At 42.2% G+C, this 50,692-nt stretch overlaps 1 protein-coding gene and 1 pseudogene across 5 annotated transcripts; one reads left to right on the top strand and one right to left on the bottom strand.

Moving 5' to 3' along the window:
• The window catches only part of LOC135547943 (fibroblast growth factor 18-like), a 3,965-nt pseudogene extending 2,985 nt beyond the window's left edge, over positions 1-980 (bottom strand).
• A 20,615-nt stretch (positions 981-21,595) lies between these two features.
• Positions 21,596-48,795, top strand: LOC135548366 (protocadherin alpha-C2). 5 transcript variants are annotated; one of them, XR_010456811.1, is made up of 5 exons: positions 21,596-21,815; positions 25,544-25,861; positions 28,291-28,332; positions 44,382-44,418; positions 45,724-48,795. XR_010456811.1 is itself a non-coding variant. In XM_064977896.1 (3 exons), the coding sequence occupies exons 1-2, from the start codon at positions 40,488-40,490 to the stop codon at positions 44,391-44,393; spliced, it is 2,466 nt and encodes an 821-aa protein (XP_064833968.1). In that variant the 5' UTR covers positions 39,749-40,487; the 3' UTR covers positions 44,394-44,418; positions 45,724-48,795. The 5 variants fall into 5 exon arrangements, 2 of the variants coding, with proteins under 2 accessions (XP_064833968.1, XP_064833967.1); XR_010456812.1 differs by lacking the exon at positions 44,382-44,418; XM_064977896.1 differs by lacking the exons at positions 21,596-21,815; positions 25,544-25,861; positions 28,291-28,332 and adding an exon at positions 39,749-42,941.
• The last annotated feature ends 1,897 nt before the right edge of the window (positions 48,796-50,692 follow it).

The raw sequence follows: 50,692 nt of genomic DNA, 5'->3' as shown, positions 1-50,692 counted from the left end.
GCTGTGTGCTCATTAGGAGACCCCTATACCTACTGTGCTGTCCAGATGCCTGGAACACCGCCTACAGCTGGTGGAAACTGCACACAGATGTCTGCTGCTCCACTTCTGCTCCTCGTCTACTTCTGTTCTATCTCTGTGTTACCTCTACAAACCTGACCTCTTCTCTGTTTGAGAAGTGGAGAATAATTTTGAGAGATATATGACTAAAATGGGATTGACAGGGACACTTTACAGAGGGAAACGGGGTCACTTTTAACAGTAAATGGAAGATTGGTTAACAAGTCTGATAGAATTGCTTTATGCTTGGTTATAGCGGATGGATGCCCCAATTTGGGGAAGAGGTAGTTACTGATTATCCACTTAACTAATCACAATCCTGTCAAACACCCAATCAAAGGCACTAATAAGGTACAGTCATACTGTAGTCATCTTGTTAATTCATAACCTGTTGGTAGCAGACCCTTTGTCAGTGAAACAGGTCTTTCAGTCTGGGGAATATAAAAAGAGCTTATGGGACATGGTTGAGTGACCAGAGGAGCAACGCTGCAGGAGCTGACATGATAGTTTTATAAACTGTATGACCATGTGGAACAGCCTCAGAGGAATTGCACAGATAAAAAACACAAGATTCCACCACCACATGGTATTGGAAAAACAGAAGCATGCATATGCAATTTCTATACCATAGTTAGCTGTCCAGATAAATGTTTTTTCATTAATCAAATGTCTAAAGGAGAACGTGGACCCTTTCTGACGTGTCTAACATCACACCTGTTAACGGGTGCTGGAATCATAGTCCGAGCATGCATGAAGAGAAACATGTGCACAGACACACATACACACACCATTCATGTAACACGGGATACTTGCACTCGTTTCACTCCAGAACATCGTAGGTTGCGCATCAAGGGTTACTGCGCATCAAGTGTTACTGCACATTTAACTTACAACACCACCAGTGTAGAGAGGAGGTAACTCATCTCTCATCCCGCTCAGTTAACCTTGCCAAAGAAAGTCGGGCACCGTCAGGATCTCTCAACTGCTACTGTCTGTAATCCGTTTGTTGGAGAAAGGATTGGGGGAATGCAACAATTCCTGCGGGCATCAGCAGAGCACTCCGGGCACATCAGTTAGGATGCTGGCGGAGGGGAATGGGTTTCCTCTGGTATCGTATAGCCAAAATGTGAGCGAATACGCGCAGGGTATGTCCCGTTTGTCCAACACCTCAATTCGTCGAAATCATGACAGATGTTGGGCAAAATAGAATTGTTCGCATGTTTGCCTTTTTTTTACTTGATCTGTTTCTAAAACTAGGTCTACAAGGTTTATGTAAGAAACATTTAAAATAGGCTTAATTATTCCCATTGTCCATTAGTTTCCCTTGTCTTCTTTAATTTCTTCTGTAGGCTTTATTACTTTTCTTTTTCCGATAATCTATGTTAATTGCTCAGTTATAGTCGTTCAGGGAAACATCCATGCCCAGTGTCACGGAAAGTCTGTATTAGAGAGTGAGTGTGGGGCATGAGTGGAGTAGCAGCGGGGAAGGGGTAGGCGATATACGGCTCGTGTAATCCAAGTGATGATCTAGGTTGGTCCCACGGGAGTCGAGACCGCTTGGCATGTCATAGAAATACCAAGTAGATCAAGGAGTCCACATGCAAGGGCAATGCGACTTTCAGAGAACCCAGTGAGGTAGCAGACTGTCCACTAATTGTGAGGGTGGGGTGAAAAGTGGTTTAGGCATCACACTGTGAACTGGACATCCTTTCCCCGCCAGACGTCCTTTTTCCAGTACGCTGTGTTAAAATGTATGTCAGCATAGACTGAGAAGACCAGCCCAATACAATGCAGAAAGTTTTACTTCAGGTGTTCTGCAGGTGAAAATGAGACACCTGCCTGGTGCCCTTCAAGCCTGGCTGACGCGCAGCCCACGTGACTAAACAGCACGCTAGAGAGGCTGGTGTTAGCAAGACAAGTGCCCTTCCTCCATATAGTCTGGATTTTGTGTTGGTAGCCTACCTGACCAACCTTTCCCTCTCTCCTATAGACCTTAAAGATTTCCATATGTGTGTGAAGTGTGGTGATGACTGGAGAGTAAGCCTCCATTGCATTCGCACTATACAAACATGATGGGTACATTGAAGAACTGTTTTTGTTTTGTCTTATTTCGTTTTAAGTTCCATTAAGATTATGAAATACATAATGGAAAAGGAAAGGGAATGGGAACATTGGAAATGAGGGAGGGAGGGTGGGTGTGCATAAGGTATGTAAGCAAAGAGTGGGATCCAAAATGAACATTTCTCAGGGATTTAACAACACCGCCAGATCCTCATTCACCACAGAATCGCAGACATATGGTCAGCCAACCATACTAACCCCTACTATGCCCCCCCCTCTCTCTCTCTCTGTCTGTCTGTCTGAGACAGTAGTAGTTTGTACTACTGTCTGAGACAGACAGACAGACAGACAGACAGACAGACAGACAGACAGACAGACAGACAGACAGACAGACAGACAGACAGACAGGCAGGCAGACAGACAGACAGACAGACAGACAGACAGACAGACAGACAGACAGACACATACAGTGGGGCAAAAAAGTATTTAGTCAGCCACCAATTGTGCAAGTTCTCCCACTTAAAAAGATGAGAGGCCTGTAAATTTTCATCATAGGTACACTTCAACTATGACAGACAAAATTAGAAAAAAAATCCAGAAAATCACATTGTAGGATTTTTAATGAATTTATCAAATCAAATTTTATTTGTCACATACACATAGTTAGCAGATGTTAATGTGAGTGTAGCGAACTGCTTGTGCTTCTCATTCCAACAATGCAGTAATAACCAACAAGTAATCTAACTAACAATTCCAAAACTACTGTCTTATACAAACAAGTGTAAGGGGATAAAGAATATGTACATAAAGACATATGAATGAGTGATGGTACAGAGCAGCATAGGCAAGATACAGTAGATGGTATCGAGTACAGTATATACATATGAGATGAGTATGTAAACAAATTGGCATAGTTAAAGTGGCTAGTGATACATGTATTACATAAAGATGCAGTAGATGATATAGATTACAGTATATACGTATACATATGAGATGAATAATGTAGGGTATGTAAACATTATAGTAGGTAGCATTTAGGTAGCATTGTTTAAAGTGGCTAGTGATACATTTTTACATAATTTCCCATCAATTCCCATTATTAAAGTGGCTGGAGTTGAGTCAGTGTGTTGGCAGCAGCCACTCAATGTTAGTGGTTGCTGTTTAACAGTCTGATGGCCTTGAGATAGAAGCTGTTTTTCAGTCTCGGTCCCAGCTTTGATGCACCTGTACTGACCTCGCCTTCTGGATGATAGCGGGGTGAACAGGCAGTGGCTTGGGTGGTTGTTGTCCTTGATGATCTTTATGGCCTTCCTGTAACATCGGGTGGTGTAGGTGTCCTGGAGGGCAGGTAGTTTGCCCCCGGTGATGCGTTGTGCAGACCTCACTACCCTCTGGAGAGCCTTACGGTTGTGGGCGGAGCGGTTGCCGTACCAGGCGGTGATACAGCCCGCCACGATGCTCTCGATTGTGCATCTGTAGAAGTTTGTGAGTGCTTTTGGTGACAAGCCGAATTTCTTCAGCCTCCTGAGGTTGAAGAGGCGCTGCTGCGCCTTCTTCACGATGCTGTCTGTGTGGGTGGACCAATTCAGTTTGTCTCTGATGTGTATGCCGAGGAACTTAAAACTTACTACCCTCTTCACTACTGTTCCATCGATGTGGATAGGGGGTGTTCCCTCTGCTGTTTCCTGAAGTCCACAATCATCTCCTTAGTTTTGTTGACGTTGAGTGTGAGGTTATTTTCCTGACACCACACTCCAAGGGCCCTCACCTCCTCCCTGTAGGCCGTCTCGTCGTTGTTGGTAATCAAGCCTACCACTGTTGTGTAGTCCGCAAACTTGATGATTGAGTTGGAGGCGTGCGTGGCCACACAGTCGTGGGTGAACAGGGAGTATAGGAGAGGGCTCAGAACGCACCCTTGTGGGGCCCCAGTGTTGAGGATCAGCGGGGTGGAGATGTTGTTGCCTACCCTCACCACCTGGGGGCGGCCCGTCAGGAAGTCCAGTACCCAGTTGCACAGGGCGGGGTCGAGACCCAGGGTCTCGAGCTTGATGACGAGCTTGGAGGGTACTATGGTGTTAAATGCCGAGCTGAAGTCGATGAACAGCATTCTCACATAGGAATTCCTCTTGTCCAGATGGGTTAGGGCAGTGTGCAGTGTGGTTGAGATTGCATCGTCTGTGGACATATTTGGGCGGTAAGCAAATTGGAGTGGGTCTAGGGTGTCAGGTAGGGTGGAGGTGATATGGTAATTGACTAGTCTCTCAAAGCACTTCATGATGACGGAAGTGAGTGCTACGGGGCGGTAGTCGTTTAGCTCAGTTACCTTAGTTTTCTTGGGTACAGGAACAATGGTGGCCCTCTTGAAGCATGTGGGAACAGCAGACTGGGATAGGGATTGATTGAGTATGTCCGTAAACACACCAGCCAGCTGGTCTGCGCATGCTCTGAGGGTGCGGCTGGGGATGCCGTCTGGGCCTGCAGCCTTGCGAGGGTTAACACTTTTAAATGTTTTACTCACCTCGGCTGCAGTGAAGGAGAGTCTGCATGTTTTGGTTGCAGGCCGTGTCAGTGGCACTGTATTGTCCTCAAAGCGGGCAAAAAAGTTATTTTGTCTGCCTGGGAGCAAGACATCCTGGTCCGTGACGGGGCTGGTTTTCTTTTTGTAATCCGTGATTGACTGTAGACCCTGGCACATACCTCTTGTGTCTGAGCCGTTGAATTGAGATTCTACTTTGTCTCTATACGGACGCTTAGCTTGTTTGATTGCCTTGCGGAGGGAATAGTTACACTGTTTGTATTCGGTCATGTTTCCGGTCACCTTGCCCTGATTAAAAGCAGTGGTTCGCGCTTTCAGTTTCACGCGAATGCTGCCATCAATCCATGGTTTCTGGTTTGGGAATGTTTTAATCGTTGCTATGGGAACGACATCTTCAATGCACGTTCTAATGAACTCGCACACCGAATCAGCGTGTTCGTCAATGTTGTTGTCTGACGCAATATGAAACATATCCCAGTCCACGTGATGGAAGCAGTCTTGGAGTGTGGAATCAGATTGGTCGGACGAGCGTTGGACAGACCTCAGCGTGGGAGCTTCTTGTTTTAGTTTCTGTCTGTAGGCAGGGATCAACAAAATGGAGTCGTGGTCAGCTTTTCCGAAAGGAGGGCGGGGCAGGGCCTTATATGCGTCGCGGAAGTTAGAATAGCAATGATCCAAGGATTTGCCAGGCCTGATTGCGCAATCGATATGCTGATACAATTTAGGGAGTCTTGTTTTCAGATTATCCTTGTTAATGCAGCCTCAGGATGTATGGATTTCAGTTTGCAAAGACTCAAATAAAGTTTGTTCAGAGCCATCGATGTGTCTGCTTGGGGGGGAATATATACGGCTGTGATTATAATCGAAGAGTATTCCCTTGGTAGATAATGCTGTCGACATTTGATTGTGAGGAATTCTAAATCAGGTGAACAGAAGGATTTGAGTTCCTGTATGTCTTTGTGATCACACCACGTCTCGTTAGCCATAAGGCATACGCTCTCGCCCCTCTTCTTACCAGAAAGATGTTTGTTTCTGTCGGCGCGATGCGTGGAGAAACCAGCTGGCTGCACCGACTCCGATAGCGTCTCTCCGGTGAGCCATGTTTCCGTGAAGCAAAGAACGTTACAGTCTCTGATGTCCCTCTGGAATGCTACCCTCGGATTTCATCAACCTTGTTGTTAAGAGACTGGACATTGGCGAGAAGTATACTAGGGAGTGGTGCACGATGTGCCCGTCTCCGGAGCCTGACCAGAAGACCGCTTCGTTTCCCTCTTTTACGAAGTCGTTTTTTTGGGTCGCCGGCTGGGATCCATTCCGTTGTCCTGGGTGAAAGGCAGAACACAGGATCCGCTTCGCGAAAGTCATATTCTTGGTCGTACTGATGGTGAGTTGACGCTGCTCTTATATTCAGTAGTTCTTCTCGACTGTATGTAATGAAACCTAAGATGACCTGGGGTGCTAATGTAAGAAATAACACGTAAAAAAAAACTGCATAGTTTCCTATTTGCAAATTATGGTGGAAAATAAGTATTTGGTCACCTACAAACAAGCAAGATGTCTGGCTCTCACAGACCTGTAACTTCTTCTTAAAGAGGCTCCTCTGTCCTCCACTCGTTACCTGTATTAATGGCACCTGTTTGAACTTGTTATCAGTATAAAAGACACCTGTCCACAACCTCAAACAGTCACACTCCAAACTCCACTATGGCCAAGACCAAAGAGCTGTCAAAGGACACCAGAAACAAAATTGTAGACCTGCACCTGGCTGGGAAGACTGAATCTGCAATAGGTAAGCAGCTTGGTTTGAAGAAATTAACTGTGGGAGCAATTATTCGGAAATGGAGGACATACAAGACCACTGGTAATCTCCCTCGATCTGGGGCTCCACGCAAGATCTCACCCTCAGCCCTGAATGCTGATCCAGAAGAAGATTAGTAGAATGTCATATGGTCAGATGAAACGAAAATATAACTTTTTGGTGAAAACTCAACTCGTCGTGTTTGGAGGACAAAGAATGCTGAGTTGCATCCAAAGAACACCATACCTACTGTGAAGCATGGGGGTGGAAACATCTTGCTTTGGGGCTGTTTTTCTGCAAAGGGACCAGGACGACTGATCCGTGTAAAGGAAAGAATGAATGGGGCCATGTATCGTGAGATTTTGAGTGAAAACCTCTTCCATCAGCAAGGGCATTGAAGATGAACCGTGGCTGGGTCTTTCAGCATGACAATGATCCCAAACACACGGCCCGGGCAATGAAGGAGTGGCTTCGTAAGAAGCATTTCAAGGTCCTGGAGTGGCCTAGCCAGTCTCCAGATCTCAACCTCATAGAAAATCTTTGGAGGGAGTTGAAAGTCTGTGTTGCCCAACAACAGCGCCAAAACATCACTGCTCCAGTTTCAACTGTTCTGTCTGCGGCTATGGAACCCTGACCTGTTCATCGGATGTGCTACCTGTCCCAGACCTGCTGTTTTAAACTCTCTAGAGACAGCAGGAGTGGTAGAGATACTCTGAATGATTGGCTATGAAAAGCCAACTGACATTTTCTCCTGAGGTGCTGACCTGTTGCACCCTCGACAACCACTGTGATTATTATTATTTATTCCCTGCTGGTCATCTATGAACATTTGAACACCTTGGCCATGTTCTGCCCGGCACAGCCAGAAGAGGACTGGCCACCCCTCATACCCTGGTTCCTCTCTAGGTTTCTTCCTAGGTTCTGGCTTTTCTAGGGAGTTTTTCCTAGCCACCGTGCTTCTACACCTGCATTGCTTGCTGTTTTGGGTTTTAGGCTGGGTGCTTCTGTACAGGACTTTGTGGCATCAGCTGATGTAAGAAGGGCTTTATAAATAAATTTGATTGATTGATATCTACAGTGCCTTGCAAAAGTATTCGGCCCCCTTGAACTTTCCGACCTTTTGCCACATTTCAGGCTTCAAACATAAAGATATAAAACTGTATTTTTTTGTGAAGAATCAACAACAAGTGGGACACAATCATGAAGTGGAACGACATTTATTGGATATTTCAAACTTTTTTAACAAATCAAAAACTGAAAAATTGGGCATGCAAAATGATTCAGCTACTTTACTTTCAGTGCAGCAAACTCTCTCCAGAAGTTCAGTGATGATCTCTGAATGATCCAATGTTGACCTAAATGACTAATGATGATAAATATAATCCACCTGTGTGTAATCAAGTCTCCGTATAAATGCACCTGCACTGTGATAGTCTCAGAGGTCCGTTAAAAGCGCAGAGAGCATCATGAAGAACAAGGAACACACCAGGCAGGTCCGAGATACTGTTGTGAAGAAGTTTAAAGCCGGATTTGGATACAAAAAGATTTCTCAAGCTTTAAACATCCCAAGGAGCACTGTGCAAGCGATAATATTGAAATGGAAGGAGTATCAGACCACTGCAAATCTATCAAGACCTGGCCGTCCCTCTAAACTTTCAGCTCATACAAGGAGAAGACTGATCAGAGATGCAGCCAAGAGGCCCATGATCACTCTGGATGAACTGCAGAGATCTACAGCTGAGGTGGGAGACTCTGTCCATAGGACAACAATCAGTCGTATATTGCACAAATCTGGCCTTTATATATATTTTTATGGAAGAGTGGCAAGAAGAAAGCCATTTCTTAAAGATATCCATAAAAAGTGTTGTTTAAAGTTTGCCACAAGCCACCTGGGAGACACACCAAACATGTGGAAGAAGGTGCTCTGGTCAGATGAAACCAAAATTGAACTTTTTGGCAATAATGCAAAACGTTATGTTTGGCGTAAAAGCAACACAGCTCATCACCCTGAACACACCATACCCACTGTCAAACATGGTGGTGGCAGCATCATGGTTTGGGCCTGCTTTTCTTCAGCAGGGACAGGGAAGATGGTTAAAATTGATGGGAAGATGGATGGAGCCAAATACAGGACCATTCTGGAAGAAAACCTGATGGAGTCTGCAAAAGACCTGAGACTGGTACAGAGATTTGTCTTCCAACAAGACAATGATCCAAAACATAAAGAAAAATCTACAATGGAATGGTTCAAAAATAAACATATCCAGGTGTTAGAATGGCCAAGTCAAGTGTTTTTCAGTGGCTACACTGTTAGAGATGCATGTGTCATTTGGTTAGCGAGCAAGAAATGTGAATCACTTTGCTAGCTAGCTATGCTGAACGCCGTTATCCAGTTATCATATCTCTTGCGTTTGCAAATTCATTCTGACTAGCGATCTACTCCAATTTCAAAACACTCTTGTCTTGTTTGAGTGTGCCAGAGAGCAGAATAAGTGATGAATTTACAAATGCGCAAGACCCGCTGAATATGACCAGTGTCAGTAAACGTAGCCATAAAAAGTAATAGTTAATCATGAAAGCTCTAGATAACATGGAAACAGTCTAACCAACTCTGCTAGGTCGAGTAAAATGGTCAGTGAGCTATTCTCTCATTTGTGTCTGGAAGTAGCTAGCTAGCAAGCTAGCCAGCCTTTGCCAGTTAGCTTGGTTGAGACAAAGGATGAGCAGCCTATTCCCCATAATTTATCAGTGCAATTTTGACGGCCAACTAAAAAGGTTTGAGAGGTTTTATCTAATGTTCCTTTGTTAGATTTTAGCTCATCTTGCTCTGGCGAGAATTAGTTGTTGATCTTGTTGTTCTTGATGTGTATACAGGGAAATATAGCCTACCTTTTTATGATTGATTACCAACTGGCAAGTTTCTTCACTGACATGTTCAACCTCTCCCTGTCTGAGTCTGTAATATCAACACGTTTCAAACAGAGCACCATAGTCCCTGTGCACAAGAACACTAACCTGCCTAAATGACTACGGACCCGTAGCACTCACGTCTGTAGCCATGAAATGCTTTGAAAGGCTGGTCATGGCTCACATGAACATCATTATCCCAGAAACCCTAGACCCACTCCAATTTGCACACCAACAGATCTACAGATGATGCAATCTCTATTGCTCTTTCACACCTGGACAAAAGGAACACCTATGTGAGAATGCTATTCATTGCCTACAGCTCAGTTTTCAACACCATAGTGCCCTCAAAGCTCATCACTAAGCTAAGGACCTTGGGACTAAACACCTCCCTCTACAACTGGATCCTGAACTTCCTGACGGGCCGCCCCCAGGTGGTGAGGGTAGGTAACAACACATCCGCCACGCTGATCCTCAACACGGGGGCCCCTCAGGGTTGCCTGCTCAGTCCCCTCCTGTACTCCCTGTTCACTCATGACTGCACGGCCAAGCATGACTACAACACCATCATTAAGTTTGCTGATGACACAACAGTGGTAGGCCTGTTCACCAACAATGATGAGACAGCCTATAGGGAGGAGATCAGAGACCTGGCCGTGTGGTGCAAGGACAACAACCTCTCCCTCAACGTGATCAAGACAAAGGAGATGATCATGGACTACAGGAAAAGGAGGACCGAGCACGCCCCCATTCTCATCGATGGGGCTGGGGTGGAGCAGGTTGAGAGCTTCAAATTCCTTGGCGTCCACATCACCAACAAACTAACATGGTCCAAGCACAACAAGACAGTTGTGAAGAGGGCCTGACAAAACATATTCCCCCTCAGGACACTAAAAATATTTAGTATGGGTCCTCAGACCCTCAAAAGGTTTTACAGCTGCACCATCGAGAGCATCCTGACGGGTTGCATCACTGCCTGGTATGGCGACTGCTCAGCCTCCGATCTCAAGGCACTACAGAGGGCAGTGAGTACAGCCTAGTACATCACTGGGGCCAAGCTTCCTGCCATCCAGGACCTCTATACCAGGCGGTGTCAGAGGAAAGCCCGAAAAATTGTCAAAGACTCCAGCTACCCTAGTCATAGACTGTTCTCTCTGCTACCACACGGCAAGTCTAGGTCCAAGAGGCTTCTAAACAGCTTCTACCCACAAGCCTGAACAGCTAATCAAATGGCAACCCAAACTATTTGCATTGCCCCCCACCCCACCCTCTTTTACGCTGCTGCTACTCTCTGTTATTATCTATGCATAGTCATTTAATAACTCTACCTACATGTACATATTACCACAATTACCTCGACACCGGTGCCCCTGCACATTGACTCTGTACCGGTGCCCCCTGTGAATAGCCCCGCTATTGTTATTGACTGCTACTCTTTAATGATTTGTTATTCTTATCTCTTACTTTTGTTTTTGTTGGTATTTTCTTAAAATTGCATTGTTGGTTAAGGGCTTGTAAGTAAGCACTTCACTGTACGGTTGTATTGTATTCGGCGCATGTGACAAATACAATTTGATTTGATTTGTTTGATCAATAGGACTGCACATTTCCTAAATTTAAGAGGACTCCCATGGTATTTAGCTATATAATTGCAGAAATCCATTCAAGTGTATTTTGTGGCTTTTGCCGAATGAGTTTTAATGATCTAAGGTTGTGCTGTTGCAACTGCCTGTAAACACACAGTCAAAATGAATGATGGCAGGCCCTTCTGGTAAATTGCTTGTTTGCATATTCGCCTACTGTACCTCAGATTGGCTATGGTGCACTTGACTGCGTAGATTCTGGTCCTGGTTGAGACAGATGTTTTTATTAGGTTTTATTTACTGCACTATTAGCCCATACAAACGCATTGAATAATAGTTTCACAACATGGAACAACAGATAGTCCCCCCCCAAAAAAAATCAAAAGGAAGTTTGTTCTGAAGTGTCTTTCCTATATCCGAGAGCTATAAGAAAGATCAGGAAACAATTATTATTATTATTATTTATTTTATTTTTATTACATATATTTAACACCTTATTTTTTCAATTAAACGGTCTCCATATATACTTCCATTCATTTTTTCAACTGGTACCGGGGGACCTTCGGAGTCTTGTGAGGTCTGTGGGCATCCTAGAGCAAAGCACCATCGTGCTCGTGAGAGTCTCACCTTTCCGCAGAGGGGACATATTAGTGTGTAGCACAAACTGTTCGGACGCTACAGACCATTATGTGAGAAGGCCAATTTTCGGGATGTCTCACAGTCTGACAAACATCGCTCTCGCTCTGTCAGTTTTCACCGCAGATGCGGAAATGCGACATCGGCGGATGTGGTATATTGAGATGCATCCAATGCAAAACAACACATATCTCTAGTTTAAATTGACAGATTTTTATGGGGATTTTTTAAAATATAAATTCCGAAATGGGAAGACGACCACAAGAAAATCTCTGCTATTTTCCCCTTGCAATAGCTAGGCTACAATATCACACCAAATTAATGTTCATTGGGGTAGACCTAAACTGTCAAATTATATTTACTGTGCTTAGATGTTTGTCCTCGTGGCCTTTGTTTGCAAGTTAGTTAGGATGCAGTAGAGATGATTCGTGTAGATCAGATGTTATTTCTGATGCTAAACTCCTCAGATGAAATACATAGTTGTATGATTAACAGGGCTGGGTGGCATTAAGCCTATGTTCATTAACCAAGACTACCCACCCAGTACCCACAGACTGAAGGACTTCTAGAGGCCTAAGCAATATTAATGTTATAAACCAAAATCAGGTTTGACCCTTTTGTAATTTTAATATGTTTCTCTATTAGGTGAACATATGCCATCTATTAGCAGAAACAGTTATTTAGCCTTTTACCTTTGACTCAATAAGAACAAGGTTTCAGTTTCAGATGTAGGATGAGATATGGTTCTGAATAAAAAGCAGAATCAGATATACACCTCCATCACCACGAGCCATAATATACTAGTGAACTAATGCATCAGTATAAGAGTGCTGTGAGAGACTCATGGTCTTAAAAGGTTCCATATGGGGCTGCTGGGCCTGTGTCAGACTGAGCTGATACACAGTACTGGGCCTGGCACCACCAACACACTTTCTGTCTTCTTTTATTTGAGCTGTCATGCTTTACCTGACACCTGTGCTGTGATTGGATAACCTTTTGTCCCGGAGAACAAATTATACTTTTCACCCTTGCCTCGCCCTCTCTATGTCTGCCTCTGTGTGTGTTCAGTAGTAGTCTCACGCTCCAGACACTGTTATTTTTGTAAATGTTGAAATATGGATAAAAAAAACAAAACAATGGAAAACTGGACCCATTTTAAACAAGCTCAATCTCCACAGTGCGAAGAAAGATGAATGCTCTTTTTTCTGTTACAGTGTGTAAGCCATTGTTCTCCATTCTGTTACTTCAGAATAGTGCACATTATGCATATACTGTATGTCAGGCCGAGCACAGTATCTATCTCATAGAATAGTTTTATGTTTTACATGTGTCTGTTGGTATCTAGCAAGATGTCCATCTCATCTCAGTACATATGTTCAATATCAATATCAGCACACTCAGCAAGTCCCTGTGCCAGAGAACTGTGTTTCAGGTTATTGTTGGGATACATGGGCAATTCTCTCTCTCTCTCTCTCTCTCTCTCTGTCTCTCTGTCTCTGTCTCACTCAATGTCTCAGACACGTGCACAAACAAACTGTCTTGGCTCATACTCTGTCTTTCCAGACTTTGAAGGGAGTTCAGACATCGAATATAAGACAGGTCCCCACCAAAACAAAATATCAAACTTTGAGTTAGAATAAATAATATCTCTCCCACCCTTTCTTTCTGGCCCCCACTCCCATTTTTCTTTCTGCCCCCCACTCCCATTTTTCGTTCTGCTCCCCACTCCCATTTTTCTTTCTGTCCCCCACTCCCATTTTTCTTTCTGCCCCCCACTCCCATTTTTCTTTCTGCCCCCCACTCCCATTTTTCTTTCTGCCCCCCACTCCCATTTTTCTTTCTGCCCCCCACTCCCATTTTTCTTTCTGTCCCCCACTCCCATTTTTCTTTCTGCCCCCCACTCCCATTTTTCTTTCTGCCCCCCACTCCCATTTTTCTTTCTGCCCCCACTCCCATTTTTCTTTCTGCCCCCCACTCCCATTTTTCTTTCTGCCCCCCACTCCCATTTTTCTTTCTGCCCCCCACTCCCATTTTTCTTTCTGCCTCCCACTCCCATTTCCCTTCTCTGTGTTATTTCATTCTTGGCTGGAGGAGAAGTATGTGCACTTATTATGTGTTTTCCATGGTAGCCTTCCCTCTGGAATAGTTTAGAAACAGAGAGTGAAAGGGTGAGCTTAAGTGACAGAGAGACATAATGAGGTATAAGGAGACTGGGGAGACATTGGGCTGAAAGAGATGGACTTATCTTACCTGACTATTCTGGTGGAATACTTCTCTATATTAACTGCCTAGTTTCAAACACACCATCCCTGTACTTAGATACATCCATTGATTGGCTATCTACTGACAATGTTTTAACATACCTGTCGTCCCTGCCATGTCCAACTCTTTCATTCTAACTGGCTGTCATTATAATACAAACACACACACACACACACACACACACACACAGGCACTCCTGGACTAGGGGTGAGAAGTCTATCAGCAGCAGATGAATGATGAGTTGGTTAGTGTGAGAGATATGAAAGAGATAGTAGTAGATTATGTTATGAAATCTAAGTGTGGAACCGTGCGTTTGCCTCTGCATGACCATGACAAGAGGAATAAGCTGGACTGATCTAAACCAGCCGGTTAGGCAGGAACACAACCCAATCTAATGGAAAGATTTTACTTGCTATTTGCTATTTATCTGTTGGAGTAACTTCAAACAAAAAGGAGAAGGAAAATATGCATTTTATGAATTGCAAAAAAAAGTGTAGTTTCTTTGAGCTTTGTGGGAAATGTGTTTAACATTCAGAGAGGGACGTCTACCGTGGAAGCTTGAATTCCCTGACCCTGTTTGGTCTTGGCATAGAGGCCTTTTGTCAGTCATCTTATTAGAGCCACAACATGATTGGCTAAGGGCTGCTGGCACCCGCCCAGTAGAGGAAGAAGTGCAGTGCTGCTGGGCTGTGGAGCAGTGATGTTGAACAGCACTGTGCTCTAGGGTTGTGTTGAAGGCCTGTGTTGTGGCAGAAGGTTGCCCTGTGTGTTCAGGAGGTGGTATGGTTTGGTCTACTCAGAAAGAGTATAATACTCTGCCCCTGTGTGGTTGGCCTCTAGGGTTGTAGTGTGCTCAGGGAGTTGTGTTGCTGGACTGTGCAGGGCTGTTTTGTTGCCAGTGCTGTGATCTTTGGTAGAACAGAGACTTTTATACAGATGTAGGATCTTAATTTGACCTGTATTGTCGCAGCAAAATAATCCTGCAGCAAAAGGATTTTACAGTTTAGTCCATAATATTGCTTGATTGATGGTTAGGCTATTCGCTGGTCAAAAGGAGGCTACATGAAAAGTGGAATACTGTTAATATAACCAAACGTGTTTTAGTGCAGATTTTCAGTGAATTTATGTAAATCATGAAGCTCATCTGCATTTTGTTGCTGAAAATTCTCAGCAACAAAAGAGTGATCAAATTACGATCCTACATCTGTAGGCCAACACGTACAATACACAGAGCGATGTATGCATATACATAAATAAATAATGGCATTTAGCACACACTTTTATCCAAAGCAACTTACAATCATAGAAACACATACTGACACAGATATATTATAGGCAGATGGATATCACAAAAGGGGTGAATGAGAAAGAAATGAGTGTGAATAGACAATGCAAATTAAGTTTCTGATTTCCCCAGAAACAAGCCCATTGCAAATTATCCCATTTGGAGCAGTTTAGCGGTATGTAATATTGGAAAAAGAAGAATGAGTGAGTACTACATATAAACACTCACCTCTTATATACACAGCATGATGTACTAGCATAATCAAACACTGTATGCTGATGGTTGTTTACAGGGTTACATTACAAAATCTGGCAGTTCAACTTAACCACCTGAGGTAATGTGCAAAAAATACAGTGTGAGAAAGTAGAAATGACTGCGTGTATATTTTATGTATCTTAGGTCGATGATTTAATTTCACATCTGTTCTGTAGCATTCAGAACTTTAGAGGAACACCCAGAAACACCCCACACACCCACACTGTGCAAACCCAAGGTCACTTTTGATCCTGCTCTATACCTTCCCCCCCTCTTTTGTTGCCACTGAGCAATATGTTGTTTATGATGCCTCCACCTGGGTAAGCACTCATCTCTCTCTCCAGAAAGACTGTAAAACCCCCAACCAACACACACGCCATTGTTTTTTCAGGATATATTCACAACACTGAAATGTAATATGTGTCAAAGGTAACATCTACATGGGTAAGAAAATGTATGCGAACCCTTTGGAAATACCTGGATTTCTGCATAAAGTTGTCATCAAATTTGACCTGATCTTCATCTAGGTCACAACAATAGACAAACAGTGGATTTAAAACTAATAACACATAAACAATTACATGTTTAAATGTCTTTATTGAACACACAATGTAAACACTCACAGTGCAGGGTGTAAAAAGTATGTGAACCCTTGGATTTAATAACTGGTTGACCCTCCTTTGGCAGCAATAACCTCAACCAAATGTTTTCTGTATTTGCGGATCAGACCTGTACAACGGCCAGGAGGAATTTTTGACAATTCCTCTTTACAAAACTGTTTCAGTTCAGCCATATTCTTGGAATGTCTGGTGTGAACTGCTCTCTTGAGGTCATGCCACAGCATCTCAATAGGGTTGAGGTCAGGACTCTGACTGGGCCACTACAGAAGGGGTATTTTCTTGTGTTGAAGCCATTCTGTTGTTGATTTACTTATGTGTTTTGGGTCATTGTCCTTTTGCATCATCCAACTTCTGTTGAGCTTCAATTGGCGGACAGATAGCCTTACATTCTCCTGCAAAATGTCTTGATACACTTGGGAATTCATTTTTCTGTCGATGATAGCAAGCTGTCCAGGCCCTGAGGCAGTAAAGCAGCCACAAACCATGATGCTCCCTCCACCATACTTTACAGTTGGGATGAGGTTTTGATGTTGATGTGCTGTGCCTTTGTTTATCCACACATATTGTTGTGTGTTCCTTCCCAACAACTCAACAGTAGTTTCATCTGTCCACGGAATATTTCACCAGTAGTGCTGTGGAACATAAAGATGCACTTTTGCAAACTTCAGACGTGCAGCAATGGTTTTTTTGGACAGTAGTTGCTTCTTCCGTGGTGTTTTCCCATGAACACCATTCTTGTTTAGTGTTTTACGTATCGTAGACTTGTCAACAGAGATGTTAGCATGTTCCAGAGATTTCTGTAAGTCTTTAGCTGACACTCTACGATTCTTCTTAACCTCATTGAGCATTCTGCGCTGTGCTCTTGCAGTCATATTTGCAGGACAGTCACTCCTAGGGAGAGTAGCAACAGTTTGGAACTTTTTCCATTTATAGACAATTTGTCTTACCGTGGACTGACAAACATCAAGGCTTTTAGAGATACTTTTGTAACCCTTTCCACCTTTATGCAAGTCAACAATTCTTAATCTTAGGTCTACTGAGACATATTTTCTTCGAGGCATGGTTCACATCAGGCAATGCTTCTTGTGAATAGCAAACTCAACTTTTGTGAGTGTTTTTTATAGGGCAAGGCAGCTCTAACCAACATCTCCAATCTCGTCTCACTGATTGGACTCCAGGTTAGCTGACTCCTGACTTCGATTGGGTTTTGGAGAAGTAATTAGCCTAGGGGTTCACATAATTTTTCCAACCTACAGTACACAGTGAATGTTTAAATTATGTAATCAATATAGACAAGAAAAACACAATAATTTGTGTGTTATTAGTTTAAGCACACTATATTTGTCTATTGTTGTGACTTAGATGAAGATCAGATCAAATTTGATGACCAATTTATGCAGAAATCCAGGTAATTCCAAAGGGTTTACATACTTTCTCTTGCCACTGTAGTTTCTCAGAGCAGTGAAGATATTCTTATCTGAAATGAGCTCAAACTAGAACAGGAAAGGAAAAGAGAAGATGGATTGGCAGGAGCAAGGAGATTAAAAGAGGCAATAAGGAAATAGACAATAGAATATCGGCATATAAAATAGGATAGAAGACCTGTAATGTCTCCAGTGACTTATTCCCTGTTGTGTCCAACTTCAGCATGTGCAATAACTATATCAATGCTGTGCAGACACAGTTGAAGTATGAGCCTAGTAGTGAAGGATTATAGTTGAGCTTTGGGTAAAAACACACAAAAAAACAGTGTTGCGATTGGAGACACACTCAGACATTGGAAGGGTTATTGCATGCATCCCTTGTTTGAACACAGGAGTTTGAGATGTATTCCATGTACATAGATAGAGCATGTTCTCCGATGCACCATGGGTGTTATTCAATCAAGTAACGTTTCACAATCCTCATTTTTCACACAAAAACATAGGCTGCTGGGTATAAAAAGTGTGGTGGGAAAATGCACACAACAGTAAGGGAATAGGACAACAGGTGAGCATTTGTCCTTGGATAATAATCTCTAATCTGTGGCCTTGTTCAGGGTTCATTGGAATGCCTTAGTGTCAAAGAGTACATTTAGGTCACTCGACTGTAGTTGCATTGGAGTACCAGGAAGTGATATTAACATGAGATAATGAACACTGCTGACAAACAACCAGGTGAGACTGATGTAGGCACCAGTGCTGCCACTTTGAGGAACACAGTGGAACTGCACATCAATTAGCCAATCATCCAAAACTACTGTAGTTCTGCAAGCCTCACCATTTTACAGTATGTTATGCCAGTCCTTTAGAAGTCTGTCCATATTCTATCTAACCCTTCCCATATCTTTATTAACGAATTTCTAGTTCGTAAAGATATCTTTATGAACTAACCCAGCTGTCATCTGTACTTCCTACTGAAAGTGACCTTAGGCCATCTTTTACATAACACATGTTTTGATCCACCACCATACACTCTGACTTTGTGTGCGAGCTCTGACTGTGAAGGGGTGAGACAGACGCTCAGCATTCTCCTATTCATATAGAGTATATGCCCTTTTTCTGAGGGAATCCTCTGGTTTACACAACTGAGTAACAGGTGCTGTGTCTGCCCCTATAGTCCTCTACCCTCTATCCCCTCCTTCCTTGCTCTCTCTCTCCCTTCTGTACTCTTCATCTTCCCCACTGTGTTTGCCATCACCCACTATCCTTCCCTTGCCCTCTGCCTTTCCCTCTCTCCTTACCAAGGTATCTCCTTGAGGTTCTTCTCCTCTTTTCAGATACCCTCTTCCCATTAGACACTGACATGACAGCATACATTGAACATGAGTGTTAATCCTGACATTCCCTGTTTGTGGCACCCTGCTCCATCTCTGCAGACAGAGAGAAAGAGAGAGAGCTTCCCATTGACTCAGACTAATTATATCCATATCTAAAGTCTCTGTCTCCATCTACTGGCCTCCACATTGTACTGAAACGAAATACTGTATCATGTATTTGCATCTTCCCTTCCTGTAAATTCCTTTGAGCACCGCTGCCTTCACCAAAGGTAGGCTGTACTGCTTTTTGACTTTGATACATCAGATGGTGCAGAGTCAATAGTTTCCCCCTCGCATTTCTCACGGTCACTTGTAATCTCATAGCAAGTAACACACTACCAGCCAGTAAAACGTTGGAAGTATTGATGATAATTTCTATAAATATAATTTGAAATTAAAGATTAGGATATATATATTTTTTACCCAGGTTTACCACCTCTGCAGCTTTACAGGTTTGCCATAATTAGGACCAAGACCAGATGGGTTGATCCCCCCTTTACTTTTTGTATTTGTTTCAAAATGTGTGTGTGTGTAGGTGTGTGTAGTTGCGTGTACAGTGCCAGTCAAAAGTTTGTGTACACCTACTCATTCAAGGGTTTTTATTTATTATTTACTATTTTCTACAATGTAGAATAATAGTGAAGACAATAAAACTATGAAATAACACATTTGCACATTCTTGGCCTTTTCTCAACCAGCTTCATGAGGTAGTCATCTGGAATGCATTTAAATTAACAGGTGAGCCTTGTTAAAAGTTCACTTGTGGATTTTTTTCCTTTAGCCAATCAGTTTCTTCAAGTTCAGTCGCAAAACCATCAAACACTATGATAAAATTGGCTCTCATGAGGAGGGCCACAGGAATAGAAGACCCAAAATTTCCTCTGCTGCAGAGGATAAGTTCATTAGAGTTAACTGCACCTCAGAAATTGCAGGCCAAATAAATGCTTCACAGAATTAAAGTAACAGACTCGTCTGAACATCAACTTTTCAGAGGAGACTGCGTGAATCAGGCCGTCGTGGTCGAATTGCTGCAACGAAACTACTACTAAAGGACACCAATAATGATAAGAGACTTGCTTGGGCCAAGAAACACAAGCAATGGACATTAGACCATGTGGTAATCTGTCCTTTGGTCTGATGAATCCAAATTTGAGATTTTTGGTTTCAACCACCGTGTCTTTGTGAGATGCAGAGTAGGTAAACGGATGATCTCCACATGTGTGGTTCCCACCGTGAAGCATGGAGGAGGAGGTGTGATGGCATGGGGGTGCTTTGCTGGTGACGCTGTCAGTGATTTATTTAGAATTCAAGGCACACTTAACCAGCTGGCTACCACAGCATTCTGCAGGGATAGGCCATCCCATTTGTTTAACACTTTTTTGGTTGCTGCATGATTCCATATGTATTATTTCATAGTTGTGATGTCTTCACTATTATTCTACAATGTAGAAAATAGTAACAATAAAGAAAAACCCTTGAATGAGTAGGTGTGTTCACCTTTTGACTGGTACTGTATATATATTTTTTAGTATTTTGAATTTACGTTTTGGTTGTTTACTTTAGTGGGATATTACTTATTTGATCTTTAAATATATTGAATTTCCATGTTATTACAATAGTTATTCGTTTTAGCCAGTCATTTCATTTTAATAGGCTATTTCGAATAAAGGTGTTGCAGTAGGCCTAGCCTATGTTGTGCAACCTATTTGGAAAATTGAGGATCAAATAAACATGATTCATATTTGTAACTCACCCTAAAATGTGAACGAAACTTTTTGAAATATGAAATAATGCTATTACAAATGTCCCATGGACAATACAGGCTAATTGTCTTTTAACCTTCACAAGATATATATTAGTTTAATTGAACTCTCCCCCTCCACTCAATATTTTTGTTAAACAGAAAACCCAGACATATGGCAGCAGATCCACAAGGTCTGCCATGAGAGGTGACTGTATAGTTCCCCTAAGGAAAAGCACCTTTAGTAAATCTGCATTCTCTGTGAGAGCTTCCCATGTCTGGAATACACTGCCATCAGACACACATAACTGCACCACATATCACACTTTCACAAAATGCTTGAAGACATGGCTAAAGGTCAATCAGATTTGTGAACATGGTCCCTAGCTGTGTGTTGCCGCTTTCCATGTTGTCTGTTGTCTGTAGCTTGTGAGGTGTGGAAACACTTTGTTGCTTTTATGAATTTTGTCTTGTTGCTTTTATGAATGTTGTCTTGCTGCTTTTTGTTCTATGTTGCTCTGTCTGTATGCTACGTCTTGCTTGTCCTATGTTGCTCTGTCTGTATACTATGTCTTGCTTGTCCTATGTTGCTATGTCTTGCTTGTTCTATGTTGCTATAGTCTATATTGTAATTGTTTTTAATAACCTGCCCAGGGACTGCGGTTGAAAATTAGCCGGCTGGCTAAAACCGGCACTTTTACTGAAACGTTGATTAATGTGCACTGTCCCTGTAAAAATAAAAATAATCTCAAACTCAAACTGAACTATGATAGCCTGTCATTTTATCTCCCGTCCTGTAGAATTTGGGCTAAATAACAGTTTCGCTGGATTTTATTAGTGAAAAAGATTATGGTGGTGTGGTGATCAAACTGAAATCAGAGCAGTTGTCGATTCTCCCTATCGGAATACTGGGATTGAGCCAATTAACACACAAATACGTACACACACACAAACACACGCACACGCACACGCGAGCGAGCATCACAATGCTGATCAGAGACAGCAACCTCCTCCCAACACCCCTCCCTCTTCTTCTTCTTTCACTCACACACATTCAAAGACACTCCGCTAGGGCAAACACAACGGCTCCACTTTGAAAAGGAAAGAGGACAATTCAGATATGATTATATACAGAATAACATAGATGTAAATGTGGCTATTTTATAACTGAAACCCTTTTCGGTTATGGAGTGCGTTTTGGACATGGACTGTATATATTGTGCGTCGCTCAGATGGACCTCCGAGGCGCGAAGAAACGGCTGGCGGGGACATGGCAGGTGACATGCCTAGCTCTCATCAAATGTTTCCTGGATTTTGTTTTAGCTCAGAATCGCTATTCAATCCCTGAGGAACTGGAACATGTGGTTTAAATTGGAAATATAGCCGAGGATTTGGGCTTTGGTTTCTACGTGGAGAGACTCTGTGCGCAGGTTCAGAATAGTTTCAGGCACAAAAAAAATAAAAAATACTTTGAGACTAATTTAGAAAATTTTATTTTATTTGTAAACGAAATAATTGATGGAGAGGAGCTATGTGAACAGTTTCTCTTGGCTCTTTCCATTTGCCATGGTAATCGAAAAACCTTTGGAAATATTAAGGGTTGAGGTGGATATTTTAGATGTAAACGATAACTCTCCCAGTTTTCCGTGGGGCGAGTTTAATCAAGATATATTCGAGGTGGCGGTACATGGGTTTGGGGTCAATTTGTATTGAATTCAAAATAAAATAGACAAACCGTCACTCCAAAACTAGCGGACCAATGGAGACTCATTGTCTAGGCCTCCCTCTAAACTCCGCCCTTAACGGAAAAAATGCCAACAACTCGCAATCGAAAAGAATGGCAGTGAAAGCAAAGAAACACATCGAAAGCAAATATACGAGTAGCGTAACCAAAATGTTGTACATTTATTACATGTTTTATTTAACCTTTATTTAACGAGGCAAGTCAGTTAAGAACAAATTCGAATTTTATACATGCAGGCAAGAGCGTAGGCAAAATGTATTCAATAGGATTGGTTGCTGGGAAAGTTTAAACCGAAAGAAAATGCATTAGTTTTCAAATATATGTTTTTATCATTTGTCATAGAGTTTTGTTCTCGCTTTAAAATGATTTGCCTACACGTTTTTGGGTTGTTTGGTTTTTGATTTCAACATCCATTATTTCACCCGTCCTCGAAAATATAATGTTTACATTCTCAACTTCATTTTTCATGTTCACATTTTATTTTGAATTCAATACGTAGGTCGTGAAATTGACCCCATAACCGTGTCCCGTTTCCCCTGCTGGAGAGTTCGCAGAACTTGGATGTTGGCAGCGACTCTTTCCGCTCCTATCTGCTGAGTGTGAACGGCCATTTCGTCCTGGACGCCTAGCGTTAGCAGTACGTTTGCGGAGTTGGTCCTGGAGAGCCCGTTGGACACAGAGGAGCAGAATACGCACCAAATTGTGCTGACTGCTGTGAACGGAGGCTCGCCAGAGAGGTCCAGGACAGCGCAGATCAATATAACAGTTATAGATGCAAATGACAACGCGCCTGTGTTTGACACTGTTGTGATTCAACTAAACGCATCGGATTTGGATGAGGGTCCAAACGCGGAAATCACATACGCTTTCAGCGGGCAGGCACCCATTAAGGTGCGCGAGATTTTCAGCATGGATTCGCGCACTGGAGAGATCAGAGTGAAAGGGGTCGTAGATTACGAAAAAGACAGGATGCAAGAAATATATGTGCAAACCAGGGACATGGGCTCCCCGGCAGTGGCCGTGCACTGTACGGTTCTGGTGATATCATAGATGTGAATGACAACCTCCCGGAGGTGATTTTGACATCAGTGTCCACACCTGTCCAAGAGGACGGACCACCCGGGACTGTGATAGCTGTCATTAGTGTCATGGACAAGGACTCGGGTGAAAATGGGAACGTTGACTGTGAAATTCCAGATCATGACCCAGCTCAACTTGTGATTTTTTTTGGGACCGAGAGACCATTTCTGACTACAACATCACTCTCACAGCACGGGAAATGGGCGCGTCTCCCTTGTTCACAATGACAACTATTTTAGTGCAAGTGTCAGACATGAATGACAACGCACCCCGATTCAAGCAGCCATCATACACTGTATATTTGAGAGAGAATAACGCACCAGGAACCTCAATGTGTTCGGTTACTGCCCTGGATCCAGATTCGGAACAAAATGCCTATCTTTCTTACACTATTCTGGAAGGTGATATACAGGGAATGCCGGTGGCCACCTACGTCTTCATAAACTCAGACAATGGAAATATGTACGCCCAGCGTTCTTTTGACAATGATCAGCTAAGAAACGTTCAAAATTTAGTCCAAGCACAAGATTCCGGTTTCCCTCCCCTGAGCAACAATGTTATTGTGAATGTCTTTATTTTTGACCAAAATACGCGGTGCTTAGTAGTGTCTCTGTGCGCTATCTCGTTCACGTTTCTGATGGCTATTATCGTTTTGGCCCGGATAAGGGCATACAGGGACCTTCCATTCGAGGATTTAATTTCTCTCTTAGTGGATGCTGCGTGTTCCGATCTGAGGAGTCTACCGCTGATGTGATCAAGAAGTCCAACCTGAATGTGCAGAAAACCACAGGCACCAAAGGATCCACGAACTGCGACGAGGCAAAACTGCAACGGCCCCCTTTCACAGGCACAATACTTCAAGATGTGTCTGACCCAGGAAAGAGCGATTTCATGTTCCTAAAGCCATGCATCTCGATAACTGCAACTCCACAGAAGGATAACACCAAGGGCACAGACGACATCGAGTTGGAACGCACAGGACCTCCGCAACCTGATAGTGAACAACGGAGCAATTACTCCGAACGATGTATACTGTTTCAAACTTAATCACATCAGACAGACACATTTTAAAATTGTAATGCATCAATTTATTTGTATCCTGTTTCGGTGATTGTCATGCTTTTTCAACAAATAAGAAGCATTGCAAAGATACGAGAAAACGAATGGAAAACAATGATGCATGAGTCAGAAACGCTGTAGCTATGATTAACTTATAAAGTTATCTTGGCGACTGAACAAATATTTTCAGTCATACTATTAGAATTATGCGTGAAGATTTTATATTGAAGTGGAGGGAGAAGAAAATAGCCGAGTATCAGGAGCGAGTGAGCAAGCATCAGGAGCGAGTGAGACTCGAGTTTAATCATGGGCCTAGACCTGGATAGCCTATCCACTAATAATTTGAATATAATATAATTGTATATTTTATGGACTGATATAAAGAGAGAGGTCATGTGAAGTAATCCGTGTAATAAGCAAAACAACGTATTGTATAGTTTTGCTAATTACCTCAACAATCCAACAATATGAATTTGTTTGCTGAAGAATAAACTGACGTTTCAAGGCCTTTCGAGTTAGTAGTGCATGACGTGTGGAACTCATACATTAAAGATAAAATAATGAATGCATCCGAATATAACTAAATAAAAGTAATTCAAGTACTACATCATAAAAACAAAATGCTGATTTGCATACATATAATTGCAATTACTGACGGGATGGTGGCTCACTTGCAACTTTAGATAATATGCATCTTCCTAGTGATGCTCCATTGTGCCGCAGGGGGGGGCAATAGCTGCATACATGGGTATATTAATGAACTGTAGTGTATTGCATTAATAATGCAAGAATGAAACAACTGTACTGCCCGTTTTCCTATTCATTGTAGTACTAGTGTGTATTTCTTTCTTCCAAAGAGCAATTTAAACTATCCCCTGCATATTAAATAATGTAATGTTTCTCACAGAATCAAATTTATTTTCTGGCAATTATTTGTAATTAATGTGGTCTATTATTTCTGCTGTATTGCTAACCTTACTGTTTAAATTTTTCCTCTCAAGCAAGCGAACATTGACTGGACATTTATGAAAAATCTCTGAAATTCACACTGTAGGGCATGTTGCTATTGCAGAAATCACAACACTAACCAACACTTTATTATGTGATTTGTTTTGTTTGCAGACTGCAACATGTCCACCCAGGAAGGAGAAGTTGGGAGCTTAGGAGGTGTTCCAAACCGTACCTGGACTCTAAGGTACAGCCCCTATCTGCACAGCGACCACCTGACTACCAGCATAGTGTCTACATCCCTGGCATGCTGTCTGGCTACTGTACACTGAAGCCTGTGCCCAGAGGAGAACTGAACTAATTTTCTACATTTGAAAAGAAGAAGAGGTCCGTCTCTAGCTATGACCCAAGCTTGAGCAGAGAGAGGACAATCTGATCAACAGTGACTTTTCTAAATGAATATAGTGGGACAGACTGTGCATACAATTCAAGGTAATTTCTTGTAGATGCTCACTAAATATTAATATCAACAACCCATAAATTATAACCCTCTGTGTCTGTTTGTATCTATGCTCCTTCGCACGTATAATTTACAACATTACACCATAGTATTTTGTCTCAATACAGCAGTGTCTGTCATAATGCTATCCCTTTTAATTCATATCATGTGCAATCCTAGTTTAGGATGAGGGTGATGATGATGATGATGATTGTACTGATATAATGGCAATTATAGCCACTTATGGTGAAAATGATCTGAGGATATACCATCTGCAGATTATGCATTGCATTCTGTGAGGCAATAATTTACAGGCATTCACAGTGCCTTCCACATTTTGTTTTACGTTACAGCCTTATTCTAAAATGTATTTAAAACATTTTTTTCTCATCAATCTACACACAATACCCCACAATGACAAGGCGAAAAGAGGTTTGTAGAATTTTTTTCAATGTATTAAAAAAACAAAACTGAAATATCACATTTACATAAGTATTCAGACCCTTTACTCAGCACATTTGGAAGCAATTACCTCCTCGAGTCTTCTTGGGTATGATGCTACAAGATTGTATTTGGGGATTTTCTCCCATTCTTCTCTGCAAATCCTCTCATGCTCTGTCAGGTTGGATGGGGAACGTTGCTGCACAACTATTTTCAGGTCACTCCAGAGATGTTTGATCGGGTCCAATTTGTAAGTCGCTCTGGATAAGAGCGTCTGCTAAATGACTTAAATGTAAATATGTAAATGTTTAAGTCCGGGCTCTGGCTGGGCCACTCAAGGACATTCAGAGACTTGTCCCAATGGCACTCCTGCATTGTTTTGGCTGTATGCGTAGGGTCGTTGTCCTGTTGGAAGGTGAACGTTCGCTCTGGAGCAGGTTTTCATCAAGGATCTCTGTACTTTTCTCCGATCATCTTTGCCTCGATCCTGACTAGTCTCCCAGTCCCTGCTGCCGAAAACACCCCCAAGCATGATGCTGCCACCACCATGCTTCAACTTAGGGGTGGTGCCAGGTTTCCTTCAGACGTGACACTTGTCATTCAGGCCAAAGTGTTCAATCTTGGTTTCATCAGAGCAGAGAATATTGTTTCTCATGGTCTGAGAGTCCTTTAGGTGGCTTTTGGCAAATTCCAAGTGGGCTGTCATGTGCATTCTATTGAGGAGTGGCTTCCGTCTGGCCACTCTACTATAAAGACCTGATTGGTGGAGTGCTGCAGAGATGGTTGTCTTTCTGGAAGGTTCTCCCATCTCCACAGAGGAATTCCAGAGTTCTCTCAGAGTGACCATCGGGTTCTTGGTTACCTTCCTGATGAAGGCCCTTCTCCCCAAGTTGCTCAGTTTGTACGGGTGGCCAGCTCAATTAAGAGTCTTGGTGGTTACAAACTTCTTCCATTTAAGAATGGAAGGCCACTGTGTTCTTGGGGAACGTAAATGCTGCAGAAATATTTTGGTACCCTTCCTCAGATCTGTGCCTTGACATAATCCTGTCTCGGAGCTGCACGGACAATTCCTTTGACCTAATGGCTTGGTTTTTGCTCTGACGTGCACTGTCAACTGTGTGACCTTATATGGACAGGTGTGTGCCTTTCCAAATCCTGTCCAATCAATTGAATATATCACAGGTGGACTCCAATCAAGTTGTAGAAACATCTCAAGGATGATCAATGGATACAGGATGCACCTGAGCTCAATTTCGTGTCCATAGCAAAGGGTCTGAATACTTACTTAAATACTTTTCTTTTTTATAAATTATTAAAAAAAAACATTTATCAAAACCTATTGCGTGTACATTGCTGAGGAATTTTTGCAATTTTATCAATTATAGAACAAGGCTGTAATGCATCAAAATGTGGAAAAAGTCAAGGGATCTGAATACTATTTTGAAGGCACTATATCTCACATTGTTTTACTTTATACCTTTATGTTTGACCTGTTTGGCTTCATAAACATTTCTATCATGTATACAATCAGAGATGAATGCTGATTTATTTTGATCAATGGGTTAGGTCGGGTATACTGGACACACATAGCCTTATGATTCAGTCTGGGACGTAGACCTGCAGTGTGGCGCTGCCCATGCGATATGTTGCTGAATTTACTCATAGACAATTGCTGTGACGTTAACATCTATGATTATTGCATCAAAAGTTAGTAATTCTATTATCTGTTCCCCTGGGATTCACAGAGACATCCCACTGGGCACACCACATAATTTCAATGTGGAAATTTGGTGGTAACACTTTATTTTAAGGGTCCGTAATAAACCTTTTATAACGCAATTATAAGGCATTTACAAACAGCTTGCTCACAATATATTAATAATTTCTCCCACATTTGTAAATGATAGTAAGCTAGTATTCACACATGTATATAAAGTTACTTAAACATCCTGTGTTGTGTGCTTGTTTGTTTTTTTACCAGGTACAGAAGGAATGTCTACCAATGTTTTTGACTTTACTAATGGTAAGTAAATGTTTTTTTTTTAATGTGGGAGTAATGATTAGTAAATGGTGAACTCAATTTATTAATGCCTTATAAGTGGTTTTACGACGGACCCTTAAAATAAAGTGTTGCCAATTTGGATCATATTTGGTTGAAATGTTTCTCAATGCGATAAAAAGCACAATACATACATAAGTACATAAGTACAATACACACAATAAGTACATCCAAATTCCAATTGAAAAACGTTTTTATTTTTGGTGTAGTAGTCATTTAATTGTGTTTTCACTGCACTTTCAACCATTTAAAAGCAAAACAATGTTCAAATGGTAATACAATATCTGATATTTTGTATTTATACAACAACTTAATATGCTATCACTGTGCTTCATCTAATAGCACAACCACATGATCTGGATTGCAGTTGAAATTACATTAAAAGTACATAGTGCAATTGATCAATGTTTGAGATTCTGCGCAGATTATTATAGCAATTGTGAAGATGTCCACGGAGCTGTGAGCTTTGCATGCTATCTTCAACATGCACGTATTTTATGAATACATAGGAAGACATTGAAAGGTACAGTAACCCCCTCTCCAGGATCAACGTGTAATTGCTGAAACAAAAAAGATAAGTTTGGAGAAAATAAATGTAGGTGGATGATGGCCATGTTTAGGGTAACAAACTAAAAAGGAAAAAAAGGGCTACATTTGACAGATACTTGGTTATTTAATTAAAAACTTTTTTTTAGGAAGGGGGCCTTTTTCCCTGCTACCTGTGTAAGATGCCCACCTCCCAGGAAGTGTCCCCTTTCCTTACACTTTTATGTACAGTTAAACTAAACTCATTATCATTTGAATAGGCAAGATTTTAAATCCCAAGTCATTTAAATAAAATTCAAGAGCAAATGGTTCACACGCACACACGCAGCAGAATAATCCCATCCCAGTTACATTTGAGCATGGCTCATGAGCCCACCTGTGACACTGCTCGCTCCGTATCCAGGCCCCACAGGTAACAGAGAAGAGCTCGTTACAGAACAAGCATTCTGCATTCCCCTTCTTTTAGGGTGTTTGTTGTGGTTTTTGAACCTGAATAACCTTTTTCTGTGGCACCACATTTATACAGTGGGAATATATACAGTGGAAAGAAAACGCATTTGAACCGTTTAGAATTACCTGGATTTCTGCATAAATTGGTCATTGTCACGATCGTTTGTAGAAGCGAATGTTGAGTTCCACATAATTTATTAATAGTGAAACTTAACAAAAACAACAAACGAACAACGAACCATGACTACAGAGGTGCTACATACACTTACTCAAAATACAATATCCCACAAACCCAGGTGGGAACAGACACTACTTAAATATGATCCCCAGTTAGAGACCACGATTACCAGCTGCCTCTAATTGGGAATCATACAAATCACCAACATTGAAACATGAAAACTAGAACACCCACATAGAAATAATAAACTAGACTAACCCCCCAGTCACGCCCTGACCTACTCCACCATAGAAAATAAGGACTCTCTATGGTCAGGACGTGACAGTCATACATTTTTTTCTGATCTTTATCCAGGTCACAACAAAAGACAAACACAGTCTGCTTAAACTAATAACACACAAACCATTACACTTTTTCATGTCTTTATTGAACACACCGTGTTCACAGTGCAGGTTTGAAAAAAATATGTGAACCCTACGATTTAATTTAGCCTTTATTTAACTTGGCAAGTCAGTTAAGAACAATTTCTTATTTTCAATGACAGCCTAGGAACAGTGGATTAACTGCCTTGTTCAGTGGCAGAACAACAGACTTTTTACCTTGTCAGCTCGGGGATTCGTTCTTGCAACCTTTCCGTTATTAGTCCAACGCTCTAACCACTAGGCTCCCTGCTGCCCCTAATAACAGGTTGACCCTCCTTTGGCAGCAATAACCTCAACCAAACATTTTCTTTAGTTGCAGATCAGACCTGCACAACAGTCAGGAGGATTTTTTTACCATTTCTCTTTACAAAACTGTTTCAGTTCCACAAAATTCTTGGGATGTCTCTCTTGAGGTCATGCCACAGCATCTCGATTGGGTTGAGGTCAGGACTGACTGGGCCATTCCAGAAAGAGTATTTTCTTCTGTTCAAGCCATTCTGTTGTTAATTGACTTCTGTCTTTTAGAGTTGTTGTCCTGTTGCATCACCTAACTTCTGTTGAGCTTCAATTGGTGGACAGATAACCTTACATTCTCCTGCAAAATGTCTTGATAAACTTGGGAATTCATTTTCCCGTCAATGATAGCAAGCTGTCCAGGCCCTGAGGCAGTAAAGCAGCCACAAACCATGATGCTCCCTCCACCATACTTTACAGTTGGGATGAGGCTTTTTTTCTCCACACATAGTGTTGTGTTCCTTCCAAACAACACAAATTTAGTCTGAAGTTTTGGGAACTTCTGTCTTTTAGAGTTGTTGTCCTGTTGCATCAACTAACTTCTATTGAGCTTCTTCCATGGTGGCTTCTTCCATGGTCTCCTCCCATGAACACCATTCTTGTTTAGTGTTTTATTTATTGTAGACTTGTCAACAGAGATGTTAGCGTCTTCCAGAGATTTCCGTAAGTCTTTAGCTGACATTCTAGGTTTCGTCTTAACCTCATTGAGCATTCTGCGCTGTGCTCTTGTAATCATCTTTGCAGGACGGTGTAATGCTCGTCTGTAATGGAAGAAGGTGAGGACCAATGCGCTGCGTGGTAAGTGTCCATATTGATTTCATGGAATAAATGAACACTCAACAGAAAACAATAAAGCGACAACAAACTAAATGAAACAGTCCTGTACGGTGAATACACAAAACACAGAACAGAAAATAATCACACACAACACAAGGGTGAAAACAGGCTACCTAAGTATGGTTCTCAATCAGGGACAACGATTGACAGCTGCCTCTGATTGAGAACCATACCAGGCCAAACACAGAAATCCCAAATCATAGAAAAAAGAACATAGACTGCCAACCCCAACTCACGCCCTGACCATACTAAAGCAAAGGACAAAACAAAGGAACTAAGGTCAGAACGTGACAGTACCCCCCCCCCCCCAAAGGTGTGGACTCCAGCTGCAAAACCTGAACCTATAGGGGAGGGTCTGGGTGGGCGTCTGTCCGCGGTGGCGGCTCTGACACGGGACGTGGACCCCACTCCACCATAGTCTTTGTCCGCCTCTTAACCTGCCTCCGTGGCCTCTTTAGAACGGTGACTCTCGCCGCCAACCTCGGACTGGGGACCCTAGCCACGGGTCCCGAATGGCCGGGAGATTCCGGCAGCACCTGACAGGCAGGAGACTCCGGCAGCTCCGGAGTGAAGTGCGATACCGGCAGCGCTGGAGTGACAGGCGACTCCGGCATCTCCGGAGTGAAGGGCGATTCTGGTAGCACCGGAGTAACGAATGGCTCTGGCAGCTCCTGACTGACAGGCGGCTCTGGCAGCTCCTGAATGACCGGCGGCTCTGGCAGCTCCTGACTGACCGGCGGCTCTGGCAGCTCCTGACTGACGGGCGGCTCTGGCAGCTCCTGACTGGTGGGCGGCTCTGGCAGCTCCTGACTGGCATGCGACTCTGGCAGCTCAGCACAGATGGGCGACTCTGACTGCTCAGGACAGATGGGCGACTCTGGCAGCTCAGGACAGATGGGCGACTCTGGCAGCTCAGGACAGACGGGCGACTCTGGCAGCTCAGGACAGACGGGAGCACCTGTAGGCTGGAGACGGAGAGACAGCCTGGTGTGGGGGGCTGCCACCGGAGGGCTGGTGCATGGAGGATAAACCGGATAGACCGAACCGTGGAGGCACACTGGAGGTCTCGAGCACCGAGCCTGCACAACCCTATCTGGCTGGCAGGGTAGCCTAGTGGTTAGGGCGTTGGACTAGTAACCGGAAGGTTGCAAGTTCAAACCCCCGAGCTCATGAAGTACAAATCTGTCGTTCTGCCCCTGAACAGGCAGTTAACCCACTGTTACTAGGCCGTCATTGAAAATAAGAATTTGTTCTTAACTGACTTGCCTAGTTAAAGAAAGGTAAAAAAATAAATACAAATAAAATAAAAAATTCCCCGTAGCCAGGCCAGTGCAGCGAGGTGGAATGGACCGCACTGGGCTGTGCTGGCGAAGCGGGGGCATCATGCGTAGGGATGGTACCATATACCCCGGCCGTGGAGACGCACTGGAGACCAGATGCGCTGAGCCGGCTTCATGGCACCTTGCTCGATGCCCACTCTAGCCCGGCCGATACGAGGCATTGCTATGTAACAGGGCTATGCCTGCGCCTCACGGCATAACACGGTGCCTGCCCGGTCCACCTCTCTCCATGGTAAGCACGCGGTGTTGGCTCAGGTCTCCTACCTGACTTAGCCACACTCCCCGTGTGCCCCCCCAATAATGTTTTTCTGTTCTGTGTTTTGTGTACTCACCATAGGACTGTTTCGTTTCGTTCATTGTTTTCTGTTGTGTTCATTTATTCTATTAAATCAATATGGAGACTTACCATGCTGCGCATTGGTCCTCACCTTCTTCCATCACAGACGAGCGTTACAGAATCACCCACCACAACCGGACCAAGCAGCGTAGTACCCAGGAGCAGCGGGTTCAAGACTCCTGGACTTGGGAGATCTTGGATGGCAAGGGACCCTGGGTACAGCCGGGAGACTCTCGTCCCAGCTGCGCTGCCGTGCTAGCTCCTCATAATGCCTTGGGGCGGCGATATTCTCCCTTCTGACGTTAACCTAACCCCTATTCTGACCCTAAGCCTGGCCCCTACTCTAAATCTGACCCCTAACCCTGCTAACTGGGGGTTAGCTAGCTATGCTAGCAGACATTGGCTTATGTTAACTAGCTGGATAGCATTTATTTCAACTCAAACTTTATGCACATATTGAATCATGTGTTGTTATATATACACACATATATATATATATATAAATATATATATATTAGTACCAGTCAGTTTGGACACACCTACTCATTCAAGGATTTTCTTTATTTTTTATTATTTTCTACATTGTAGAATAATAGTGAAGTCATCAAAACTATGAAATAACACATATGAAATCACATAGTAACCAAAAAAAGTGTTAAACAAATCCAGATATATTTTATATTTGAGGTTCTTCAAACTAGCCCCCCTTTTCCTTGATGACAGCTTTGTACTGTTGGCATTCTCTCAACCAGCTTCACCTGGAATGCTTTTCTCACAGTCTTGAAGAAGTTCCCACATATGCTGTGCACTTGTTGGATGCTTTTCCTTCACTCTGCAGTCCAACTCATCGCAAACCATCTCAATTGGGGTGAGGTCAGGTGATTATGGAGTACAGGTCATCTGATGCAGCACTCCATCACTCTCCTTCTTGGTCAAATAGCCCTTACACAGCCTGGAGGTGTGTTGGGTCATTGTCTAGTTGAAAAACAAATGATAGTCGCTGTTCCTTTTAGAATATCCATCATTGTCATACAGACAGAGGAAATAACTGTGGCTTGATATCAACGTCAAGATTTATAATCACATTTCTGGTGCCTCATTTAAAACCGTAGCCTAAATCTTACCATAAATATCTGCATGCTCCATTTCTAAAAACAATAAGTGAGCTACATCTTTAAAAAAAATGATTTATAAACTTGGTGCACGCCATAGAGGCCATACCAAAGATGATCTATTATCCAGACAAGATAATTAGGTGGATAAATCTTGATTACTGTGATTGGGTAAGCAGCACAATTTTTGCTATGAATGTGCATGAGAGTGAATGATTAGTATTGATTACTAGTAAAACATGAAAACAACAAATTATAAAATGTCTCAAGATGCCTTAATGTCTCAAGACATTGGTATTTCCAAGATGTGTCTATAGATGTCTTCATTTTTATGTCTTAAGACATTTCTCAAAATGTCTCAAGACATTTCTCAAAATGTCTCAAGACATGGTGATGGCTGGGTATGCAGTAATAGCAGACATACAGTGCCTTGCGAAAGTATTCGGCCCCCTTGAACTTTGCGACCTTTTGCCACATTTCAGGCTTCAAACGTAAAGATATAAAACTGTATTTTTTTGTGAAGAATCAACAACAAGTGGGACACAATCATGAAGTGGAACGACATTTATTGGATATTTCAAACTTTTTTAACAAATCAAAAACTGAAAAATTGGGCGTGCAAAATTATTCAGCCCCTTTACTTTCAGTGCAGCAAACTCTCTCCAGAAGTTCATTGAGGATTTCTGAATAATCCAATGTTGACCTAAATGACTAATGATGATAAATACAATCCACCTGTGTGTAATCAAGTCTCCGTATAAATGCACCTGCACTGTGATCACCCACCACAACCGGACCAAGCAGCGTAGTACCCAGGAGCAGCGGGTTCAAGACTCCTGGACTTGGGAGATCTTGGATGGCAAGGGACCCTGGGTACAGCCGGGAGACTCTCGTCCCAGCTGCGCTGCCGTGCTAGCTCCTCATAATGCCACCTCTCAGCTTTCGCTGCCTCCAGCACTGCCTTGGGGCGGCGATATTCTCCCTTCTGACGTTAACCTAACCCCTATTCTGACCCTAAGCCTAGCCCCTACTCTAAATCTGACCCCTAACCCTGCTAACTGGGGGTTAGCTAGCTATGCTAGCAGACATTGGCTTATGTTAACTAGCTGGATAGCATTTATTTCACCTCAAACTTTATGCACATATTGAATCATGTGTTGTTATATATACACACATATATATATAAATATATATATATATATATATTAGTACCAGTCAGTTTGGACACACCTACTCATTCAAGGATTTTCTTTATTTTTTATTATTTTCTACATTGTAGAATAAAATCAAATCAAAAACTGAAAAATTGTGCGTGCAAAATTATTCAGCCCCTTTACTTTCAGTGCAGCAAACTCTCTCCAGAAGTTCAGTGAGGATCTCTGAATAATCCAATGTTGACCTAAATGACTAATGATGATAAATACAATCCACCTGTGTGTAATCAAGTCTCCGTATAAATGCACCTGCACTGTGATAGTCTCAGAGGTCCGTTAAAAGCGCAGAGAGCATCATGAAGAACAAGGAACACACCAGGCAGGTCCGAGATACTGTTGTGAAGAAGTTTAAAGCCGGATTTGGATACAAACAGATTTCTCAAGCTTTAAACATCCCAAGGAGCACTGTGCAAGCGATAATATTGAAATGGAAGGAGTATCAGACCACTGCAAATCTACTAAGACCTGGCCGTCCCTCTAAACTTTCAGCTCATACAAGGAGAAGACTTATCAGAGATGCAGCCAAGAGGCCCATGATCACTCTGGATGAACTGCAGAGATCTACAGCTGAGGTGGGAGACTCTGTCCATAGGACAACAATCAGTCATATATTGCACAAATCTGGCCTTTATGGAAGAGTGGCAAGAAGAAAGCCATTTCTTAAAGATATCCATAAAAAGTGTTGTTTAAAGTTTGCCACAAGCCACCTGGGAGACACACCAAACATGTGGAAGAAGGTGCTCTGGTCAGATGAAACCAAAATTGAACTTTTTGGCAACAATGCAAAATGTTATGTTTAGCGTAAAAGCAACACAGCTCATCACGCTGAACACACCATTCCCACTGTCAAACATGGTGGTGGCAGCATCATGGTTTGGGCCTGCTTTTCTTCAGCAGGGACAGGGAAGATGGTTAAAATTGATGGGAAGATGGATGGAGCCAAATACAGGACCATTCTGGAAGAAAACCTGATGGAGTCTGCAAAAGACCTGAGACTGGGACGGAGATTTGTCTTCCAACAAGACAATGATCCAAAACATAAAGCAAAATCTACAATGGAATGGTTCAAAAATAAACATATCCAGGTGTTAGAATGGCCAAGTCAAAGTCCAGACCTGAATCCAATCGAGAATCTGTGGAATGAACTGAAAACTGCTGTTCCCAAATGCTCTCCATCCAACCTCACTGAGCTCGAGCTGTTTTGCAAGGAGGAATGGGAAAAATTTCAGTCTCTCGATGTGCAAAACTGATAGAGACATACCCCAAGCGACTTACAGCTGTAATCGCAGCAAAAGGTGGCGCTACAAAGTATTAACTTAAGGGGGCTGAATAATTTTGCACGCCCAATTTTTCAGTTTTTGATTTGTTAAAAAAGTTTGAAATATCCAATAAATGTCGTTCCACTTCATGATTGTGTCCCACTTGTTGTTGATTCTTCACAAAAAAATACAGTTTTATATCTTTATGTTTGAAGCCTGAAATGTGGCAAAAGGTCGCAAAGTTCAAGGGGGCCGAATACTTTCGCAAGGCACTGTACTTCAAAGTAAAAGATCAACTGTCTTGATGTTCACCTGTTAAATTAGTCTGTTGGCTAAACCGCATTGACTATGCGATCACATACAGAAAACTAGAAATATATAGCCTATCTATTTACATAGGCTCAATTAAATGAGAGACGCTAATTTGTTGCACGGTTACTACGGGAATATGAAACCATCACAGCCAGAAAAAGTGAGGAATTTATTCTGCAAGGGTTCTGAAAATAAAATAAATAGGAAATATAATCCTACGTCCAATTATTTTAGATTGGGGGGCTTAATGAGGAACTCAATCCCAAACCTTCGATCTCAGATCTTTATTTTATTATATGGCCATGTTTTGATTTATTTTTCTGAATATTGTTTTGCCTTTGAACAAGTCATGTGAGCATTGCTTTGAAGAAAATGGGCCCCATCTACAATACATGGCCAAATGAGTAGATTTGGCTATTTCAGCCACACCCATTGCTGAAAAGTGTATAAAATCGATCACACAACCATGCAATCTCCATAGCCTAACATTGGCAGTAGAATGGCCCATACTGAAGAGCTCAGTAACATTAAACGTGGCTCTGTCATTAGATCCACCTTTCCAACAAGTCAGTTCGTCAAATTTCTGCCCTGCTAGAGCTATCCCAGTCAACTGTAAGTTCTGTTATTGTCAAGTGGAAACTTCTAAGAGCAACAATGGCTCAGCTGCGAAGTGGTAGGCCACACTTGCTCACAGAATTAGACCGCTAAACCGCGTAGCGCGTAAAAACCGTCTGTCCTCAGTTGCAACACTCACTATCGAGTTCCAAACTGCCTCTGGAAAAAACATCAGCACAAAACCTGTTAAATGGGTGCTTTATGAAATGGATTTCCATGGCCGAGCAGCCGCACACAAGCCTAAGATCACCATGTGCAATGTCAAGCTTCGGCTAGAGTGCTGTAAAACTGGGGAGAGAGGTGCGAGAAAGAGTGTCAAAGACAGAAAGAGAAAGAGGTAAGAACAGAGGAGCAGGGAAGACAGCATATGATTAATTAATTACAGTGCTACAATTCAGTGCTACAATTCTCTCAGGTCATCACAATTACATAACAGTGTCTCTAGTGGTGTCTCCTAACCAGCCTTGGGCCCCCAGTTGGCCTGAAGGTTATTTTAAGAGCAGGTGAGGTGGCGATGACGAGACTGTGGGTTGGCATCCTCTCTCACATCAAAACATATCTGCAGACGAGATAGAATAAAAAAAATCATCAATCATCACAAAACTGACCTTGGATCATTAACTCTGGGAATACTACATCTCTATCTGTATTTCAATGTAAAGCATCGCTTTAATAATACTTCCTGTTGACCTGACCAAGTGACCTCTCACCTCTGATCATGATGTGCCCTCTATGTGTCATGCAGTTCAGATGCAGGAGGGGTTCACCGACACAGCTGATATAACCTAGAGGATTTAGGGAGAAGGAGGAGAGGGATGAAGTGAAGGAGACTGTTATTGAGAAAACAAGGTAGTTACAGAGACTGTTCAACAGGAATGTGTGTGTGGGACCTCACCTGGTGTCCACAATCAGTGGCTGCAGGGTACATTATACTGAAAAACATGCACAGACATGCGAGGCAAACAATATGGCATAGTTATATAAATAGAAATAATGAAGTGTCTTAACTATTCTCCATGGTTGGTCCTCTGAACTATTATTTGAAGGTGGAAGGAGCCACAGTTATACAACTGAGCCTGCTTATTGCACAACACAATTCATCAGATTGATACATGAATGCATAGGTGTGGGTTATAGGGTGTCTAATTGTTCTAAATCTTTTCAATATGGGTGACTCTTAAAATAGCCTGTTTTGTTTTTGTACAGACATCACCCTTACCTAAACAGCATCCTCACCTGAGAAGTAGAAATCAATGGGAGATAAACTGGGAATTGGATAACTGCAGTTGACATAGCTAAGTAAATGAAAGAATACTCTTATTGCAATATGGATGGCTCTTAAAAGTGCCTTTGGTTGTTGGTTGTGCATAGTGTAGTCTGTGGTGTTGCCAGGGAACAGCACCCTATTTGAAAAAGTAGCAGGTGAATATCTCCTGCACACGGATTGCCTCATTGTTAGACCCCATCCTTGAAACATCACGCAGAGCAGCAGACCTCTCCTCTTGCACATGGCGGCAAGCTGCAGATCCCCTCCTGGTCCTCATGTGTTATGCAGGACACAGGTTGCCTTCACACACGCCTGATTTCCCCCACGAGGCAGTCCAAGATGGCCCTGGTCACCCAACTGTGCAGTGCCCTAAACTGTAACTTTAGGCAATCGTTTTTAAGGAATCTACAGTCTGTAGGAATATGGAAGAAAATGTCATTATTAGACTTTTACATCACCAGGTCATTGTGGACTACTAAAGTATAATATCTCTTATAACAAATCATGATAACATTTGATAGATAGATGCATGTGCACATACGTGCATGTGTAGCATGTGAAGAGAGCAGGATCATATCAAGGATAGCATCACAAATTAATACAGTATCTGCCTTATCCAGCATATCCTACTCTCTCCCTTCTTTTACAGTTGGAGCGGCTATCCTTTCACCCTCCTCCATGGCTGTTAGCTACCTACCAACAAATGCATTTGGAGTTTATTTTTTACAATGATAAATACATCAAGATAGCTAGCTAATATGAAGTTTGGTAGCTTGTGATATTTAATTCAGCTATACAGTATGTAAAGTTGTCTATATAACTAGCTAACTATATTAGCAGCTCATTTTAGTTAGCCTGCACTGTAGCCAGTTAGCTAATAATACATCGTTGTTTTTTTAAATTTTCGAAAAGTATTTAATTACTTGAATAGGTTCTCCAAGCCATGTGGAGAACCTATTCATTTAATAACCAGACCTTCATACACATGCGCTATGCTTTATTCTTGATGCACAACCAACTGCTGCTAACTATATGCTGCCATATTCTGCCAGCACCGCCACAAGCGAGCCATTCTGAGCGGTCGAAGCGGCACGCAACAATTTACGGTGTGCTAGTGTACAGGAGCCGTAAAGTGGTGGCTTTGAGGTGCTGATTATCACAAATGGCAGCTTTTTAAGATATGAGGGTATGCAGAATAATTGCAATACTATACTTTCTCTTGTTGACTTGTTTAGGCCTACTTATTTTGAATGTTTTATAGACAAATATTGGACACTGCAAATGCTCCTTCGTCACTCAGACACACAATAGCCTATACTAGTGGACATAACTTTATCTTGACATCTACTTCAATATTAATAACACTTCTGGTCATTATAGAGTTCCTCATTCAAACAATATTTTTGGAAGGCATGTTGTGTGGTGCTAAAATTACTATTGAGAACTTGCGTTGGATTTGTTGTACTTCATTAAATTGGTATTCATACATTAGTCAAAAAAAGAGAACCACAGAATTAGAGTGCAACCACAGAATCTCAGACAATGTGCATATGCACACTTTTTAAACAGGCAGCCGTTAGTGCCTCACATAGGAAATGGTTGCAATAACCTTTCGAAATATTCATTTTCGTCTGTAAACATGAATTAACGTTACGTTCGTAACCATAACATTCATAATAAGGTACAACCATTTTACATAGCACACATCATGTCGCTGTTCCTTTTCAATGACGACTACCCAGCAGACGTCATCACGATTGGGAGAGCAGCAACGCACCGCAGTTGTACCGCGTGGAAGCTCGGCATGAATTCCCCGGTGCAGAACAGAAGGCTACGGATTGTTTCTCACGTAAGCAATAGCTCGTAGATGTAAAGTTATTCGTCTTTAACGGATTGCTTCAAGTATTGACCTAATTTAACATATTTATTTGCAATAATGGCGCTTTCCATTGCAACTGTATGGACAAGGTGCGTCACCGTTCTCTTTGTATTCTGCGCGATGTGGGGAATTGCTTTGTCCATTAATCGCTACTCTATTCCCGAGGAAATGCAAGAGGGTTCCGTTGTTGCAAACCTGGCTACAGATTTGGGACTTGACCTTCGCACTCTGATAACACGCAAGGCAAAGCTTGACATCATCCACAGAAACAAATATTTGGACATTAACAAAGAAACGGGAGACCTGTTCATACTTGAAAAGATAGATCGGGAATATATATGCTCGAGCAAGACAACGTCTTGTTTTCTGAAAATGGATGTCATATTTGAAAATCCCATTCGAATTTTTAACATTGAGCTTGAAATTATGGACATAAATGACAATGCACCGGTCTTTCGAAGGGAGACAATGCACTTGGATATTTCAGAATCTACCGCTGCAGGAGAGAGATTCTCTTTGACAAATGCTGTGGATGCAGATGTCGGTGCGAATTCTATTAAGACTTACTATTTAAGCGAAAGCAAGTCTTTTATAATTGACATACAGACGGGAAGCGATGGATCTAAATACGTAGATTTGGTTCTCAACAGTAATTTAGACAGAGAGGAACAGGCGGTTCATAATTTAATACTAACCGCTGTAGATGGCGGGGTCCCTGCACGCTCAGGCACAGCCAGTATCATCGTTAGGGTTCTGGATATCAATGACAACGCCCCTTTTTTTAACCAGCCGATATATGCTATTAATGTAACAGAGAACTCCCCAATTGGAACTCTAGTAATGACCTTGAACGCAACAGACTTGGACGAGGGCACTAACGCAGAGATGATATATTCATACACGTTATATACATCCGAGAAGACACAAGAAAAGTTCTCTCTAAATTCGAATACAGGGGAAATAAAGGTGAAGGATGTTATTGATTTTGAGGAGAGCCACAGTTTCGATATATATATTCAAGCCAGAGACCAAGGATCTAATTCGTTATCCGGAGATTGTAAAATAATGGTATTTATTACCGATCTGAATGACAACTATCCCGAGGTTACCATTAAATCTTTTAAAAGCACGCTCAAGGAAGATGTTGCCATGGGAACATTAATAGCAGTGATCAGTATAAGCGACAGGGACTCTGGGGACAACGGTGAAGTTGAGCTCACTTTGAACCAACAAACATCCCTACCTTTCGTTCTTAATAAGTCTTCGGAGGATTATTTTGCTCTGCATGTTTCAGAACCACTGGACCGTGAGACAATTCCAAGATATGAAATCACTTTCATAGTCACAGACAAAGGAACACCTCGCTTATCTGACAATGAGACAATCACCTTGGAGATACTGGATGTCAACGATAACTCGCCAATATTCCCCCAGTCGTTCTACACAATCCATGTTGTGGAGAACAACGTCCCCGGCGCACTGTTGACGTCACTCAGTGCTTTCGACCCGGACCTCCATGAGAACCAGTATCTGGTGTATTTTATCATGGAGAAGGAGATCATTAACACATCTATGTCCATGCTTTTCTCTATTAATCCAGAGAATGGCAACCTTTACGCTCTGAAGACCTTTGACTTTGAGAGGGAGAGGGAGTTTCTTTTCCACATAGAGGCCAGAGACTCTGGGGTACCTCCACTGAACAGCAATGTGACAGTTCACATCATCATTCTGGATCAGAATGACAACACCCCGCTCATAGTGTCACCTTGGCGTGCGCAGGGCTCGGTTATTGAAGAGGTGATACCGAGGTCCACTGATAAAGGATTTCTAGTTGCCAAAGTAATCGCCATTGACGCAGACTCATTACAGAATTCACGGGTCACATATCAGCTTCTACAGATCAGTGACTCTAGCCTCTTCAGTCTAGATCAATACAATGGGGAGATCCGTACCACAAGAATGTTCAGCTATAGGGACCCCCGTCATCAGAGGCTGGTTGTTGTCGCCAAAGACAATGGAGACCCTGCTCTTTCCGCTACAGTCACCATCAAGATATCAACAGTAGAACACATGGTGACACCATTCTCAGAAACTACTGAGTTGCCTTTGGAATATGACTTGTTCACAGACTTAAATCTGTATTTGGTCATTGGTTTGGGCTCAGTATCCTTTCTGCTATTGATCACCATATTGGTGGTCATCGTGCTGAAGTGTCAGAAACCGAAGCCCTTGAAGATGCCTCCTGCTATGAATATGAATCTGAACAGTCTAAATAGGAACAGTATGATCAGCAGAAACAGTATCATCAGCCAGAGGAGCTCTACCATAGCCGATTCCACCCTCATCTCCAGTGATGCCTACTGGTACAGCCTGTTTCTCGCAGAAACCAGGAAAGGCAAGGTGGTTGTCAGACAGCCTATAGTACCGAAGGGAGCAGGCTACTTTGTGTCCAGTATACCCAGAAGCACAGGGCCTACAGAGACCAGCGACTCAAGAGCATCCACGCTACAGGTATGTGCACCTCTGAGATGGAGGCCCGGAGCAGTTTTCCTCTGACATATACTTCCTTATATGAAATGCACACTCTTCCTTCCTTCATGTAATCACACATCTGACAAGGTTGGATTGATGAAAGCAGTAGCCTTTCTTTCATAGAGACTATCATGTGTCACTGATTACATGAATGAAGGATGCATTCAAATACTATTCAAACAGGGCCTTGTTTTGTTAAAAAAAAATGTTTTTATACAAGAGCCACCTCTGCATTATTTTTGAGACCAAAGCCACCTCTGCCGGTTCCTATGCGTGTCCTCTGCACATTCTTCAGACTGCCCGTTTGACCACCTTTACACAATCATATTCCACTGAGAGGAGGAGCCTAGAGACCCTGTGTCACCTCAGTGCAGCTCTCATCCTTTTATGTATACTGACAGGTTAAACTCCAGTTAATGGACCAATACAGTAGTACTGTACTACTTATCTGACCAGGGTTTAGTTTGGTTTTAAATAAATCCTGTATGTATTTTGCCGAAATGTCCTCTATGCATGGGATATCTGCAGGTTTTCTAGTGTTTCGCTAAGGGATGCTGTGAGTAGCATTGCTCCTGTACCTGTTGAGTTCCAGTAATTGCACTACCGCTAGTTAGCATTGGCCCGTGGAACTAACGCTAACTTTCTTTATACAGCACACATACACATAGCATCCACAAGTTCACCAGACTCTGGGAAAGTAGAACAAGAATATCACTGTATCCATTTAAGCTCTGTTCCAGTCCTGTGGTGTATGAACACAGCTAGGCTATTACTGTGTAAGTGTTATGCAGACATAACAGAAAAACTTATTTGCTTTTAATTTGCCCTGCAGTCATTCACTCTACTGGGGTTTGGCTCAGTTCGCTTATTTAAGTCATTGAGCCATGCTAATTCCCAAGTCATGTTAGTGCCACTTCCTTTCATTCTTTGCTTGCAGTTCATGCAATTTTAATAACAAAAAATAGCTTTCCAAGAACGTCTGTCTGCTGTTGTCTCAGACACTACAACTCTCTGAGCTGAATTGCACAAACCAGGACCGGGGTTTATGTCATAATAAAACTAACCTGGGGGAAAATAATGGACTCATGTGAGCTCTATACAGTATAATGGGACTGCCAGTGTAGGCTAAACATTGTATGACATTGTTAGTTTATTCTAATTCCTTTTGTGTTGATGTGTTTGTCTGTGTGCATTGTCTTTTCCAGGTCCAGTAAGAGGCTAACCTTGTCTAACTGAAGTACTGTTTTAATTTTAGCTCGGACTTAGGGACAAGGCAGTCTCCTCTCTATTGTACTGACATGACATGAAAACAAACAAGAGATTTGGATTGGATTAGTGGATCTTGTGTTTTGGAAAAGTGTGTGTGTGTGTGTGTGTTGGACTCTGACCATTGAACCTGTCTCTTTTTCTGTTCTAAAGTACTCAAAATGAAAGGAAGCCCATTCTACAGCTGGAGGTATGCTGGTTGCTGGTAACATGATGTAGGAGCACTGATTGGTGTAGCTCAATCTAGAATTGTGTTTCTCTCAATTTTTTCTGTGCAAGTGTCGCTGTCCTGCTCTAATGATAGGTCTAATTGTCACTTTATCACCCCTAACGTGGGTTTGACTCTGTGTGGGCAGAGTCCAGTCTCCTTTGTAAAAGGGGGCATGGATTATAAAATGTCAGCAAAGAGCCAACATACATTGATTTCCAGAGAGGATGCAGAGAGAGGGTTGAATTCCTGGTCTCTTTCTCTATCCCTTTCCCTATTTGTTTTCTGTCCCCTCCCCTGACACACACGGCACACTCTTCTTCCCATTGACCTTCATTGTGATGCATCTGTGATTAGATTGGGAAACCAATCACTGACAGCTGAGATTAGGCCCAAAGTGGCTGCCAGGTCAGAGCAGTAATGACAATATGTGGTTTGTTTGGCAGAGACTCAGGGTAAAGTGCTAATTAGCACAGATAAAGGATAGGATTAAGGTATGCACTATCTTGTTCCAAAGCTCAGTGTGCACACCACCTTCCAAGCAGCGGCTGCATCCAGCCCCTCTGTCACACCCACACACATCCCTGCATATTTTGGCTCTGCCCCTGCTCCCCAGCAGCCACATCTTATCATTGGCACAATAAAGGGAGAAATAATGAAATGATGAGCTGCTCAATGCCTGTCGGCCACTGTCTAACACAGACTAAAGGTGGCCTCCATAGACATATTACCTGTAGCCCTGCACGTATGCGCGCGCACACACACACACACACACACACATAAACAATTGCACTAAAGTAGTTCAAACACCAGCTTGCCTATCCTTCACTCCTACAGACTGTGATGTGCATGTCTCTATGGTACATCTCCCTTTCTGTTGCTCTATTTTTGTCATTTGTTTGGTTTTATTCAAATTTCACTTGCTTGCTTTTTAATCTGACCTAGATGCACATGATAGATCCATTCTGAAATTTGGCCATTCTGTAATTTCTCAATTCCTGTGGGGACAATAAAAGATAATGATTTGAGAAATAGCCCATGTAGACTTTACCATGCACACCTCCTTGCATAATCCAGAGGCATGTTAATTGTTTATGACCGTAAAAGTAAGCAACTTGGTATCTAATGCCCACCCATGTTCGATTGATGGTGGAAATAACCAGTCAAGCCCCAGTTGGTGATCTTAACAGTTGCATGAATTGTGACTCCTTATAGGCTGTCAGTCAAGCTGATCCCCCTCCTCTCTCCACCTCCTATTGGCTGACTGTGTTTTCTATTTATTGGCAGGATTCCAGGGCCAGCAGTGACCTGCCATGATGTCCTCAATCTGGGGTATTCGGCTGCAGAACGTTCAAAGAAGTTAAGAGTGACCAACACCCCTCCTTCAATCACTGGGATCCAACAGTTACCTCTGGGGGCAGCTCGTCGAACCCTCTGCCCAAACATACCACACCAACCACCTCAGCAACTGTAGACTACCTTTATCATCTTCCATCAAGCATGAATCTGCATGGCTACATCAACAGGTACTTGTATTTAGAAAATATCATAAAGAAGAAAGGATGAAGAAAGGAAGAAAGGAACATCAAACACAATGTTCCTTTCCACATTGGACTGATGTCATTATGCATATAGCACCCTCCCTGGGACTTTTGACTGTAAATGTGGGACCAGGCACTCAATATCTTCCAAAATCCTACCGTACCTCTCCAAGAAACACATTACACAAAAGGGATATTCTGTTTAGTCCTTGTGAGGGTTCCTCATCATTGTGATGTCAATGCATTATTGGGGTATGTGTGAGAGGTCACAATATGGTCAATGCCATAACTCTGTTAGCTTGTGAAATAACTATCTTTGTTTATCTGTGAATGTGTAGTGTGCATAGATAACTTTTGTACATTTTGTTTAGAAATAATACTAAAGTTTTTCATCATTTGGCTTTCTAGACCTTACCAATTTTCTTGAATGTGTTGAATTATGTTTTTGACTCTGAACATCAGCCTATGTTATGGGATTATTTATCTCCTGAGACATGGTATGGGATGTGCATGTTGAGTTGGTAACAAGATAAATCAAGACCTCATACCTGTCATTCAATGAGCCAGGCAGGAGAGAAGTACCCCATCTTACTCCACTTCACATTGCAGACAGAGATAGCTAGTATATTCTCACGGTTTAAATCTTCATGATCACATTTGACACTGACGCTATATTTAGTATATTTTGATGAGAAACATTTCCTGCTCAGCATGTGTGTGTGTGTATGTATATATATATATATATATATAAGCACAGACTATAATTCATTTTTTGTGTGAGAATCATGTCCAAGGAAAAACTCAGGACAGCGAGAAATACCCAGATTTAGTTCCTACCTGCCTAAGCAGGACAATATGAGGGTCAAATGTAGCCAACACTGTATGTAGAATATCTGAGGCACTAAAGGGGTTCACTTTACAACAATTTATCATACCTCTGTCTGAGCCTTCTCAACTAAGCTCCACAGGCCTCTGGCAGGATCCAATTACTGTAACACTTACTCCATCCCACACTCCCAGTGTCCCTGTCACTGTGAACAAACCTCAGAGAATCAGCTAAAGGAGAATTCAGTGTTAAACAGGAAGCTTAGAGGAAGAAACCATGTGTACTTTATATAAGAAATGTTACTATATTAACTTTAAAAAATAAGACTGTTTAAAAAAAAGATTTATTGTTGTATATTTGAAATGTATTTATGTTGGCATGGTGCAATACAATACTCTGGCCATGTTTTTAAAGTTTACAATGTTTTATGAATTGTCATGTTTTTATTGGATATTTTGACCTAACAATTGTTAACACTGCTTTTTATGTGACTTATTCAAGTACATTGTGTAGCCTACTGTATGACATTTGTATTGCAATACATCATTCAAATATTTTATCTGACACAGTGTACAGACAAACAATCTAAATTATTTCATGAAATGTGAATGTAGCGCTCCCCTGATTAAGAATTTAGCCAAAATGTTATTTTAAATTTATAGACAGAGTATCTCTTCTCCCAGCAATACCCTGAAGTGCAGAGATTTAATGCAAGGCATTAGGTCTTAGAAATGAGAAACTAGAACAGACAGCAGTATATACACGTCACAATGAAGGGAAAGGGCCAAAAGAAGGAGAGAGAGAGATAAGGAGAAAGAATCTGAAGACGAGTGAGACAGAGAGGGGGTTCCTTTGACGCCAGTGCATGTCATGAATGACCTTAAAGGCCCTGCACTCACAATCCATCCAGTCTTCATTTGAAATGAAATACTGAACTTAAATAATTCTGTATATATCTCAATCATATAGGTTTAATGGGAAAAACAATAAGCTATTCCTATTCACAGTGATTTCCACTGAATCCAGATCTGGCTACACCACTCATCTACCACAGGCTGCAGTGAAGTCATAGTTTGAAGTGCTAATTAACTCTCCAATTCTCTCTTTATCAGTCTCTTCCTATTTAAAGCCCTGTGTGAATCATGACCTCACCTCCCGTCACAATGTGAGGTCACTGTTTGGGTCTGAGGGTTGATGGTGTTGGACACAGCTGTTTGATTGATACACTAATGATGTGGGCGCTGCCTGCTCTGCCTGTGGGGAGAATATGCTACCTGAGCCTTGTATGAAGACACATTTATTACACATTTTAGGCAACAGAAAATATGAAACTAAATTCAGACGTCATGAGCGCTTTATGGGTCTCCTGTATTATACCAGTACATGTGACTTGAGGAGAATGAGATGATGGTTCTTAATCCAGATTCAAGTCATGATTATCGCAAGGGATAAGATGTAATCTGGATTCATTTAGATCCCAGGCATTTGGAGAAAATCTCCCAAGCAGCCAGTGGCTGGGTGATTGGCTGATATGACCTGAGACCTTAAGCTCTACTTTGACAGTGGAAGGGATTTAAAACCTGTATCGGCGTATCTACTTTGTACTTTTTTTAAAATACAATATACTTTTTATATCTGACGTAATCTCTGCACTTGGCTTGATGGTACAGGAGGGTGTCTGTGGTGCTTGCTTAAGTATCACGCAGATCATGTCTGTTTCTGTTGTGTAGCTACACTGCTTATTCCTGCATTATGATTATATGGTCTGACTGTATCTGCCTCCCTTTCTGTAGGGCTTCCTGTGTTATTTATAGGTGGGTGGGGGGCGGGGACACAACCCACAACGCTGATTGGCAGATGTGAGTTAAAAAGTGAGTGAGAGAGAATGGCATTGCATACATTTTTTTATTCAAAAACAGTTTGGATGTTGTTTCTGTTGCTTAAATGTCCTGCTTGTAGATGCTGGTGTCAATAAAGCTTTAAGATATGTGGTTCTGTGGGTCCCTTTCTTTCTGAAGGCCATTATTGAAGTTATCGGTGTTGTTAGGATACTTAAATTGTCAGACATTGATGATGACCCAGTTTCTCACTTCGGTACTCCATGCTAAATCAAGGAGATTGAGTATTAAACTGAGGGAGAAGTTAATATGAAGGAAGTATCAGGTAGAAACACAGCTTTCCTGGTGATTTTCTTCTTATCTTAAAGACTGCCCACACGGCACAGTGAAACACTGATGGATGATCTCCATTGTGACGGCACAGAGACAGAGCCTCTACCCTGCAGTCCGCTGCAAACGATTGATGGGAGTGGCTGGTTGCCAGGAACCACCCGGCACCTAGGAAATGGTTGCTATGACAACCACACCACCTTCCTGTGATTACGTTGGAGGGGATTATCATGAACACCCTGCTTTCTATTTTGTCTCCATCGTTCCCTCTCTCCTTTTGGCTGTTCTGTCCCTCTTGCTCTCTCTCTCTCTAATTGAATGTTTCTGCCGTGTGACTGCCTTTGCACAAAATATTTCAGAAATCATGACACAATCTCTTGGGCACTGATAATGAAGTAATCTTCAGTTCATACTAACTATTGTTTGACACTCCAGTATTTCAGTAATCATATTCTAACCCCTGCAGAGTGCTCCAGTTACAACGGTCAGCACCTTCTATATGTAGTACCAACCCCCACAAACCTCTGCTGTCTTGCTCTCCCTCTCTCTATCGCCAACCATTCTCAGTCGCTTTCTCATACATACATACATATGCATGTGCACTGACATACATACCAATATGCTGAGCTGCACACAAGCAAGTACGTGTGTGCCCACACACACACACAACATTCCTCTTTCAATCGGCAGCATTTTTCTCAATGATAGCTCTTGAGGTTCAGCACCATGGATAGCGACCCACCTCAAACTCCTATTGCTATGGAGACATGCTGTGCCACGATAGAGATAAAGAGAGAGAGCTCGAGGGAGAGTTCATATCTGTCAGCAAGACATCATACATTAATTGCAAGGAACATGTACCCTGCCAACCCCATATTCAAAAATGTCCATGCCTGGAAAATGTTACATAGTCACACATACATGCAAATAATAGGCTAATTTTCTAGCAACTGAAGAATGAATTGTTGTTTTTCTTACACTGGACAAAGATAACTACATTATGACAACAGATTATATACAGTACAGTGGCAAGAAAAAGTATGTGAACCCTTTGGAATTACCTGTATCTCTGCATAAATTGGTCATAAAATTTGATCTGATCTTCATCTAGGTCACAACAGACAAACAGTCTGCTTAAACTAATAACACACAAACAATTACACATTTTAACGTCTTTATTGAAAACACCATGTAAACATTCACAGTGCAGAGTGGAAAAAGTATGCAAATCCTTGGATTTAATAACTGGTTGACCCTCCTTTGGCAGCAATAACCTCAACCAAATGTTTTCTGTAGTTGCGGATCAGACCTGTACAACGGTCAAGAGGAATTTTCGACGATTCCTCTTTACAAAACTGTTTCAGTTCACCAATATTCTTGGAATGTTTGGTGTGAACCGCTCTTTTGAGGTCATGCCACAGCATCTCAATAGGGTTGAGGTCAGGAGTCTGACTGGGCCACTCCAGAAGGGGTATTGTTTTTCTGTTGATTTACTTCAGTGTTTTGGGATGTTGTCCTGTTGCATCACTCAACTTCTGTTGAGCTTCAATTAGAGGAGAGATAGCCTTACATTCTCTGGCAAAATGTGTTAATAAACTTGGGAATATTTTTTTCCGGCGATGATAGCAAGCTGTCCAGGCCTTAAGGCAGACTTTTTTTCTCCACACATAGTGTTGTATGTTCCTTCCAAACAACACAACTTTAGTTTCATCTGTTCACTG

Source organism: Oncorhynchus masou, chromosome 11, assembly GCF_036934945.1.
Source record: "Oncorhynchus masou masou isolate Uvic2021 chromosome 11, UVic_Omas_1.1, whole genome shotgun sequence".
NCBI lineage: Eukaryota > Metazoa > Chordata > Actinopteri > Salmoniformes > Salmonidae > Oncorhynchus > Oncorhynchus masou.
This window is presented reverse-complemented; position numbering and strand designations above follow the sequence as displayed.

Excerpts from the sequence above, each read along its gene's own strand:
- LOC135548366 (XM_064977895.1), top strand. The coding sequence starts at position 40,488 with ATGGCGCTTTCCATTGCAACTGTATGGACAAGGTGCGTCACCGTTCTC. Across the intron at positions 42,942-45,723 it reads CAAGAGCATCCACGCTACAG|GATTCCAGGGCCAGCAGTGA; the intron begins GTATGTGCACCT and ends ATTTATTGGCAG.